The 65,847-nt window shown below is 48.4% G+C and overlaps 3 protein-coding genes across 7 annotated transcripts; 1 reads left to right on the plus strand and 2 right to left on the minus strand.

Moving 5' to 3' along the window:
• Positions 1 to 10,653: 10,653 nt before the first annotated feature.
• Positions 10,654 to 22,919, minus strand: Slbp (stem-loop histone mRNA binding protein). 2 transcript variants are annotated; one of them, XM_021163065.3, is made up of 8 exons: positions 22,550 to 22,916; positions 22,318 to 22,434; positions 20,130 to 20,234; positions 16,589 to 16,648; positions 16,083 to 16,220; positions 14,531 to 14,680; positions 12,559 to 12,640; positions 10,654 to 11,541 (listed from the first exon to the last, which is right to left on the minus strand). In XM_021163065.3, the coding sequence occupies exons 1-8, from the start codon at positions 22,606 to 22,608 to the stop codon at positions 11,425 to 11,427; spliced, it is 828 nt and encodes a 275-aa protein (XP_021018724.1). In that variant the 5' UTR covers positions 22,609 to 22,916; the 3' UTR covers positions 10,654 to 11,424. The 2 variants fall into 2 exon arrangements, with proteins under 2 accessions (XP_021018724.1, XP_085692735.1); XM_085836609.1 differs by lacking the exon at positions 20,130 to 20,234 and having other exon boundaries at positions 22,550 to 22,919.
• Positions 22,920 to 23,760: 841 nt separating this feature from the next.
• On the minus strand, positions 23,761 to 28,493 carry Tmem129 (transmembrane protein 129, E3 ubiquitin ligase). 3 transcript variants are annotated; one of them, XM_021162776.3, is made up of 4 exons: positions 28,160 to 28,493; positions 25,865 to 26,339; positions 25,236 to 25,395; positions 23,761 to 25,137 (listed from the first exon to the last, which is right to left on the minus strand). In XM_021162776.3, the coding sequence occupies exons 1-4, from the start codon at positions 28,362 to 28,364 to the stop codon at positions 24,889 to 24,891; spliced, it is 1,089 nt and encodes a 362-aa protein (XP_021018435.1). In that variant the 5' UTR covers positions 28,365 to 28,493; the 3' UTR covers positions 23,761 to 24,888. The 3 variants fall into 3 exon arrangements, with proteins under 3 accessions (XP_021018435.1, XP_021018436.1, XP_029333907.1); XM_021162777.3 differs by having other exon boundaries at positions 28,099 to 28,211; XM_029478047.2 differs by lacking the exon at positions 28,160 to 28,493 and adding an exon at positions 27,815 to 28,047.
• A 38-nt stretch (positions 28,494 to 28,531) lies between these two features.
• On the plus strand, positions 28,532 to 42,859 carry Tacc3 (transforming acidic coiled-coil containing protein 3). Of its 2 annotated transcripts, none has more exons than XM_085836610.1 (15): positions 28,532 to 29,254; positions 32,098 to 32,260; positions 32,396 to 32,520; positions 34,545 to 34,626; positions 34,992 to 35,796; positions 37,424 to 37,476; positions 37,795 to 37,898; positions 38,677 to 38,767; positions 38,848 to 38,949; positions 39,376 to 39,452; positions 39,532 to 39,575; positions 40,195 to 40,364; positions 42,145 to 42,251; positions 42,358 to 42,478; positions 42,675 to 42,859. In XM_085836610.1, exons 2-15 carry the CDS (start codon positions 32,099 to 32,101, stop codon positions 42,738 to 42,740), a joined length of 2,109 nt encoding a protein of 702 aa, XP_085692736.1. In that variant the 5' UTR covers positions 28,532 to 29,254; position 32,098; the 3' UTR covers positions 42,741 to 42,859. The 2 variants fall into 2 exon arrangements, with proteins under 2 accessions (XP_085692736.1, XP_085692737.1); XM_085836611.1 differs by lacking the exon at positions 28,532 to 29,254 and adding an exon at positions 29,876 to 29,980.
• The last annotated feature ends 22,988 nt before the right edge of the window (positions 42,860 to 65,847 follow it).

Consider the following 65,847-nt stretch of genomic DNA (forward strand, 5'->3'; position numbering starts at 1 on the left):
TTCATCTCTCTGCCTTTTTTCTTTTTCTTTCTTTCTTTTATAACAAAATCTCAGTATGAAGCTCGGACTGTAGACCAGGATGGCTTCGAACTCCTAGAGATCCTTCTGCCTCTGTCTTCCGAGCCCTGGAATTAAAGACAGGCGCCACCAATGCCCAGCTTCCCCTGTCCTTTGCTGGTAATGTGCCTTTGGGCAGGACCTTTCCCTTTGGGAGTCTCATTTCTGGACCTACCGTGTGACTGGAAGGCACTTTTGTGCATTGGGTACCGGTGCTGTGAAGGAAAGCTGCTCTGCAGGTGGGTGTGACTGGGATGGAGCACTTCCCAGGGTGCTAGAGGCCAGGCGCAGCAAAATGAAAACGCCTGCCCACTTGGCTAGGAATAGGCTGCAATTTCACAAGCCTGTAATCCCTAGACAACCTTGTTCCCAAACAACAAAAAGTAATAAAATAAAAAAAATGTTGCAGGGTTAGGTACAGCTATTTGATGTAGAAAATGGAATAGTTCTCATCTGGAATAAGACCTAAAAAGGAAGACATTAGAAAGCCACTGGGTATTCCTGGGGCACACCAGAAGTCTGGGCCCTGGCCGCCACATGTTATGGGTCTGGTAAATCCAGTTCTGTACAGGCTCAGAGGCTCAGCCAAGGGAGGCCAAGATCAACTAGAATGAGTGCCCTCACCTGCTGCATCACCTGCAGACAGACCTTTCATTTCCTCCTCCAGGTTTCTTGAGGACAGGGGACTTGTGACCTGGATCACAGCAGGCAGGAGCCAGATAAGGACTGAGACATCTGGCAGGCACCTGTCTGTGCCTAAGAGGAACTCTGCCCAGAACAGTCCTCATCCACACTCTCCCTGGGCAGATCTGGACCTATGGTGGCCTTCTCAAATCACCACGGTCACCTTGTGTTTCCCAAGCCCTGCAGCTGATTAAGTTACATACGCCACACAGCTCAGCTGTATTTGAGTAACTCCTAAAGGCTTTCAGTGTGTGCCCTTTTAGGGTAATTTTCATGGAGTTGATGAATTCACATAAAACCAGGAAGTATTTCAAAGTCTCCCACAGATCAGATTGCAGAGAATGGCTTGCAAACCAGCTGTGGGGTTTCACCCAATGTCTGATAGTCCCACTTAAGCCACACTGGTGATGCTGAGGACAGGTGCCAGTATCAGTGTTTATCATGTCCCAAAGGTAACTAGCCAAGGGAAGGTACTAAAATCACCCTTGGTTCACAGTTAGGCTGCTACTCCACCAAGGGGCTGTTTTCCCTCCATGACAAAGAATAGCAACGTCACCAGCCTGTCTCCTCAATGCTTGCCTCCGTCTCCCTGAGAATGTTATGTGTACCTCAGTGGGCCATGTGAAGGGGAAGGACAGTGATGGCCTAACTCCAAACCTCCACTACTCAGTGGTATACTCCTACAGCCTCGGGACAGCCCGGACGACTCTAGTACATGAGTTTGCTGGCGCAGTTTCAACAATGGGTGCCAGAGAAACACACCTCAACCCAACCCAACAGACCCTAGCTCATTTTGGTCCACAACAGCTTACTTACCCCAATACACCTCAGCAATCCCAACCACCAGATACAATATGCCCAAATCACCGCCAGACTCTAGCATATCCCATCACACTTAAGCACAGGGTCTAGATGTCACAGTGTTTAGGATGAGGAGGGTGGTCTGAAGAAAGGCCTCAGGCTGCTGGACATTGCCTCTGCCTCCCATGAAGCTGGTCAGACCAGAGGGGACATAGTTAGCTGACAGGTATCCCAAATGCATGACATCTCTGTGCCAAACCAGCTAGCCAGCACCACCCTCCATTATGGCTGCCGCCTGTACCAGTCAGCTATGTCTGAGACAATCTGCGAAGACCCTATCTGTCCAAAGATGCTGAATATTTTACAACAGTAACCTTATTTTTCTGTACTTTTGCTATTAAAAAAAAACTGCTACAAGCAGACATCGATCAATAGAAAGAATTACCAAATATGCTTGGACTCTCTGCACTCTGGAGGCTAAGGAAAGAAGACTGTAAATTCAAAGCCAGCCTAGCTACAGAACCAGACCCAATCTCACAAAATACAATGAAAACCTTCCAGAAACCTCCTGTTGCTGAGGTCAGGAGTTATGAGATGGCGTTGTCCCAGAGTTGTACTCCCACAGGTCCTGGGAGGATCCTTCCTGCTTCTTCCAGTTTCTTGTGTCCCTGTCACTTCAGTCTCTGTCTCCTCTCCTCTGCGACACTTTTCTTCCTCTTTGGGACTGGTTTTTTTCCTCTTTGATATTTTTAATTAAAAAAAAATACTTTATGTGTATAAGTGTTTTGCCTGCATGTAGGCACCACACACCTGCGGAGAACAGAAAGGGTGTCATATCCCCTGGGACTGGAGTTACAGATGGTTGTGAGCCACCGTTTGAGCACTGAGAATCTTACCTGGGTCCTCTGCAAGAGCAGTAAGCACTTTTAACTGTTGAGCCAACTCACCAGCCCCCTTGGCGTTTTTTTCTTTTTTAGGATACTGATGATTAGATTTAAGGGGTCATTTGAGTAACTCAATGCTTTCAAGCCCCTAAAGTACACCGCAGAATCCTTTTCCCCAAACACAGTATGAATCTAAAACCAACAGTCCCTCCAGGATTGTCTAGCCAGTGTCCCCAGCTGGTGCTACTATTCTGGAAGGCTATGGAACCTTTGGAACATGCGCTCAGCTGGCAGACATAGGCACCATCTGAAGGCTACAACCCAGATTCTGGCTTAGTGATCTGCAGAGATGTGAACAAGCTACAAAAGCTCCAGCTGACAAGGACAGAGCTGCACCAGCCACCAGCCCGATCCTGTCATGAAAGACTACCCTCTGAAACTGTTGAGCCAAGATAAATCTCCTTTGGTTTTTGATTTATTTTTTTGTTTTTTCAAAAAGACTTGTGTACTTTATTTTCTTTTTTTTTTTTAAGATTTATTTATTTATTATATGTAAGTACACTGTAGCTGTCTTCAGACACTCCAGAAGAGGGCGCCAGATCTCGTTACAGATGGTTGTGAGCCACCATGTGGTTGCTGGGATTTGAACTCTGGACCTTCGGAAGAGCAGTCAGGTGCTCTTACCCACTGAGCCATCTCACCAGCCCATTGTGTACTTTATTTGACGACAGTTGTGATGGCTATTCTTGGTGGTCAACTTAACTACATATGGAATTAAGTAAAACCCAAGCAGCTGGTACACCTGTGAGGGATTTTTCTTAATTACATCATTTAAAGTGGGAAGACCCACTTTTTTTAAAAAAAGATTTATTTATTTATTACATGTAAGCACACCAGACACACCAGAAGAGGGCATCAGATCTCACTCATTACAGATGGTTGTGAGCCACCATGTGGTTGCTGGGATTTGAACTCAAGGACCTTTGGAAGAGCAGTCAGTGCTCTTAACCACTGAGCCATCTCTCCAGCCCAGAAGACCCACTCTTAATCCAGATTGTTGGAAATGGGAAGATCCACCATTAATCTGGTTCACACCTTCTGCACACTATATAAAGGACATAGAAGGAAGCTTGCTCTCTTTGCCTGCTTGCAAGTCCATTCCTTCATTTGTATCAGAGACTACTTCTTTGTGATTTTGGTGTATACTGAAGACCAGCTGAGACATGTGGCTTCATGGACAGAACAGTGTACTACATTTATATTCTTGGACCTTTCACAGCCAGCCACTTTTAGACTACATTTTGGATCACAGCCTGTAAGCCATTCTAACAAATCGCCAATAGACAGACAGATAGACAGATATTCATACTATCAGTTCTGTTCCTTCTAGAGAACCCTAATATAACAGTTATAAACAGTTGTGAGGTGCCAGGTGGGTTCTGGGAATTGAACTCCTTTTAAAATTGGTTTTGTCAGCCGGGCGTGGTGGCGCACGCCTTTAATCCCAGCACTCAGGAGGCAGAGGCAAGCGGATTTCTGAGTTCGAGGCCAGCCTGGTCTACAAAGTGAGTGCCAGGACAGCCAGGGCTACACAGAGAAACCCTATCTAGAAAAACCAAAAAAAAAAAAAAAAAAAAAAAAAAATTTGGTTTTGTCAATTATTTGTCACCAGAGAAGTAACATACCAAATAAGGCCTCAGTTACAAGATTCAGAGACTGTGGATACCTTTTGGCATGTAACTAAAATTCTGGATATCAAAAACAAAACAAAAAATCTAGGAGATAGGTTATAAAGGCAGGTCTAGGGGATACAGAGAGCCCTAAAGTCAAGATAGTTGTTTTTGGTTTTTTGCCTTTTTTTGTTTTTTCCAGACAGGGTTTCTCTATATAGCCCTGACTGACCTGGAACTCACTCTGTGGACCAGGCTGGCCTCAAACTCAGAAATTCCCCTGCCTCTGCCTCCCAAGTGCTGTGATTAAAGGCATGCGCCACCATGCCCGGCTAAGTCAAAATAGTTTACAGAACATTTCTGTCTTAGTCAGGGTTTCTATTCCTGGACAAAACATCATGACCAAGAAACAAGTTGGGGAGGAAAGGGTTTATTCGGCTTACACTTCCACATTGCTGTTCATCACCAAAGAAGTCAGGACTGGAACTCAAGCAGGTCAGGAAGCAGGAGCTGATGCAGAAGCCATGGAGGGATGTTCATTACTGGCTTGCTTCCCTGACTTGCTCAGCCTGCTCTCTTATAGAACCAAGACTACTAGCCCAGGGATGGTCCCACCCACAAGGGGCCTTTCCCCCTTGATCACTAATTGAGAAAATGCCTTACAGTTGGATCTCACTGAGGCATTTCCTCAACTGAAGCTCCTTTCTCTGTGATAACTCCAGCTGTGTCAAGTTGACACAAAACTAGCCAGTACAATTTCCTTTTGTTGTTGTTTTTCGAGACAGGGTTTCTCTGTGTAGCCCTGGCTGTCCGAGAACTCACTCTGTAGACCAGGCTGGTCTCGAACTCAGAAATCTGCCTGCCTCTGCCTCCCAAGTGCTAGGATTAAAGGCATGCACCACCACTGCCCCAGGAACATTTTCAACTGCAGGAGAAACCACAGGGAAAAAGGCTGTGCCTCAGCTTCCTGTTATTATTACCAGCTGCAAAGGGCCTGGAGACAAAGCAGTTAGCAGGCCCTGGGGAGACACCACCTCCATAGGAGGCCATGCTTAGCCTTCCTTCCCTCCTTCCTTTAAAATGGATTCCAGGTGTCATCTAAATCATTCAGGGACCAAAGAGACAACTGATGCAATCCTGGGGTTCAGTAGGATGGAGAAGGGTGTAGCACAGACTCAAGAGTAGTATAGGAAAGATTACCCAGGACAGACATTATAGGAATGTCTGGTTCTTTTTTTTAAGATTTATTTATTATACATAAGTACACTGTAGTTGTCTTCAGATGGACCAGAAGAGGGTATCAGATCTCATTACGGATGGTTGTGAGGCACCGTGTGGTTGCTGGGATTTGAACTCAGGACCTTCGGAAGAGCAGTCAGTGCTCTTAATTGCTGAGTCATCTCTCCAGCCCCCGGTATGTCTGGTTCTTAACATGAGAGAAAAAAAGCTTAAATATGGTGTTAGTGCAAATTAAAAAGTGGCAGTGTTTTCATCTAATCAGGCTATCTTCCAAATAATTGCAACAGAGATTATTAGATTTATTCAACAGGCTTTAAGGCACAATAACTGAGTAGATACTAATCTATTCTAATCCTCTAATCCAGCTACTTCCCAACCAGAACCCCTGAACTACTTGCATTTTAGTATTGATCTGGCTCTCTGTGCTCCATGTGTGTTCTCAAGGTGGCCTCTGGTCCCCACCCCCTCGTTGTGAATCCTCTCTTCTTCTCCCTTTCTATCCCGCCCCTCAGAAGTCCTGACCAGTTATCTCCTCTGCCCAGTCATTGGCTTTTTAAATGAACAACCAGAGATAGGTGGGGAGCAATGTTTATACATTAAGACAGGAGAGTCTTAGATTAAGCATTACAATGCCATGTCTAGGGGGCTGGAGAGATGGTCTGGCAGTTAAGAGCACTGACTGCTCTTCCAGAGGTCCTGAGTTCAATTCCCACCAACCATATTGTAGCTCACAACCTCCTCCTCTCCTAGGCCACAGACACTAAGGAGAGCAGACACTAAGGGTGTCTCCTGAAGACAGCCACAGTGTACTCATATAAAAATAAACAAATAATTAAAAAAAAAAACAATGCCAGCCGGGCGGTGGTGGCGCATGCCTTTAATCCCAGCACTTGGGAAGCAGAGGCAGGTGGATTTCTGAGTTCGAAGCCAGCCTGGTCTACAAAGTGAGTTCTAGGACAGCCAGAGCTATACAGAGAAACCCTGTCTCGAGAAAAAAACCGAAAAAACAAAAAAACCATACACACACACACACACAAAAAAAACCAATGCCATGTCTAGATTGCAGCCAGATATGGGGACATGGAAATCAGCATTTGAACAATACAAGGATAATCTTTACATAGATTACAATAACATGCCAACAATATAATATGGCTAGGATTGGTGATGGTGCACACCTTTAGGCAGAGGCTGACAGATCTCTGAGTTCAAGGCTTGCTTGTTCTACAGAGTGAGTTCCAGGACAGCCAGGGCTACACAGAGAAACCCTATCAATACCATCCCCAACTCCAAAAACAATCTTAAATGGGATCTTTGATTGTTTTGTCTTGAGAGAGTCTCACAGCGTATTCTTGGCTAGCTTGGAACTCTGTAGACCAGGCTGACTTCAAACTCAGAGATCCAGCTGCCTTTGCTTCCCAGTCTCAGTAAGTCATTGTTTGTTTTGTAATTTTACAACTATAAATTTGTCTGCATGTGCACATGTGCACTACATGCATACCTAGTGCTCACAGTGGTTAGGAGAGGGCAACATATCCCCTGGAATGGAGTGAACACGGTTGTGAGCCCTCCTGTGAATCCTGGTTTTCTTTAAGAACCTGCAGATAGGTGGTGGTGGCACATGCGCATCCACTTATGTAGTGGAAGCCTATTTCCTGTGGTTGGTTAGCACACTACCTCAGATTGAATAGTGAGTACTCATTGTCACCAAGGTCTCTGTAAAGAAAAAGCACTTAAAGGAGGCCTGGAGAGGGTGACTCACACCACTTCACAATTCAGTGTGTCCTGAGTTCAGGAGCATGGTGTTTCAGAGGCACCAATGTATCCCTTCTGGGCATCATCACCCCATGGCATTGGAATCCTCATCCCAGGAGGGGGAGATTATGTTATTGTGCCAATTTTATAAATGGAGTTCTGAAGACAAGTTCTGCAGCCATAAGGACACAGGACTGGGAGGAAAGATCTCACCACACTGAAAACTCCCTTGTATGATAGGCCACAGACACTAATGACAGAGCAGTCAGTCTGTATTGGACCCTTATCCATCAAGTCCTAAAGACCCATATTTGAAGCTTTGCTTCCTGCACACACTTCTACTTAGAGGAAGGGTTTTGTTGTTTTCTAAAAATATCAAGGCGGGGCTGGCGGGATGGCTCAGTGGTTAAGAGCGACGACTGCTCTTCCGAAGGTCCCAAGTTCAAATCCCAGCAACCACATGGTGGCTCACAGTTATCCATAACGAAATCTGATGCCCTCTTCTGGAGTATCTGAGGACAGCTACAGTGTACTTACATGTAATAAATACGTTTAAAAAAAAATCAAGGCATCTTTGTTGTTTTACTGAGATAGGGTCTAATGAATCTGAAACTTATCTAGGCCTACTGATCCTGCACCACCATCACCCCAAGTGCTGGGGTTACAGACACGAACCACCACTCCAGCTTTCTTATGTATCTTTGAAGTATGGCATTTTTTTTTTCAAGATTTATTTATTTTATGAATGTGAGTACACTGTCATTGTCTTCAGACACACCAGAAGAGGGCATCGGATCCCATTAGAGATGGTTGTGAGCCATCATATGATTGCTGGGAATTGAACTCAGGACCTCTGGAAGAACAGTCAGTACTCTTAACCATTGAGCCGTCTGGCTTTTATAAAGTGGCTGACGTCTAAAGTCCGAATATTAAAAACCAAACAGAGGGGCTGGAAAGGTGACTTAATGTTAGGAACAGTGGCTGCTCTTGCAGAGGATCCAAGTGTAGTTCCCCAGTGTTCACATGGCAGGCAGCTCAGAGCCATCTTTAACTCCAGTCCCAAGGGACTTGATGCCCTTTTCTGGCCTCTGAGCATGCTATATTCATTTGGTATACAGACATACATGCAGTACACATGATGAAGCAGTAAGTTTAAAATGACAACAAAGAAAAATAAAACCAACATTTTAAAATATATCGTGGTATGCAGAGTGCACCAGTGTAGCCTCAAAGTAGACAAGCTCACAGGCCAACTTACAAGGGATGTCATTTGTCCTGCCAATGGCATGTCCCTGCCAATGGACAAATGTCCAGTTGTCCATGCCAATGACAATAATATGTCCTGCCAATGACAGGGAGGACCCTGGGCCTCATGAGCTCACCAGAAGAGCTGCCCAGAGCTCAGAAACTCCTTCGGTCCAGGCAGAGTTGATGACTTACTTGCCTTTGAGTCTCAGCTGACAGCCTCCATCCAAAGAGACATGTTAGCAATTCAGCAGCAGAACTGCTAAAAAGACAGGATCCTGACGGCATCCAGAAACAAGGACAGCTTCCCAACAAAGAGCACCAGCCAGAGGCTGAGGGATGACAACCCTGATAAGCTGACCCATCTACCCTGAGACACACAGGGAGAGGAGATAGCAATCAGCCTGGACTGTGAAGAATTAATCATGCTGGTACCAACTTAATTTAGTTCTGACATTTCTTGTCTCTGTGTCGTACAGTCAGCTAGGGCCAGCAAGATGGCTCAGTGGTAAAGGCACTTGCTGCTCAGGCCTGATGACCCAAGTTCAATCTCAGGAATGCAGTGAAAGGAGAGAAGCAACCTCTGAAAATGTTTTCTGACCTACACACACACACAATGGCACGTGTTTACAGAGTGTACACATTAAAAAGATAACTCGGTCCCTAGCTTACTGGTTATTAAAATAGGAATTCATGTAGAAAATAGATTTAAGAGTACTAGATTATAGTACCAGCATTGAGAGGCAGGGCATGAAGGCTTGCTGCGTAAGAACACTCAAAACTTAGAGCCAGGTGTAATAAGGTATGCCTTTTAGGGAGGTGGACTGATTTGAGGTCAGCCTGGTCTTTCTAGACTGTCTATCAAGCCAGCCAGAGCTATCTAATAAGATCCTGTCTTTAAACATGGGGCACGGGGTGGGGAGTGGGATTTCTAGAACTCATGGCAAGTCTAGTAGCTTTCTTCAGGCATTGCTAGACTTGAGTCATCCCTGGGCTCCAGGCTTCCCTGGCTGCCCATCCCACTCAGAGTAAAGCAGGCGCCACACTGCTGAGGCTGGCTGGTCATCCGGTGTGAACTTACCAAATGGTGGGTATGAGCTCCTGTGCTCCTTTGCAAGCTAAAGACCTGCTAACAGGCTTGCCTGCCTCCACAATTTACAGCTTGCATACTAGAAGGAACATGCTCTGTCTGTGGTGGCCAGCCCACAGCAACCCTGAAATCTTCAACTCCCATCTGCATATGCCATGAAAGCATTCCTAAGCAGGGCTTAGCTCCTCCCCAAGGGCTAGACTCCAGGCTCCTGGCTTTGCTCTCTAGGTGGCTAGGTACTCCCTCTTGTTCATGGAGAATAACCTGTGTGCCTCTGGATTCTGGAACCTGCTTCCTGTTTACAAGATCCCCAGGCCTAAAAGGCTGATTGCACTTCCACTGCCCATTCCTGTGAACTCTAATATTTCTGCCAAACTATCAAAATAAATTTTTTTAACCTTCCTGTATACCTGTATGTGCTCTTGAAATGTTATTTTTGGGGGGCTTCCCCTGGGGAACATGTTTGTAAGATCATCAGCACTATGGTTTAGAGGTCTCAATCTTCTAGATCTTAATTCTTACCATTAACAGAAAGTCTGTACTCTGGAATACATCTAATTTTAGCACTGTTTGCCATCAGGAGAGAAGTTACTCAGATTCCACTCCGGATTCAGCAGGCCTTCCTCGAACATATCAGTAACCACACTATTCAGGGCAAGAGCCAGGAGGTACTGTTTCCCCTACTTTCCTCCAGCTTTTACTGTTTCAAGTCCTCCTAGCGTCTACATTTAGGCTCATAGAGACAACTTATCCACACCTCTACTCCACCTCAGGGCCTTTGCACTGGCTGCCTTTCAAGGCATGACTCAAATGCCACCTACCCGGCATCACTAGACCCCCTACCTCACCCTGCTCACTCATCTCAACCTGATGATCTCAGCCCTACTATAAGTCTTCAGGGCCATTACTGTGGCTGACATAGAACCTGCAGGTGGACAGAGGTCAAGAATACCAAAGCACCCGCCCTTTGTGCTTAGGCACATAATGGTGAAGCTTTACCCTGAACATGTAAGCAGGTCTCATGTCAGAGCATTATAATCATCACGGTCTCAATACAGATCCGACGGACGGGAACTTAACAAGGAAACAGTGTCTGTACTTGGCCACTACCGACCAGATTTGTGCATGGTTTTCACACCGAAGGGAAGTAACATTCCCATATGCCATACAAGTGGTTCAGGTACAAAAGAAAGGCTTGCCCTGACCCTCCAAACAGTATAGGGCAATGTTACAAGCCAGTTAAAGGATCTTTATTTTTGCAATTATCATTCCATACAAAAGCAATAGAAATGCAAATATTGACAAGTTTACAACTGAATACATGAACAGAGTATCTGTACACATTATCATTTACAGCAATATTACATGGTAAATTAACTGATCATTAAAAAAACAAAGGTTCTTTCTAAATCCCTCTCTTCTGCCTCAACTCTCATAGAGCATGTGCTAAGATACTTACCTCACATTAATGCTATTTCAAGTTCCAAATTAAAACTATATAACTTACATACAGCCCATTAATAGCTTAGCATCCTTTGTCCAGAGCTCTGTATGAGGGAAAACTACATTCACATTGATAAAAGACCAGAAAATAAGTTTTTACAGAGTCATTGCAGCTGCCTGACTGAGAGTTCTTTATCAGTTGCCTGAAAGGCAGCTGATTCTAAATTGGTCCCATAGACACATGGTTAAAATGCACTGCCAACACGTCTGAAAAGTGGCAACTGAAGGCTCCAGTTCTTGTGGAAAACCACAAGTTTCCTGTTGTCTAACTTGGGGGGCAGAAAGATAATAGGGTTAAGTCTCCACTGCATTTAGCTTCATTTACAATGTAAAACATGCCTAACACATTTACCATACATAAAAATAAGGCAAGAAAAACAATTTCTCATGAGAAAATAAACTCTTAACAGAGACAACAAATACAAATGCAAGCCACTCAGGCCTTCCAGTGGCCAGGCAGAGCCACGCATTTCTCCGAGTAACCACCAGGTGGCAGTTAACTCATGGCAGAGAAGTCTTTCAAAGGTTCAGTTAAACAAGCTTCCAAATCAAACTCATCCTCCGCTTGGCAGTCCACGTGTCTGACTTTGGTGGGTGTGCCAGCATACACGTCCTAGAAAACAGAGGCAGTCACACCTGCATCAGTCCATCACACAGGCTTCCTTGTAGTTACTCTGAGCACAAGTGAACTCGCCCACAAGAGCAGGACAAAGCCAAGACCAACATACATTACATTTATGTTACTTCTGACTTGTCCCAACCATTGTTTGCTATGAAAAAGATCAATAAAGCTGAGTACACCTGGAGTGACAGATGGGAACCAGAATAAGGCAATGCACCTTTGTTTATTGCCATAATCAAACAAAGCATAAGATCAGCTTATAGCTGCTTGTGTTTTAAGTCTTTCGAGTTTTGCCACTTCAGAACCTAGATATTATATATATAAGTAATGGAAGGTCTTAATCACAAATATAAAGGTACCTTTTAGGTGAATTGTATAAATGTAGATATATCTGAACAAATATACCAGGTCATTAACTACTGAGCCAATGAAAAGACTATTCTGTATAGCTCAAACAGTTTACTGGGGATGAGTTACTCTCTCATCTTCCTGCATGCACCACCACACCTAGCTTTAACTTAAAAAAAAAAAAAAAAAAACCCTAGTCCCTAGGCCAGGCAAATCCCAGCATGAAGGAGGCATCAGCAGGAAGACCTTAGTGAGCTCAAAGCCAAACTGGTTTATACAGTGAGTTCCAGAACAGCCAGGACTGGGCAGATCTGAGTTTGAAGTTAGCCTGGTCTAAAGAGTGAGTTCCAGGACAAGCATTGCTGTTAGAGAAACCCTATCTTGAAAAGACAAAAAGAAAAAACCTAACCAATTCCCTTCAGAAGCATTCAGGTGACCCCTACACCAGGAGCTCACCACTGGAGAATGACCCAAAGCCCAAATTGAGGTAAACTGCTCAGAACCCAATTTGTGATCAATTTGGTATTTCTTGATGGAAAAAAGTCATTTATTCAGACACATTATAATCAAACACCAGTTCTAACCTTGGTTATGTAAAGTGGTATGTACTCTCAAATGACTTGAAACACCCAAGATAAGAGACAGATCCAAAGTACTTACAAAGTTATCCTGTGAACTTGTCTGAGACTCAGAGCTGCTTTCTGTGAATTCTGTCTCCATTTCCCCAAGATCTACAGGTTGTCTGAGAAATGAAACATAACAAGCCTGTCAATCACCCGCTGCTATCACAAAGTTTGCTAAAGCCAAACACCACGACAACAGTGTTGTTTCCTAAGGAACACTTCATATTTGATAAATTTAATTCCTGACCAATCAACCCAACACAAAAAACTGATACCAACTACAAGTGAAAGGTCTCCCAAGCTGGATGTGGTGGCGCACGCCTTTAAACCCAGCACTCAGGAGGCAGAACCAGGCAGATTTCTGAGGCCAGCCTGGTCTACAGAGTGAGTTCCAGGACAGCAAGGGCTACACAGACAAACTCTGTCTCGAAAAACAAAATAAAAAAAAAAAAAAAAAAGGTTATCCAGCTCAGGACTAGTCTGAGAATTCACATACACCGAAAATATCCTTTTTTGGGTTTGTTTATTTCACCTGCAGTGGTGTTTTGCTGCATGTCTGAGTGACAGACCCTCCAGGTGTGAGCTGGCATGTGAAGAATTGAACCTGGGTTCTCTAGAACTGCCAGTGCTCTTAACCACTGAGCCATCTCCAAGCTCCTTTTTTGTTTATCTATCTATCTATCTATCTATCTATCTATCTATCTATCTATCTATCTATCTATCTATCTATCTCTGACTGTCCTGGGACTAATTCCTGGCCCTATAAACATTCTTGAAAAGCAAGAGGGGAATGATACAGCCTCAATACCTTCTAAGTCAGAACTTCAAGGTGAGCCTGTGCTAGAGTTAAGACCCTAATCAAAACACCAAAAATATAGCTAGGGATGTGGCCCAGTCTGAAGAACATTTGCCTAGCATGAATCAAATGGGGTCTACGGGCCCTGAAGAAATGGTTTAGTGGCTAAGAGCACTAACTGCTCTTCCAGATGTTCTGAGTTCAAGTCCCAGAAACTGAATGGTGGCTTATAGCAATCTATAATAGGATCCAATACCTTCTATTGTGCAGGTATATATGCAAAGCACCCATATGTAAAAAATGCATAAATAAGAATAAAACAGAGGCCAGGTATGGTGGCGCACACCTTTAATCCCAGCACTTGGGAGGCAGAGGCAGGCAAATTTCTGAGTTCGAGGTCAGACTGGTCTACAGAGTGAGTTCCAGGACAGCCAAGGCTACACAGAGAAACTATCTCGAAAAACCAAAAAAAAAAAAAAAAAAAAAGCCAGGCGTAGTGGCGCACGCCTTTAATCCCAGCACTCGGGAGGCAGAGGCAGGCGGATTTCTGAGTTCGAGGCCAGCCTGGTCTACAAAGTGAGTGCCAGGACAGCCAGGGCTATACAGAGAAACCCTGTCTCGAAAAACCTAAAAGAAAAAAAACAAAACAAAACAAAACAAAAAAAAAGAATAAAATAGAGGACAGGAGATAGTAGTGCACACCTTTAATCCCAGTACTCATGAGTGCCGAAAGACTTCTGCATTCAAGGCCCACACGGTCTACACCTCCTCCAGCTCCAGGGTTGCCAGGACTACAGAGAAACCCTATCTCCAAAATCTAAACCAAAACCGCTCAGATAGGACTGAGTTAGGAAGAGTGCTCAGTGGAAAATAGGCATAAGGCCCTAATTCTGGAATCTAGAATGCATGTCAAAGAAAGCTCACAGGCCCCCAGCCAATATAGTAACAAACACAACAAACGTGAGAACCTGCCTCAAACAGGTATAAAGTAAGGACTGACACCCAAAGCTGTCCTCTAAAGTGCACACACAGCCAATTGTCCTAGACTGAGCTGTTTTCTAACTCTCAAAGACTAAATACAGAACAGGAGGTAAATTCCTCCCTGGCATCCACAACTCTGTGTAATAGATCAGGCCTGAAGGCTAATGCCTGTTCTCAGCAATGTTCAGAATAATCTGTCACTGTGACAAGAGATAAAGAAAGAAAGACATACATTTCTTGCAAATCACATCCTTCTTCAGCAGGAGGATCCCAAAAGTGCAAAGCCACCTTCCAGAGTTTAATCTGTTGGTCCCATGACCGCCGGCTGTACTTCTTAAATTTGTTGGGGGTCCTGGGATGGATTCCAGGTTGTCGCAGGTGTCTGCAGGACGTAACATTACTTCAGAACACTTTGGGGTTAACATTTAACAAATAACTCATATTCTCTTTTCTTTTTACTCTTTTTATTTTTTCATACTGCTATGTAGGTCAGGCTGGTCTCAAGCTCAGAAATCCTCCCGTTTCTGTCTCCTGAGTGCTGAGATGAAAAGCATGCACCACCACACCCAGTAATAACTGAGATTCCATAAATTGAACAAAGAAGTCCATTAAAAGCAGTATCTCAGCCAGGCGGTGGTGGTGCACGCCTTTAATCCTAGCACTTGGGAGGCAGAGGCAGGCAAATTTCTGAGTTCTAGGCCAGCCTGGTCTACAAAGTGAGTTCCAGGACAGCCAGGGCTATACAGAGAAACCCTGTTGGGGGGTTGGGGGGGGATACTCCTAGCACTTGGGAGGCTGGGGCAGAATGGTAAATGAACAAGATCCTTTCTTAAAATCTCACTCTTCCTTTAAAACCCACATTCTAGAAAATGTTTTAATTCCAATTCTGCTTTAAAGACACAGATACACATAGCTATATTGTATGTCTGTTCAAGAGAATAATAAAGCTGGCATTGCCTCTTGAGTTCTGAGGCCAGCCTGGTCTACAAAGTGAGTTCCAGGACAGCCAAAGCTGCAGAGAAACCCTGTCTTAGAAAGAAAGAAGAGAGGAAAGGAGGAAGGTGGGAGGAGAGGAAGGCAAAGGGGAGGGGAGAGGGAGAAAATAAACGCAGAATGTGTTATCTACCATACACAGGGAATGGCAACTTCTCTCTCCACTCAGGGACTCTCAGTAGCCACACCGTGGCTCAAACCATCAGTAACTATAGTTCCAGGTTACCCGACACCCTCATCTGCTATCCAGAGGTACCAGGCACACACATGGTGTTCTGTACATTCATGCAGAGAGGAAAAAACAAAAACAAGAAAAACCCCTAACATTCTTTTTTTTTTTTTTTGGTTTTTTGAGACAAGGGTTTCTCTGTGTAGCCCTGGCTGTCCTGGAACTCATTTTGTAGACCAGGCTGGCCTCGAACTCAGAGATCTACCTGCCTCAGCCAGGCTTCATACACATAATCATTACACAACCACCATGTCCAGCTCTCCAATTAAGATACTTCATTCTTTAACTTGACTTGTATTTCCCCACTGTGCATTTTAATAACTACATACTTTATAAAATGACACACTTTGTAAGTCCTGAGGATAAAATGCTACCTAATATTCAAAGTTGTAAAAACAAGTGCTTGTTAATCTTCATGTTCACAGTCAATCTATTCTTGGTTTGCAAGTAAATTTTTATGAATTACTAATAAATATTTCCTAGCATGTGTGTCTACTATAAGCAGCTCTTTAACAGGTACAATGCTGTGGGACAGGATTGGGACAGGCCTACGTGACATTACCTGGGGACCTCTTTAATATATCGATCATAGGCAATAGTGTTCTTCCCATAGTTGATCTGCTTCTGCCTTCTCATCAAGACACTTTCATCCGTCTCCACATCAGCAGGCACTGAAGACATAGACTCCTTTGAATCAGAACTGAAAAGAATGAAGATTAAACAAGCTTTGAATTTAAGATTACTAGGTACCAAGAAAAAAACTGAAACAGTCCCCCCTCTCCATTTTACATGATAGGAATCCTACCAAAATCCAGATTTTGGGCCAGGAGGTGGTGGCACACACCTCTAATCATAGCACTCAGGAGGCAGAGACAAGCAGACCTGAGTTCAAGAACAGCCAAGGCTACAGAGAAAATTTGTCTTGAAAAAAACCAAAAAACAAAATAATTCAGATGCTGTACGATACAAATCTCCAGTACACAATAATGAAAAACAACCAACCAATAAATGCTGGGGCAATAATCCCTGAAAATTTTCATTCCCAAATGAGAATGTCTCAGCGCATACCTTCCCGATGATGATTTTCTCTCTCTTCCAAAGTCATTTATGAGTAGTTTTCTTTTGTACCTGAGAACGGAATAAAATACTGCTGTTTTTAAAAGTATACCACACATGAAACAAACAGAAACGAAGGCTTTTTTCTGAACAACATGCTTTGGCAATGGGTGAATGCTGAGTGTGAGGAAAGCCTGGGCTCATTATGTTAGACCCTGACTACAACTGTAGGGATTTGGTCTACAACGGGAAATGTACTACTTTTTTCTTTAAAAACATTTTGGGCTGGAGACAAGGTATGGCTCAGCAGTTAAGATTACTTGGCGTCTCTTCCAGAGGACCCAGGTTTCATTCCCAGCATCCACATGGTGGCTAACTCCAGCAAAAGGGAGATCTGATGCTTTCCTCTGGCTTCTATGAACACCAGGCATATGTGGAGCGCACACACACACAGGCGGGCAGTGGTGGCGCACGCCTTCAATCTCAGCACTAAGTTTGAGGCCAGCCTGGTCTACAGAGTGAGTTCCAGGACAGCCAGGACTACACAGAGAAACCCTGTCTCAGGGGGCAGGGTGGGGTGGGGAGGAAGAGGGACCCACACACAGGCTCATATACAAGAGGTCTGAGTTACCAACAGCTGTGAGCCACCATGCGGGTACTACAGACACTGTACATCCATGCCATGCCTGTGCAGAGGTCGAGGACAACTATGAGAGCCAGTTCTCCCCTTTCATCTGAGTTCTGGGGGTCAAACTCAGGTCATGGAGCTTAGAAACAAATTTCACCCACTGAACTATGGGTGAAATGGGTCAGCATTATTTCTTTAAGTCTATCTGTTTGCAATTTATGTCCCAGGTAAATTTTAATTCTTCCCTTTCTCTAGCTAGAGATATAGCCTAGTTGGAAATGCTTACTTAGCATGTATAAAAATATGATTCCCTAGCTCCACATATAAATAGGACATGGTGACATGACTCTATTCCCATCACTCAGGAAGTGGATGCAGAAAGATCAAGAATTCAAGGTTAAACCTTGTCCCTAGTCAAGAAAATACCCACCAACAGTAAATTAGGATTAAGGGTTAAGTGCTACAACCTTCAGTCGGTTCTTACTCTTCCAGATTTCCCTGAGATCATTTTTTTTTTCCTTTTTTGGGACAGAACTTCTAGGTATAACCCTTGAAACTTACTATGTAGACCAAGCAGGCCTTGAGAGTCAATCAGCTGTTTTTCAAAGGCACTTTCTATTTAACTGAGGCATGGTCTCTGCATGAACTCAGAATTTACAGTTCAGCTAGTCTACTCCATTTTTATTTGTGTGTTTGTGTGTGTGTGTGAGTGAGTCTTGTGTGCTCTCACGAGGACAATCTGTAGGAGCTGGTTCCCAGGAACTGAACTCAGGTCATTAGGAAGCAAGTGCCTTTCCCGACAGAGCCATTTGCTGGCCTTGGTTTGGTTAGTCTAGTCAGCTTGCTACCAGGAATTCCACTTCTGCTTCCCAAGTGTTCTGGTATTAATTATAGGCAAGCCACAGGTCCAACCAGCTTTTATGAAGGTGCTAGAGATCCCAATTTCAGGTGTCATTCTTGTGAAGCAAGTACTCCATCCACAGAAACAGCTCCATCCCCTGACTTAGTTTTACACTAGTAATTGAAATTCTGTCAGGCATACCTCAAGATCTTTTCAATCCTTTGAAAAACCATTCCAGAGCACCAACATACCGTATTTGACTACCATAAAGATAACTAATGACTACACTCTAGAAAGCCCATATCCAAACTCTGGAGTCTTTTGCTTTCTTCCCCAGCATCTCTTTCTAGTAGTCCCTGTGCTTACGATCTATGTTAGAAATGTCTTTTAATAATCTCCAACTTTGATTCATACTGGCCCAACTTTTTTCTCTGGCAGCGCCAAGGATCTAGCTTTACCTGAGTGGTGGCCCTAAAAGATAAAGCAACTCCTCAGGCTACTATGGGTAACCATGTGGACTAGTTTCTTTATGCCGACTGAGTAAAAAGCACTTTCATGAGAGAGCATATCCAAGCATAACCCTGGATTCAACTTTTAGCATTGCCATAAAAAATAAAAAGCTTATAGAATTTGGGGAGATAAATTCATGGATAGAGCTTTTTTTCATACAAATTTGAGAACCAAAATTTGAATCTGTACTACCTACTTAAGAAAACCAAAACAAAAAAAACCCTGGGTGGGCTTAGACGTCACCTCTTAATTCCAGTGCTTTAGAGGCAGGTCTATGTGCTCCCCATACTAAGTTGGCTAGGTAGAATATCCAAATTATCAAGGTCTGAATTCAGTAAGAGCAATGTGAGGGAGACATCTGATGGCAACCTCTGCTCTCAATGTACAGCTGCACATGTGCACATGCATACATTAAGATGAAAAGAGAAAGACCACCACCACTACCGCTGCCACCCATAGTCCTATTACTACTAAGATGGGGGTTTCAAACTAGAAGCACTCACTTAAAGGCATTTTTTTTTCCAAACAAAACTACCTAGTCCTATTCCAGCAGCCCAAGGAGCCTGCAAATGTGTATTTCTAACAAGATTCCAAGGGAAGCTGATGCTGGCCTAAGGACTAGAGTTTTCCCTTTTTGTGCTGTAAAGGGATCAATAAACTCGGGATTCATCATGCTAGGTAAGCTCATTACCAAGGAGCAGATTTTTGAGAACCATTATTCTAAAATATCCTATGAATTGCTAGTAATTGAAAAAAAATATTACAAAAGTTTAATAAGAATTCTGGATTCTGCCGGGCGTGGTGGCGCACACCTTTAATCCCAGCACTCGGAAGGAAGAGGCAGGCGGATTTCTGAGTTCGAGGCCAGCCTGGTCTACAGAGTGAGTTCCAGGACAGCCAGGGCTACACTGAGAAACCCTGTCTCAAAAAAAACAAAACAAAACAAAACAAAACAAAAAAAAAAGAATTCTGGAATCTTGGTTTCCTTTAAAAACACACACACACACACACACACACACACACACAGAAATAAGCAGAAACCAGGAAGTAGTGGTGCACATCTTTAACTCCAGCACTTGGGAGACAGAGGCAGGCAGCTGAGTTGAGGCCAGCCTGGTCTATAGATAAGTTCCAGAACAGTCAGGACCACACAGAAACTCTGAAAAAAAAACAAAAACTAAGCAAAACAAAACCCACAAAATACTAGAAGACTCTGTTTTCATCTTAATACCAGGTATGGCTATGGGGCTGCAAAGCAGCAGCTATGATTTGCCTCATGCTCTAACAGAAGCATGGTTTTGACAGCTGCAGTAGTTTCTGCGATTGTGTGATGTTTGGAACTCTGGGAATTTTTCAGAGGGCCTATAAATGCTAGAGTGCAATGAGGCAGGGTTGTTGGTCGTTCAGAGGGTTATTAAGGTTGTTAGTAGTGTGTGCAAAGAAGGAAAGATTCAAAAAGGACCCTCCCTCTTTCCCCTTTATGCTTCTTTCTCTCCTACCTAGTGATAGGGTGAAATGAGGAAGGGAGACAAAGTGTAGAAGAATCCACAAAGTAGCCACAACAAAGTGTGTACCTTGCAATCTCTTTGTTAACTCTGGTCCTCATTTCATCTTCTTCAACTGCACTGGCCCAGTCAGAACATCTAGAACGGGGCTTATGGCCTTCAGGAGTTGTAAAGCTACAACAAAATAAAAATGCATTTAAATCATAAGTATTCTTATCTTCTTTTTTTTTTTTTTTTTGAGGAAAGAATATGCCATGGCTTTGGCAGATCGGGTGTGTTTGGAATCTCTCAAAGCCTGTCTGGACTTCACTAGAAAGTCTACCTGGCTACTATGAATCAGTGCTAGATCTGTCAGTACCGTGAAGAGGACCTACTATGGAACTTGGCTTTATGTTCTGAGACAAGTCTTACCATATAGTCTTGAAAACTCTTATGCATCCGCTTCCTATACTCCAACATTCCTATAAACCTAGCACTTCAAAGCAGGAAGATCTCTGCGAGTTCAAGGCCAGCCTGGTGGCCTATGTCATGAATTACAGGTCTACCAGGGCTACAAAATGGGACCCAGTCTTTAAAACCATTCCTATCACTGGCATGACAAAGTGGCTATGTGGCAACCTATGAACCAAGGGGGGATTATCTAGATGCCAAGACCCACAGAATTTAAGAATCTGACATTTGGGACTGGAGAGATGACTCAGCAATTAAGAATGCTTGCTGTTCTTACAGAGGACATGGGTTCAGTTCCTAGCCCCTATAGTCACTCATAAATCCAGTTTTAGGAGCTCCAATGTTCTCATCTCCACAGGCACCAGGCACACATGCGGTATATTTGTCTATCAAACAAAACACTCATACACATAAAAATAACTTTTAATCCTAAAACTTGGGAGGCAGGTGGAGCTCTGAGTTCAAGGCCAGCCTAGTCTACCTAGTGAGTTCCAAGACTGTCAAGGTCATGCAGAAAAACCCTGTCTTAAAACACACACACACAACCCCTAACATTTATTTTCAGATAATTGGGACCATGACAGGGTTTGAAGAAGCTTCAGCTCAGTAAGGTTTTTATTTGGTTGGTTTTGTTTTGCTTTCATTGAGACAAGATAGTCTAGTCTCACTGTGTAGCAAATAAAGAACTTGAACTTCTAATTCTCCTGCCTGTTAACTCCTGATCACACCTGAGATCACTGATACAAACGCTATCACCTTCCTTTTATCTACCTTAAGGCTGGCCTCTGGCCTTTCCTATACTCCCACAACTAGTCTAATGTCTTCAGAGATGTGCTGGTAATTTCCTATTTTCACCTGAAAGTTTCCCCAAGGTTAACAAAATTCCCTCCCAAAATAGATCTGCCCATCCTTTGCTCCTGCTATCATGAGAAATGACTGGCACCAACAGAAATGGGTTTCAATCAGGCTGACTTTTCTATCCTCAATCAACATTGCCTGTGTATTCAGAAGTCACTGAGTTAAGTCACTAATTCCCTTCACTGGGCTTGGCAGCCCCATGCTTATCTTATCCTCCCTTCTAGTCAGCCATCTAGCAAACCACACAGCCCATAAAAGAAGGTATGGTCAAAATTTCTGAGATCGCTTTCCTCTTCATCAATCACTACACAAAGGTCCCCAAAGAGAGCACTTCCCTGAGGAGTCCACATCACCAGCTTACTCTTAAGGCACTCCTGGTCTCTCTGAATTACTATTTCACCTGCTAGCCTGCCTCCATCAGGCTACTAAGGGACCTCACTGACTTAAGCACAATGCCTCAGGGAAAAAAAAAAAATCTAAACACTGTGGCAAAAGCTTATCAAATGGAAGGACCCAACTACAAGTATGAATAACCTAGGACTCAATTTTGGTTTGTATCTCGCTTTCACTCAGGTAGTAAAACCTAATTTCTCGCCCCAATACACACACACACACAAACTCACTCTCTCTTCCCCCTCCCCCGCCCCGGAAGCAGGGGAGGGTTGGGAGGTCGAAACATTTTAACAAGATGTTCATAGTAGTAGTCCTTGACATTACTGACTTTATGAGTGAAAAATATAAAGGCTGACCCACTCCGGATAAAACCAGTTTTGCTGCCACCTATCAGTCGCTGGTAAGATGCTTCTAACACTGGGCAAAACTGAAGAGAATCTCCAGAGTAAGCTAATCTACTCCACCAGCTTCGAAAACCCGAGTGCCACGGGATGAGGGTCCGCCTCCAACCCCCCCCCCCGAGTGACCAACCCGTTTCCAAGGAGTCGGGGCCCACCTTTCTGGTCGGTGGTCCGCAGTCTGGAGCTCGCCTTCCTCGGAGTCCTCGGGCTTCCGGTCCCTTCCGTCCGCTCTGCGCTTCCGTCCGAGACTCCATCTCGCAGGGGACCGCGGGCTGAGGACACAGACTGCGGTCAGTGGGCGGGGCCCCCAAGCACGGATGGTTCAGGGAACCCTTACTTTACGGACGGCGAGAAATCGAGGACTCGTAGACCGCATGACCCGCTTACCTCGCACCACCGTCGCGGCGACTCCCATAACCGGGTGGGCTTCTAGGTCTGCAGGCCATGGCGGCAGAGGTCTGAAGAGCAGCTCGGCAGCAAGCTCCTCACTCGGCAACAGCACTGACGAGGTCTGAGCTCGCCTTGCCCAACCGCCCTTAAGTGCGCAGCGGCCCCGCCCCTCGGTAACTCCCGCGCGCGCGCGGCGTCGGGCGAAACCACGGGACGCGCACCTGCGGGGGAGTCCCTCTCAGCTCTGCGCGCCCGCCTGACGGACCCGGCTCCAACCCAAGCCTTGGGATTGCGGGCAGTCGCTAAACTACAACGCCTAACGCGGCCGTCCGGAGGGCGGGAGAAATGGGATAGCCCGACTAAGGCGGAAAGGAACTGGCGACCTCCCCCAGCCCCCACGGCCTTCCAGGAGGCTGGCGCTGTAGCAGCTGGGCCTCTGATTGGTTGCCCCTTCGCGGGCCCGAGGGGTATTGGCGGGAGATTGGGCAGTGCGCGCCACTGCCTCTCAAAGTCAGGAGGTGTGGCCATGGCGAGGGCCGGCCCCCCGAGATCGGGACCGGCCCCTCCTACCCACCTCCACTGTAGTCCGGGAGCGCCCGCCTCTAGCTTAAACCCATAGCTTTAAAACCGTACAAGCCGTCCATTAGCAGCCAACTAACTTAGTGGCCTCTTTTTCCCTGCAAGGCCGTCTGCCCTGTCTGGTGCTTGAGTCTCCAGCACGCAGGTCGGGCCCCTGCAGATCCCACCTGTCCTATGTGGGCAATGACTCTTCCCTTAAGAAGTGGATCTGGCCCAGAGCAGCGTGAGAGGGTGGGATGGTGGTAACTATGTGGAGCCATCTAAGGGCTTGTCCTTCTGAACGCACCAAGCACTGACACTGGTTTCTTTTTTTTTTTTTTTTTCTTTTTTCTTTTTGGTTTTTCGAGACAGGGTTTCTCTGTGTAGCCCTGGCTGTCTGGAACTCACTCTGTAGACCAGGCTGGCCTCGAACTCAGAAATCCTCCTGCCTCTGCCTCCCAAGTGCTGGGATTAAAGGCGTGCGCCACCACGCCCGGCCTGACACTGGTTTCTAATACAGCTTTCTGATCTGTGACTATATTCATCTGACTTTCCCAACATCCTGCAGCCACGATGTAAAATACTGCAAAAGTTTGGTTTACTACCAGGTTAAACAAAATGAAGTACACATCACTTGAAAAGGAACACTTTATTAAATACTGTATCATTTAGCTACATTTACATTTATTTGTATAAAATTAACTCTTCTGTGGTTAAAAATAACTTCAAACCACTTGGCCTCTGCTAGGCAGACAGCCCTTGAAACTGGCTGTCTCCTGGTCATACTTCAGGGACAGGCAGAACTGAGTTTGCTCTGGTAGCAAATCCCTGGGGTTAGGTGCAGTGTTGGCTGGATAAGGGGCTAGCTTGGTCTGCCACTACTGCTTTCAACAACTAAATGTAAGTGCTTCAGGGCAAGTTGAAGGAGAGGTCCTCCCTCTAGCAGCTACACTTTGTGTCAGAGATGGAGAGTAAAGAGCAGTCTCTTCCCCACCCATCTGTACCATAGATAAGTGAGTACATCTATGGATATGTGCGTCCATCAAAACCTTAACCACTGAGGTATCCTATCCTGATCCAAGCACCCCACAAGGGCTTGGCTAACCCTGTGCTTTACCCCTGGTGGGTTTCTTTCTGGATAGTCCTGTGGCTCTCTGGTCCTTGGCTCCCTAAAACCCTTCCCTAGGGTTAGGAGTGTGAGCTCTTGGTCTCCCCTGGACTAGAGAAGCAGGACAAGACAACAAAAGCATTGTGGACCCTCTATAAAGCATATGCAACCCTCGTGAGGAACTTGGGAAAGTACTCTGTCATGCCTTCCTACCAAGAAGCGGTCCCTTGGCTAGCCACAGTCACCAGGATACCCTAGAAGAGGACTTCACACTAGAGTGGTACCCTGGTGACCCTCTCAACTGTCAGTGTCAACCCAACACCATAGGGTCTGGTTTTTAACTGAAGTACAGGTATGCTATGTAATAGAATTAAGGCAAACAGACCAAGTAAAGGCTCTTGAGCCAAACTCCAATGTCTTGGGGCTTTGAAGCATCCTATGTGGCATATCAGCCCCACCTGGAGGTAAACTGGAAGAGAAGAGGCTGAAGGTCCAGGGATAGGGCATTTCCATGAGAATTTCTTCTAAAACTCTTCAACTGACCATAGACTCAAGGTAGAGAGTGGTTGTAGATTAAGTGTGTGCTTTAACTAGAACCTCTTGTCAAAGTCAAAGAGCTTCAGGCACTCCCCAGAAGTGGCCAATGGAGACACAGATCATACTGTGATGCTCAGCGTACACAGCACACATCCAGGATGCAGAAGCGGGCACGGCAAGTGGGGCAGGGCACACGGCTGGCTAGCCAAGTGTCAGGGCGCTGGGGATCCTGGCGGCTGGCAAACCACTTGCCCATGCAAGTGAGACACCACATGGGTCGGCAGTAACACTGCTGGCACTCGCCCACAGCCGGCTCCTGACAGGTCTTCACCAGCTTCACGCTGGCCCGTGTTTGCATGCAGCCTATACAGGCCTCGAGCTCCTACAGAGAGGCAGTTGAAACAAAAGGGGTTACAGAAAGGCCTACAGGATGGTCCTGGGAGGAGTCCCACCCACTCTCCCACCCGGGCCAGCCCCCACCTGGTTGCTAGGTACAGAATAGGCTGGGTTGACCTCCACGTGGGATGCAAATGTTTCTAGGAAGAGGTCCCCCAGGCTCTGGCGGATGACCACATTGGCTGCACTTCGGATAGGGGCGTGGAGCTTCTCACATAGTTCGCCATATTCTGATGAGTTCAGCCTGCAAGAACCATGGCTTGATGAGCTGAGACCATCTGCCCTTGGGTCACAACATAAAGTCATTCAGAACCAAAAGCAGGCAGGGCCAGGAAAAACAAGCCACCTCGGTGAAGTAGCCACCAAAGATAGCTGTAAAGGCATAGCTACTAAAGATGGCTGTGAAGGCAAAATCTGCAGAGTCACTGGTCACGCATCCCCAGCAGGATGGACAGGAAGAGTCTGGAGCTAAAGTGCCACCAAACTACATTCCTAGGCCATCACAAGAAGGTATAGGGACAGCTCAATGACAGCAGAAAGAGAGACAAAAAAAAAGCAGAAGGCAAAAAACAAACAAACAAAACAAACTTGAAGGAGGATGACACTAAAGGGGTCAATTGACCAATGTCATATAGGCCCCAGCAGTGCCTTAGTCTTCCTCTACCCTTAACATCTCCTAAGAAGTGCATGATCCACAACCACCATGTACTTACCGAATATCAAAGGGCTGTGTGCCAGGGTTGGTGCTTGCCACACGTATGGTAAGAAGCTGCACAGGTAGGTTTGAGTCTGGCGAGAGATCATGCTGTCGTGACTCTGTCACAGTCAAGTGAACATCCTGTTGCTGAGCCACATGCACACGGTATGTGGTCACCTTCATTACCCATGTGTCTGTCACAATCACTCGGGCACCAGGTGCCCCTGTAGCAAACTTGTCAATCCGTCGGAACTCTGTGTTGATGGAAGAAGCGACGGCCTGCCAACCAGACTGTGGAAGGGCATAGAGGGCCAGGGTTTGGGCCAGTGGGTGTCGGGTCCACCTATCCCAGGACCAGTAGTAGATCAGGGTACAGGAGAGAAGGGGAAGGGTCACAGCCAGGAGAAGGAAGAGTTGCCAGGCTTCTGGGGCCTGACCAGGGGAGTAGAGCTGCTTTTCTGAGGCTGCAAAGCACATGCCCATGTAGTAGCCTGCAGAAGAAAAGACATCTCAGGGGAAGACCTGGATGCTGGGGGCTCTCCTCCTCCCATGGTAACCCATCTGAACACCACAGCACTCTCCCTGTGCTTGGGGAAGGGAAGAGCTATTTCCTTTCTGTTGCCAGCCCTAAGCCTTGTCTTGGTAACCTAGGGCATGATTAGCTCCCAGGACACGTTGCTTTTACCCCTTCACCTCCACAGCAGGCCTGACTCAGCCCTTAGCCAGAGCAATGGTACCTCATATTAAAGGAAAGTATTTGCAATTTACTACTATAACTTCACAGACAAAGCCAAGTAGAAATCAAATAAAATCAAAGCTGCTGGTTGGTGGTGATTCATGCTTTCTATCCCAGCACTCAGGAGGCAGAGGCAGGTGGATCTGAGGCCAGCCTCATCTACTGATCTAGTTCTGGGACAGCCATGGCTACACAAAGAAAAACAAACAAATAAACAAAAATTTCCTAGAAAACCAAAAGGAAACAAGGACTTTACATAAACTGACCACTGGCCTACTTGAGACAGTTCTTTGGGCTGTGTCTTGGTATCTCAATTTTGCCTCCTCTGAGGAGGCAGAGCCAACATAGCCCATCTCAGAGCTGGGACACTGAACAAGAAAATGAGCAAGTACCCAGTGATAGGGTACCTTGCTAGAACAGAGAAACCAGTTTCAGAGCCCTGTTAACCCAACAGGGAGCAACTTGAACATCAAAATGATCTGCAGATGGTAAGGTACTATTTGAGCAGGCTCCAATCTGCAAAAAACAATAGTAACTGTTTACTTCTAGCCAATTCACTACATGTTAAAATAACTTATGTAGCAACAGAAGACAGCTCCACCATCTGTCTGCTCTCAATATGACTTCCCTGAGTGACTTGTGCTTATTAACTTTGGGCTCCTTGTTCTGGTATGGGAGTGTCCACTGGAAAGCCCTTGGTCAGGAGTCCTGCCTCAGAGCCCCACTCTCTTTTATATGCCTTGCAGTGTACTAACTAGGTCTCCAAACCAAACTACATGGCCATGCCAACTCCATCTCCAGTTCTCCAATGGAGTCCCCTCCACCCTCCTTCTTCTCAAAACAGATCTGAGTGTTTCTATTACCACACCTGCCTCTGCCTCTCTGGAGCCTAAGCAGCTGCTTCACACCAATCATTCCTGCGCCCAGAGCTGCAAGTATGACAGACAAGCAGACATGTGTTCTCCCAGATCTATCTTTCCCTGTCCCTGTAGCTTCCAAAGGTCTCCTTCATCTGGATCCCAGACTTCAATCACTGCTATATTCCAGCAGTTTCCCCAACCTTTCCTCCAAAGAGCCAACAGATGGGCCTCTCAGAGGTCCCACTAGCACTTGGGGCACCACATACCATGGCCTTGGACAGGATCATAGACTTAGCCCGGCAAAGGAAACTCTGCATTAACATTCCCAACCTTGGCTGTCTTCATCTCTGCCTGCTCTCCTTACACCCACCTTCCCCTGGGAGCCCTCCAACCCGTTGTAATGAAATCAACAGGAGCTCTTTCCTAAAGCGCCCAACATAGCAAGCAGGCTGAACGATTCTGCACTCCAGCCGCAGTGATGTCAAAGACTGGAGCTTAGCCCCACCCGAGCACCACTCGCAGGACAGCGCCCGGGCCGCCGCCTCCCAACTGGAAGAGCGTATGGTGCTCTAGAGCGCTCAGCTCACAGCCAGGGCTGCAGAGATCCCGCTTGCTTGCTCCTGATCTTGACCGGCTTCTGCTCCAGTTCCTCACCCTTGGAGTCTCCAAGCGCCCGGTTAAGCGCCAACCACCGGCCGGCACACAGGAGGCTCACCTAAAGGCAACAGTGAGTGACACAGTAGTGTGGCGGAAGTGCGGCGAAGGTGGTAAGGTACGAAGGCGGCGTCCTCGCTGCCCAGCCAGCCCGACAACAGATTCTGCACTGTGAGCCCGGCCGAGTAGAACTCGTTGGGCGTGAACACGAAACACACTGCGAAGACCAGGTAGGCCAACGTGAAGGTCACCTCAGGGCTGTCCATCCCGCCGCCGCTCACCGGGCCGTGCAGAGGCAGGAGAGTCCAGTTCTGGACAGTTGGTTTGTTGCCGCAGCCACCACCGTCAGATCGCCCGCGGGGCACTCTGGGAAACGGAGTCCAAGTCAGGCTACTCCTGGGGCATCCTGAGAATCTGAGCGCTTCCTGTCCAGACACCCGCAAAGCATTCTAGGAAATGGAGTCCCCTCCTCAGGCTGCCCGCGGGGCACTGTGGGAGACAATTTCCCTGTCGGGTTGACCCGAAGGGCACCCTGGGAGACAGAGTCTCGCGAGACCGCCCCCGGCATTCTGAGTGGGGAGTTCTCGGACTCCTAAGCTGACCCACAAGCTGTGAGCCGCCCAGACACCCCTGTAAGGTTTCAACTTCTCCCTTACAAACAGCTCGGAGGAGACACTGCAACTGGGTCCACTTAACAGCTGAGAAAAGCCGAGCCAGAGCGAACCGCTCTCCAACCGCATTCGCGGCCGACCATGAGATTTTCTGGGCCAGTCACTGGCTACCAACAAGCCCTCTCGGCCCGCGATGCTAGACCACAGTTCCCATACGCCCCCACGCTCCCACTGTGCCCTCAGTCCCGGAAGCGGAACTCCCTGCGCAAGAAGGGCAGGGCCAGTCAATATGGCTTGCAATTGGCCACAGGTGGCTCTACGGACGCCTCTTCTGCAACGCGCTGATTGGCTGTGGAACGCCAACTTTCCGTATTTGAATCTGGGGCGGGCATAGCGGACGACGTTCCGGGACTGCGAGAGCAGACCTTGTTGGGATTCTTTCGGCTCGGTTTCTCCTGCTCCGTTTTCCTAGCGCGAAGCGGGTACGGCGCTCCTCCCTTGCGGTGGGCGTCCGCGCGTGCCTAGGGCTCGGCAACCGTAGTCAGGTAAGGGAAACGGCGATTTTTTTATTTCCCTCGGGCGCGGGGTGGGGATCAGCCCTACGGAACTTGATTCCTGCGAGCTGAGTTACCGTTCCCGTCTTCCGCAGCTTCTTCCGCAGCTTCGCTCTCTCTCTTTGTTGAGGACCCACCCCTCACTCCAGCCTCCTCTTTTCTGAACTCAGGGGATGCGCTTAGCCTCCTAGGCAGGACAGGAACCCGCCCGCGGGCTGGGCTTTGCAGGCCGGCCTGCCAGTGGTCTCGGTCTGACCCAGTTGATGTCCTCCAAAGAGGCCGTGCTAGGTTCCTGTTCTGGTCGATCGTGTCGTATAGGAGAATCGCGTCTCAGAGCCAGGGACATCCATTGCCCAAAGTCTCTTTCTCCATCTTTTCTACGAAACTATTCTGTCTGTCGTCTGCCCTCCTGAACCCAGGGGATATTTCTTGTTCCTGGGTCTGTGCCTCTAAGTCCTCCTTCTGTACAGCCTGGCCACAACTTCAAAATAAATGACTTCTCTTGGAAACGCATTCTTCCCAACTCCAGATGGTCCTGATAAGTTTCCCTTCTCTATAGCATCCTTCTCTGAACAGAGTCCTTTAAGGCTAAGGCCTTTTTCCTCAACTTTAGCTACCAGGATGACCTCATGCCTATACCTATACAGTTTGATTCAGCAATGCATATTTCCAGTCATGATCGCTTGATTGTACACACCTGTCAACTCACTGTTCGAGGTGAGAGATGTTTCTTTCTCCTTCAACCCTCAAACTTCACCTCAGAGACCATCAGTCAACTTGAGCTTTATCATCTCCCATAGATGCTTTGACCCCATTACTTGTTCTCAGAAAGACAGGTGCAGCAACAGCAGCAACAAAACTTCCCTATGTTCCCTGCCCCACCCCTAGTCACTTCTGCACCAAGAAGACATCAGAACCTGTACTGGCTAGTTTTGTGTCAACTTGACACAGCTGGAGTTATCACAGAGAAAGGAGCTTCAGTTGAGGAAATGCCTTCATGAGATCCAACTATAAGGCATTTTTCTCAATTAGTGATCAAGGGGGAAAGGCCCCTTGTGGGTGGGACCATCTCTGGGCTGGTAGTCTTGGGTTCTATAAGAGAGCAGGCTGAGCAAGCCAGGGGAAGCAAGCCAGTAATGAATTCTTTCCCCCTTTCCCACTAATTGAGAAAATACCTTAAAGTTGGATCTCATAGAGGCATTTCTTCAACTGAAGCTCCTTTGTCTGTAATAACTCCAGCTGTGTCAAGTTGACACAAAACTAACCAGTACAGGTTCTGATGTCTTCTTGGTGCAGGAGTGACTAGGGGTGGGGCAGAAAACATAGGGAAGTTTTGTTGTTGCTGCTGCACAATGGCCTCTGCATCAGCTCCTGCTTTCTGACCTGCTTGAGTTCCAGTCCCAACTTCCTTGGTGATGAACAGCAGTGTGGAAGTGTAAGCCGAATAAACCCTTTCCTCCCCAACTTGCTTCTTGGTCATGATGTTTGTGCAGGAATAGAAACCCTGACTAAGACAGAACCCAAACCTGGCTTGTCAAGTTTTGTCCCCAGGAACTCCCTCCAGGAGCTGGGGATATGGCTCAGACAGTAATGTGCTTGACAAACGAGCATGAGGACTTGACTTCTGATCATCAGCACCCACCTAAATTGTGTGGTGTAGCTGCACCCATTTGTAATCCTAGCACTGGGAAGGCAGACTGGAGGATCCCTGGAGCTCCCTGGCCAGATTGTCTTGCTGAACTGGTGAGCTCCTGGGTCAGTTAGTCTTACAAGGTGGAGAACAATTGAAGAAAACACCTCATGTCAACCTTTGACCTCCCCTTCACACACACCTCCAACCCTCATCCCATCCGAAGCAAAAGCTGAACCGACTGTTGTTCTGCTTTCTTGCCTGAAAGACTTCACCTGAGGCTGTACAGCCCAGAGGCCTATGCTTGTAAATTCCACATCCATTTCAGTGCCCTTTCCTCATGCTTTCTGGAAAAAAAATCCTAAACATTGCTCTTGATTTGTTTTCTCTTTACCTTATGACCTGTGTACTTTGCTGAGCAACCTAGTCTTCCTCTCTTTTGCTAAGGGAACCTCTGGTTCTGTCCCTCTCCCGTATTTCCTCAAGGCTCCTAGAGCAGAGTCAGCAATAGCTTCTCTTTTGATGACCTCCCACCCCAGTATCTCTCCTTACTCCTCAACCAGAGCCCCCAAGGTTTCACCCCCAAGAACCCATGGTCCCCTGCCTCTGCCTCCCAAGTGCTGGGATTAAAGGTGTGCTCCACTACCACCCTATTTCTTTGGTTCTCTTCAAACCAAAATTATATCCCCTAACTCTTGTCATACAGTGTAATACATTAATGGGAGTCATTCTGTTTGTTTGTTTTGTTTTTTAAGATTTATTTATTATTATATGTAAGTACACTGTAGCTGTCTTCAGACACTCCAGAAGAGGGAGTCAGATCTCATTACAGATGGTTGTGAGCCACCATGTAGTTGCTGGAATTTGAACTCAGGACCTTTGGAAGAGCAGTCAGAGCTCTTAACCACTGAACCATCTCGCCAGCCCAATGGGAGTCATTCTGAACACCTGGTTCTCTTTCCTTCTCTGCCTGAACCCTTTTAGCAGTTAGCTCAGGAAGTAGCAGTATCCTTGATGCAATACAAGGGACTCTGAGGCTTTCTCTGGAAGATGACACCTACTTGAAGTATTAAGTATACCTGTAAAGGGTATTAGCTCTACCTGTCCAGAAATAGAACATCTCCCTGCTATGCTCATGGGGCATTTCTGTACAGGCGCTGCAGCATCATTGACTTCCTAGTGACGAAACATACTGTTTTCCCAGAATGAGTCTGCATGTCTTGAATGACGAAAATGTGCCCAATGAAAAGAGTTCACAGTGCCGTGACTTCCAGTTTTTGCCACCAGAACTTATCAGCAGATCATCTGTTCTTTGTCTGTCACAGAAAGAAAATGTACCACCCCAGAGCCTGGCTAAGGCCACAAATGTAAGTGCAGACTGTACTGTGTATGCTCATGAGGTACTCTGGGACTGGCTTTCTGAGAGCCTTGCACTGTAGCAGGATGGCTTCTTGTGAGGGCGTGTATCATGGAGCATATGCATTCTCTTCACCTTTCACTAGGTGACGTTCCAGACACCACCTCGGGATCCACAGACACACAGGATCTTAAGTCCTAACATGACCAATAAGCGTGAGGCTCCTTTTGGATTACAAAATGACCACTGTGTCTTCTTACAGAAAGAGAAGTAAGTGTGGATGCCTTTCACTGTTCTTCAGTACTGTCTGTCCTCTCTGAGGGTTGTTGCAAAATCTTCCAGTCCTGTCATATCTAGACTTTCCTCTTCTCTTTTTTTTTTTTTTTTTTTGTTTTGTTTTTTTTTTTTTTTTTTGTTTTGTTTTGTTTGTTTGTTTTTTCGAGACAGGGTTTTTCTGTGTAGCCCTGGCTGTCCTGGAGCTCATTTTGTAGACCAGGCTGGCCTCGAACTCAGAAATCTGCCTGCCTCTGCCTCCCGAGTGCTGGGATTAAAGGCGTGCGCCACCACGCCAGGCTTCCTCTTCTCTTGATCACTGTCCTTAAGTGTAGGATCTGGCACAGTTGTCAGCTGAGAGTGAATCATCAGCTAGTGGAACTGTTTTAATTCCATCCTTTACTCTTTTGCTATGTTCCTACCTAACCCCAAAGCCCATATAAAACCACCCAATCCAGTTATTATCATTGTAAGTTGTAAGCCTGGATTGGGCAGATCTAACACTATACAAACTTCTTCCCCAGCTATAAGACCCCTTGTTACTTGCAGTTCCTCCTGGTCCAACATGGCTTCTTCCTCCTCCTGTTCCATCCTTTCTCCTTCCCCTATCATCCTCTTCTCTTCTCTTCTCTTCCCTTCTCTTCTCTTCTCTTCTCTTCTCTTCTCTTCTCTTCTCTCTCCCTCCCTCCCTCCCTCTCTCCCTCCCTCTCTCTCCCTGTCCCCACTTTCAAACCTCCAGTCCCATCTTTCCCCTCCATTGTCCAGTCATAGGCTCTAGCCTTTATTGACCAGTTAAAATGGGGAGAAGGTTCACATGAAATCACCTGAGTACATAATGAGTTGCTTGTCGGGGGCAGCCTCTCTTGAGGAAGCAGAATTACCATCAGAATATAAACAGCACCAGGACAACTCACAGCGCCTACCACCTATTCTTTATTTCTATAACTTGATGGAATGATTAGATCTTATTTCCAGAAAAGACTACCTATAGTTTCCTTCCTATTGAGTTTGCTCATCTCTCCCTTCTGCTTAAAATTAGCATTTGCCAGGCGTGGTAACACACACCTTTAATCCCAGCACTCAGGAGGCAGAGGCAGGTGGATTTCTGAGTTCAAGGCCAGCCTGGTCTACAAAGTGAGTTCTAGGACAGCCAGGGCTATACAGAGAAACCCTGTCTCAAAAAAACAAATAAAACAAAACAAAACAAAACAAAAAAAATTAGCATTTGGCTTCTTGTGCTCAAAGCTTGGAGAGAGCAGATAAACTCATAAACAGAGAAATTTTCATACGATTGAGGAATCAGGGCTTGGGAGATGGCTCCTTTGGTACTGTTGGCTATACAAACGTGAGGGCTTGAGTTCCATCCTCAGTATCTAGATCAAACTCTCCAAGCCAGTACGAAGAAAAGGGGAACACTGTCATCTCAAGAGTAGCTTCTTAATGTGTGTGTGATCTGGAGCCTAAGTGCCACTTGTTTATGTAGCCAGCATTCTAGTTTACTTCAAACTTCAGGACAAACAGATCTCAGGTTAGTCCAAAAGAGGCACAGCTTCAGATCCCTGTCCCAAGACCATGGGAGAGGCACTCCAGAGTTGTTCACAGCATATGTGCACCTTACTAACAGTAAAATGAGTGCAGGTAGTTTCCCAGTAATCCTGGCATTGTGGCTGAGGGAAGTCAGATCAAGAATTTGAAGCCAGATTTCTCTATGTTTTTTAAGAGCATTTCTATAAAAAAATAAATAAATAAACAAAAAACATAGGCTACCAATCAGGTGAAAACTGGTTGGTACCACAGCAAGCCATTGTCCTTAGGTACTCCAAGAAGGAGCTGTGACCTGAAACTATGCTAGCATTCCAGCAGCCAGATACTCTTACCTCCAGAGAAACCTCATAATTTTCATGTACTTTCTCAACATGAACAGTTTTTCAGGTGAATCAGCATAAGAGGGAGGTAACAGAGTTCAGTGCCAGAGCAGGGCACACGGGGAAGACCCAGCTCTGACAACTCTGTCTCTCCAGCCAGCGGCCTTTAGCCCCAGTGGATGATGCACCTGTGGTTCAAATGGCAGCTGAGATCCTAAGACCAGAAGGCGAGTTACAGGTATGTGTGTGCATGGATCGGTGCTGTCAATATTATTACATATTGTATAGAAAAATAACAGGGCATTGAGGTATAGTGGTGCATACTCTTAATCCTAGCCCTTGGAGCGCAAAGGCAGGCAGATTCTGAGTTCTAGGCCAGCCCAGTCTACAGTGAGTTCTAGGGCTTCAGAGTGAGACCTTGTCTCAGAAAAATAATGTGGTAGAAGAGGCCACCAGCTCTCTTCTAGTAACAGGGTGGGATATAACACTACCGCCCATCCCCTAGAGCTGCCTCACTGTCTGGGTTTATTTTAAGGAGAGAGTGGTGGGGCTCTCCCTCACCCAGAACCTCACTCTACAAGGTGATGCTGACTTTCTCTCTAGGAGGGAATCTTGACTTCCTCAAGCCTTTCAGCTTCCACACGTCTTCTGGACAGTGAGCTGGTGACCCCTCCTGTCGAGCCAGTGCTGGAGCCTTCCCATCAGGGACTAGAACCTGTCTTGGACAGTGAGCTGGTGACCCCTCCTGTCAAGCCAGTGCTGGAGCCTTCCCATCAGGGACTAGAACCTGTCTTGGACAGTGAGCTGGTGACCCCTCCTGTCAAGCCAGTGCTGCAGCCTTCCCATCAGGGACTAGAACCTGTCTTGGACAGTGAGCTGGTGACCCCTCCTGTCAAGCCAGTGCTGGAGCCTTCCCATCAGGGACTAGAACCTGTCTTGGACAGTGAGCTGGTGACCCCTCCTATCGAGCCAGTGCTGGAGCCTTCCCATCAGGGACTAGAACCTGTCTTGGACAGTGAGCTGGTGACCCCTCCTGTCGAGCCAGTGCTGGAGCCTTCCCATCAGGGACTAGAACCTGTCTTGGACAGTGAGCTGGTGACCCCTCCTGTCGAGCCAGTGCTGGAGCCTTCCCATCAGGGACTAGAACCTGTCTTGGACAGTGAGCTGGTGACCCCTCCTGTCGAGCCAGTGCTGGAGCCTTCCCATCAGGGATTAGAACCTGTCTTGGACAATGAGCTGGTGACCCCTCCTGTCGAGCCAGTGCTGGAGCCTTCCCATCAGGGATTAGAACCTGTCTTGGACAGTGAGCTGGTGACCCCTCCTATCGAGCCAGTGCTGGAGCCTTCCCATCAGGGACTAGAACCTGTCTCGGACCTAAAGGAAGAGAGCTTCAGAGACCCATCAGAAGGTATGTGTGGTGTAAATGCATTTTTTTTTGTAAATGCATTTTTAAAAGTGATAATCCTTTCTCTGTCCCAGCTAGCTCCCAAATAAATGAAACAGAAACTGTAAGATTTATTTCATAAGCTTTACAGCACAGTAGCTGATAGTAGTAATGGTAATTAATCTATTACTCTAAACTAACCTGGCTACTTCCCAGCCAAAATACTTGCATTTTAGTATTGGTCTGGCTGTCTCTGCTCAGGTGTGTTCCCATGATGTGTCTTTTTCTCCTGTGGAATCTAATCTCCCCCTCCCTCCCCCTCGATCCTTACCTATCTCCCACTCTCCCTCCCTCTCCTCCTCTCTCCCCCTACACCCCTGGGCTTGGAAGTCCAGCCCTAGTCTCTCTTCTGCCCAACCATTGGCTGATCAGCTTTAATTGACAACTCTGAAAGTAAGTGGGGAACAATATTTACACACAATTCAGGCAGGTGATACTTAAAATAAGCAATACAGTGTCTTATCCCGATTGCAACCAGATATGGAGGCAGAGAAATCAGCATTTGAATAATACAAGGATAATCTTTATACAGATTACAATAACATGCCTACAGTGTGGCCCCAAGGTGTCACCCTGGGCTTCTCTGAAAGTCCCTGTGGACACTTACACACCTGCAGGTTCCAGGTGGTTACCCACAGGCTGTTCCCTGACTGAGTCACATACAAACTTTTGCTCCCAGCCATACAACACTGAGTAGGCAGAGGCAGGAGGATCTCTGTGAGTTTGGGGCCAGCCTGGTCTACAAAGCCAATTCCAAGACAGCCAGGGCTGTCACACAGAGAAACCCTGTCTCTAGAAGTGAGGGGTGGGGAAATGGGGTTACTATTGCTGTGATGAAACACCATGACCAGCCTGGCAGTGGTGGCACAGGCTTTAATTCCAGCAGAGGCAGGCAGATCTCTGTGAGTTCAAGGCCAGTCTGGTCTATAGAAAGAGTTTGAGGACAGTTGAGGCCACACAGAAACTCCTTGTCTCAAAAACAGAAAAAAAAAAAAGCCAGGCAGTGGTGGCGCACGCCTTTAATCCCAGCACTTGGGAGGCAGAGGCAGGCCGGTTTCTGAGTTTGAGGCCAGCCTGGTCTACAGAGTGAGTTCCAGGATAGCCAGGGCTATACAGAGAAACCCTGTCTCAAAAAAAAAAAAAAAAAAAAAAAAAAAAAAAAAAAAAAGCACACACACACACACACAAAAAAAAAAAAAGAAAAGAAAAAAAATGTTTTTTTCAGGGTCTTCTTGAGCTACATAGAGAATTCAAGGCCAGCCTGGACTAGAGAGCCAGTTCCCTAAAAGAAAAAGTTGGGTCTTTATCCATGGGTTTCACATCTTCACATTCAGTCAACCTTGGGTAGAATTTTTAAATGTCTTTACAGAATACGGAAGAGGGAAAGAAAGTACTTTTTCTCCCTGTATAAAACTGGAAGCTCACCTAGGACTTTCTTCATAGAAGCAGGGAAGCTGCGATTTTGGGTGCTGGAAACAATCTCTGAATTTATTTCAAAGAGCAATGATCCCACTCTGTTGAATCCTTTGGGCATGCAGCCCTCAGGACCTGCAGTATTTGAGGTGAATAGTAATACTATTCATTGTTTCAGTCCTAGGTACTGGTGCTGAAGTGGATTATCTAGAGCAGTTTGGAACTTCCTCGGTAGGTGCTTAGCCCTTTATGACAGCCTCATCTGAAATGTGTAATCCAGTCAGCCCAGGCCATCTATCCTTGATTCCTGGAGCATCCTATAGCTCCTGTACCATGTCTGGTCAAGTCTGAGTGTAAGAGCCTTTGTCTTGCAGCAGAGTTCTGACCCAGGACTCTCCTCACTCCCAGATAATCCTGGTTTTATCGGGGTATGTTGTGGTCTCCCCAGACCACTTTACTCAACAAGATCATCCTGGCTTCTGGGAATGTATCTGTAAAAGCAATGATGAATCATGCTAATTTTCCTTGTCCCATCTCTCCAACTCTCAGTTTAAGGAGTCGGCCTGGAGGAAGCAGTCTTTGTACGTGAAATTTGACCCTCTTCTGAAAGACAGCCCTTTGCGGCCAATGCCAGTGGCCCCAGTAACAAATAGGTATGTCCCTCCTTTGAAGCTGTTAGTACCAGCCAAGGAATCTAGTGACTGCTAACTAAATGTACTGATTTGAAACTTCTGTAAAAAGGCTAATCTCAACTAGAATGAGTGATGGTGACAGACAGACTCACCTATCAGATAGTCCGTGTTTGTAAGGAGCTCTGCCATGCTCTCTTCACACAGGCCACACCAGCAATGACTGCACAGCAGGGGTACCAGACTAGGCCAGGTTACACAGTCTGTTTTTATGAGTGGAATTCTAGTTCCACAGTAATGCCTGTTCCTTCGTGAATCATCTGTAACAACTTGTATTATAAAGGCAGATCCGAATTGGTGTGACAGAAACCATAGGGCCTTCAAATCTGACATTTGTGGGAAAACCCTACTTAAAAAAAAAATACAATCAAATAATACTGAGAATTATGTGCTAAATCTAACACAAGACCCTTGAGCCCAGGGAAGGAAAGATTGCCCCCTCTAACTAGATATTCACCCTGTAGACTCTGAGGACACCATGCCACAGTAAGGTATCTACACTGTCTACACAGCTTTCTATGAGCAAGGGAAGCATCAGGTTTGCCTCATAGTGAGTGGGCAGGTGGGAGAAGGGGGACTTGAGGCAGTAACTGTCAGGCCCAGTTCTCCATTCTCAACTCCTAGTCTTTTGTTTTTAGACTAAGACCCAAGTACAAAGCTTGTTAAGACAACACTACTGACTTTTTTATGCCCTATTCAATACTCAGAGCATAAAGTGATCTTGCTGCGTGCTTGGTTTCAGTACACAGGATACAGAGGAGGAGTCTGGTTCTGGAAATCCGACAGAAGCCAAGCTTGTCAACTTAGATTTCTTGGGAGATTTGGATGTTCCGGTAAGTACTTTCATATCTTTGGTGCAATTTTTGTGATCCAAAGAGATGAGATGTTAAGAGCCTATGTTTTATTCACACAGGTATCTGCCCCACCCCTGTGTGTCCTTGAGCCTAGAGGTCTCCTTCCTGCTGAGCCTATTGTGGATGTGCTGAAATACAGCCAGAAAGACCTGGATGCAGTGGTGAGACCTGGTAGCTGCTTTGTAAAGCTTGCCACACGGACTGCCTACAGGAGTTTCCTATATTCTTCTATGTGTCCCAAAGATCAGTGAACAGCACCTGGACAGTTCTGAGGGCCCTCACTCTGAACTTGGGCCTGTGGTACTTGCTTTTATATAGCCATCTGGAATGGGTTTGGGGAGCCCCCTTGTGGGTAATGTAAGTTAATACATTAAGGGATAACTCCCAAATGCCTGCTGGGTACCACCATAGCAGGTTCCCCTCATGACCATGGCCAGCATCCCCACTTGGCATCATACTGGAGTAACCATAACTCAGTAACATATCTCCAGAGACTCTGGATAGGAATGAAGCAAACCCCAGTGGGAAAGGCATCCCACAGGCCTGTGACTGGTCCACCAGCTGACCCAAGTGTGTGGTCTTTGTAGGTGAGTGTGATGCAGCAGGAGAACTTGGAGCTGAAAAGCAAGTATGAGGACCTCAACACAAAGTATTTGGAGATGGGGTAAGCGGACAGGCACTGGTGCTGACCTAGGTCTGCTCATATCACAAGCCACAGATGCTCATCTTCTCTCCTCCTATAGGAAGTCCGTTGAGGAGTTTGAGAAGCTCGCGTACAAATCATTGGGTGAGTGCCAGCTGGGTCTCTCTCTCCATGTGTTTGAGGTAACAACGTACTGTTTATTTCTTCTCCTAACCCATGCTCTGAAGCTGTGAAGGTTTAATGAAGTGAGGTACCCATGTGACTGACACTCAACTGAACAGCTGGTGGCCGAAACAGATGCTGTGCAACTGTCACACCATACATACCCTGTCCTGCCTTCCCCTCCTCAGAGATAACTAATTGCAAGTATCAGAGTAGAAACACAGTGTCCCTGAGGATTCTCTATCCAGCAGTGGCTCTGATAGGTGTTCCTGCTCTCCTTCCCTAAGACCCATAAACCACGGGTGCTGGTGTTAATCTAAGCCCTCACTGTTGGGTCTTCAGGCAAGCTCTTTATGAGACTGACATGGAAAAAGCAGCTGTGTGACATAGGGGGCCTATGTTACATCCCAGAGAACCTGAAGGGGATGTGTGTTATGGAACACTTAGTAGTGTCCATAGCTGCTGTTCCTGGCTGCTTATCTCTTTCCTGCTGCTCTGCCTCACCCCTTGTTTTACCATTGTCTCTGGCATCCAGTGGAGTCGTTACTTCCTAATCCCGGGTACTTAACTTTTTCTTTCTTTTTTTTTTTTTTTCTTTAAGAGGAGGCTGAGAAACAGAAGGAACTAAAGGAACTAGCTGAAGACAAAATCCAAAAGGTTTTAAAAGAGAGAGACCAACTTAATGCAGACCTGAACTCCATGGAGAAGTCCTTTTCTGACCTTTTCAAACGGTTTGAGAAGCGGAAGGAAGTGATTGAAGGCTACCAGAAGGTGTGTTGTATCCCCTTTTGGCCTATGCTTTGAGGGCATAGTCCATACCAGTGGTGCCATGAGCTGAGTTATATATACCTGGGTTCTTGACTGTACATTTCCTGCACCAGTCCGTGTGATACCCTGTCAACAAGACAAGCTGCACCCAGTAGTTTCTGGTAGAAAAGCATAGCCAGGGGCTGGAGAGATGGCTCAGTGGTTAAGAGCACTGACTGCTCTTCCAGAGGCCCTGAGTTCAATTCTCAGCAACCACATGGTGGCTCACAGCCATCTGTAATGAGATCTGATACCCTCTGCTGGTATGTCTGAAGACAGCTACAGTGTACTCACATAAAATAAATAAATCTTTTTAAAAAAAGAAAAGAAATAAAAAGCACAGCCAGTCTGTGAGACATAGGTTTTAGAGGCTTCAGGAGCCTCAGCAGAAGAGACTGGGGGTCTCCCCACTCAGTGGTAGTATGTCTGGCATACATGAGGCCCTTAGCTCAATCTCCATTAACTTTTCAAACTCCCTGTCCCCACAAAGGAAGAAAAGTGGGAAGAGGAAAAAAAAAACTTTGGCAGAGTGTCCTAGTTAGGGTTTCCACTGCTGTGAAGAGACACCATGACCAAGGCAATTCTTATAAAAGGACAACATATATTGGGGGCTGGCTTATAGGTTCAGAGGTTCAGTCCATTATCAAGGCAGTATGTAGGCAGTCATGGTTCTACATCTTGATTGGAAGGTAGCTAGGAGAAGGTTATCTCCCACATGGCTAGGAAGAAGGTCTCTGAGCCCACCGCCACAATGACACTCTTCCTCCAACAAGGTCACACATCCTAATAGTGCCACTTCCCAGACCAAGTGTATTCAAACCACCACACTGAGTTTGGTATTCTTGGGAGATGGAGTTTGGGAGTTTGGGGGACAACTGACAGTGGGCTCAGGAATATCTTGCAAGAAAGGGGAAAGTGGACAAAACTTGGCTTTCCCCATGGTGACTAGTGGAGAAAACAGAAGTCATTTCAGAACCCAGCTACTGAGCTCTAGTGCGTCCTGCTCCATGACCCTCAGTAGTCAACTCTTCACTGTGAGTCTGAGAGGGAACAAAGCTGCATATATCCCTCAGGACTGTGCTACCACCAGCCAGTCTACAGTAGTTAGTCCTGGTCATGGTTTGCACTCTAGTAAGAACTGATGCCTGTAGGAAGGATCAGGCCCAGGTCCCAGAGGTTGTCGGCCAGGAGCTCACTGTACCTGGAAAGTGGGATAGACTGCTTTGGTTTTTCAGACAGGGTTTCTTTATGTAACAGCTCTGGCTGTTCTAGAGCTCACTTCATAGACCAGACAGGCCTCAAACTCACAGATCTGCCTGCCTCTGCTTCTCAAGTACTGGGATCAAAGGAATGCATAGCCACCCCCGGCTCAAGAGGTTTTTTTTTAATTGTATATGTTGCTTCCCAGTCTCCCCTCCCCTAGTTCTTCACATCATCTCCCCTCCCCTTTGTTTCTGAGAGGGTGCTTACCTGCCCACTCACCCCCCACCAGCAGTTCCCTTCCCTGGGGCATCAAGTTTCTACAGGATTAGAGGCATCCTCTCCCATTGTGGCAAGATAAAGCAGTTCAAGAGGCTTTTTCTAAAGAGAAAATGCCAAGTTCTGTATCACTAATGTCCCCAAAAGCCTTAAGTGTCTACAGTCTTCACCTGGCCCTGGGAGTCCCCATATGCCAGGCCTGGTCAGGACTCTAGCTTTGATGGAGCAGTATACTTTTAATGTTTCCTGTTTGTTCACTCTCTAGAATGAAGAGTCACTGAAGAAGTATGTTGAGGAATGCATAGTGAAGATTGAAAAAGAAGGCCAGAGGTACCAGGCGCTGAAGATCCATGCAGAAGAAAAGCTCAGGCTGTGAGTACCAGATACCCATCGAGGGAGGGAGGGAGGGAGGTCTGCCTGCCTGCCTGCCTTGTTGCTGGGCCAGGCCTAGCCTGTGTCTCTGTTTCTGCCCCTCAAGAGCAAATGAGGAGATCGCCCAGGTACACAGCAAGGCCCAAGCAGAGGCACTGGCGTTGCAGGCAAGCCTGAGGAAAGCACAAATGCAGAACCACTCACTGGAGATGACTCTGGAGCAGAAGGTAGGACACAGAGACCCCAAGGCCTACTGGAGCTGGCTGTGATTCACGGGTTGCCTGACTGTTATCTTTGAGGAAGTCCAGGGCCAGCCTTTTCCTTTCTAGTCTCCTTTTCTGCTTGCGAAGGGTGGGACCTTCCTATCCAGTTGCCACTCCCTCTGAAACCCTACAGAAACCAGCCTCATCTTTTCTCCTTCAGACAAAAGAAATTGATGAGCTGACCCGGATCTGTGATGACCTCATCTCTAAGATGGAGAAGATCTGAGCACAGACAGCTATTAACCAGCGCTCTTCTGTCTGTCTGCCCATTTATTTCCTTATCTGTGTGATTTATCTCTTACGTGTGGTTTATTTAACCTCTGTTCATTTCTAAATTACTTTATTTTGAAAAGACTAAAGTTTAATATCAAACTCAAAGTCAATCCAGGTCCTGTTGTTTAAAACAAGCTCATTTGCCTCTTTTTCCAGGTAGTTCAGCTTGTTTGAAAGCGACTCTCTGCGATCCTTATATAACAGTGGTTCTTAGCCTTCCTAATGCTGTGTGACCCTTCAATACAGTTCCTCATGCTGTATTGACACTCAGCCACAAAATTTTCATTGCTATTTAACTATCATTTTGCTGTTGTTGGAATCATATCTGTGTTTTCTGATCGTCTTAGGTGACCCCTGTAAAATTATTCAACCCCCAAAAGGGGTTGAGACCCACAGGTTGAGAACTGCTGTTATATAAATTTGGGGAGGAAAACAGGGCCCAGAGAATTTGGTTGGTTTCAGAAACTTCCTGAAGCTATTGAGTTGTTTACTTACCGAGATTAAGGAGCTTCCCTATGGCATGGGATGTTTTGCTTCCCTTTAGAATATCCTGTATCTTAAGGAGCTTCCCTCCAAGGTGGAAAGTTATCTCCTAGAAGAACTGCCTATGCAAAGCCCAGCACTGGCCTGAGGCTAAGAAAAGCCATTGCCACTAGACCATCTTGTCTCCCTGGCTGTGGGAGCTCCTTGTGAGCCTGATCTCTACCTACTAGGTAATGAGCAGATAGGAGACAGTGTGCTCAAGTCCTACCCAATTCAGGCTTCTAGTCAGCCACATAGCTTGGGAGAGAGGCACCCTATCCCTGATACATACCTTCAGACTGTATACACTAAAAGTCAGATAGATGCAAGTTTCCACTTTAAACCAAAAGCCAAGTAGCCAGGGCTTGATGAGTTTGGTGTTGACCTGACAACCTGTATTCCAGGTACTGGAGTACCACAAGGATGTAGAGGTATCTACATCTGTGGCTGCTAAGGCAAACAGTTTAGAGTGGAGACTCCATGTAACAAGGAGCCCAAATGGACTTCTGTGAGAAGGAAGTGCTGTCTCTCAAGACTGCAGCTGCAGTTGCCACTGGTTTCCAGCTTTCCACCACCCTGCAGATAATGAAGGGCAGCTGTGGACCATGGTGCACACCAGAGCAGACACTTAATAAGACGCTCAGTGTATTAAACTGAGGTTAAGTAGACTGTCTCAAGTCAAACTGCAATCAGGATTAGTGCCTCAGAACAAAGACCCCATTGTATGCTACCCTGTGTGTCTCCTGTAGTACAAGAGTGGGGCTTGGGGACACAGTGTGTGGTGAGGATCCTGGACAGGCACAGGAGCTCTGCAGAGCAGGTCCTAAATTCAGCTGTGACCTAGTCAGTCCCCCTGAAACAGCAAGAAGGCTGAGGAGATCTACACGTCTAGGTGGGACAAAGTCAGCACAGCTCATGTGTTGCTACATGTAGGGGCGAGAGCACAGCATATGAGGACAGTTGCCCAGGCCAATGGCTGAACCTGAGGCAGTGTTTCAATAGGGAATGAATGGGTTCTACCCAGAGAGAGGTCCAGGCCAAGATCTCCCATTCCAGAAGTAAGCACCCCTTAACCAGGCCCAGGATCACAGAGCCTAGTCTGCAGCTGGAGACTTAGCACCAGGAGTTAAAGCCATTCAATGAGCCACAAGACATGAAGGATGGTACTGTGCAGGGTAGGACTGCAGCTAAGAATCTGAGTTAGCTATCAGAGGTAAATGGGAGCCTTCGGAGAACAGACTCAAGTCCAGTAGCCTGGGCGCCTCAGGAGGCCTGTGTTAAACCTATTTAGAAGATAGTATCTTGCCAAGACAGAAGGCCAATAAAGCTAGATCAGGCATTACTGAGACAGATAACCTGGCCAGCCTTTTGGGCAGGTATCCCCGAGTCTTAGGCCCCTCTCCTCAACCAAAATCTAGACTCACTAACATGCACTTAGAGATCCATGGGACCTCCCTACTAGTCTCTTATAGGACGATGTCACAACTGCCCTACACAGAGATGGGGCAGGCACACATCCACCCAGGGGTTTAGTTGCTGAGCATGGCAGAGTCAGCCAGCCAGGCTCACAAGGGAGCTGAGGCTCAGAAAAAACAGCACTCACTGAATGGGAAAGTAAGCAGATTCAGGGCATGGCAGCACTTCTCTCACCTGGGCTTCAGGGTTCAGGAGGACCTAATGCCTTAGAGCTGACCAGCTACCTACAAGCAGGGCAGCAATATGGTTGCAAGGGTTTCCTGTTACTTGGTGCTGTTATGGAAGCCTTGAGAGGTAGAGAGCCATAACTAGGCCTCCTCACTGGCTCTGCCTGGCTTCTCCAGTCCCTCCTAGAGCTACCCTATCTATCCCTTACTGGGGCCTCTCGCAGCCAAGCCAGAGTCTGTCCAGAGAAAAGTCCTGAAGGGCAGCTGGATGCATTAGGGTAGCCAGCCTGGCCTGGGGCCATGCTGAGGACACCGACCGCCCAGCAGCAGCCTGGGCTGAGCCACTCCAGGACAAAGGAGCCTTGTATGGCTGAATGGGCATTTATCCTGGGGGCTGAAGGGGGCCCTGGCACTGGTCCTCCATGAGTAAACATGACCCTAGTTGGGCACATAGCAGCAGGGCCAGACTTCTGTAGCCCTGTGTCCCTTGACATTGCACAGTGGGTGCTTGTGGGCCTGCTGCCAGGGCAAAGTAGGGAATGCCCTGAGGCAACTGGAAGGAGAGGGGTTATCACAGCGCACAGATGTAAAGCATCACAGAAGCCCTTCCCACAGCACCACAGTGCTAAACTTCACTGTTGAAGATTAAATGAATCACTGTAAAAATGTATACGTTGAAGCCCAAGTCCCCAACAGGATGGTCTGAGGAAGTGAGACCCTAGTAATTAGTGTCTGTGAGGTCCTGAGAGTAACGCCTGGTAAGAGGAAAGTTAGCCTGGCATGGTGACACACACCTTTAAACCTAGCACTTGGGAAGCAGGCAGGTGGTTCTGAGTTTGGTGCCAGCCTGGTCTACATAGTGAGTTCCAGGGTAATCAGGGCTACAAAATGAAGACTTGGCTCAAACCAGTGTACCCTAACCCCCTAAAAGGAGAGCTGAGATCTCCTTTTAACCCCCATGACTGGGTAGTACATGTCAGGGAAACTGCTTTCCCAGACACACAGGATGGGTTGTACCTACAGACTTAGAAATTGCTCTTCTGTTTAAGTCCCCTCCTCAGCCCACGGTGATGTTACTTTCACAGGTCTAGTAATAAACTCACCACCAGAGACACAGCCTAGCCACAGTCTACCCTTTAACCAGTGGCCACTGACAGGCTGGTGGCTCCTGGGGTCTTGAGCCCAACCAGAGGAAGCCCACTCACCTCTGAGGTTCCAAGACCACATAAGAACTAGTGTGGCTCAAGCTGCCTTCTTGGGCCAGACAAGACCCTTTAGGATAGGCTAAGTGGACCCTCCAAGTAGATCTCTTAAGCCAACCATTATCACCTAGAAGAGGGTGCCCTGCCCATTGACAGCCCCCAGCTCCCTCCAGAAATGCCTCCTCCTGGACTAAGTGTTGCAGCCAGCCCAAGATGAACCCCAAACACCTTTGATCCCTCAGGAGTCCTGACTGGTAAAGCTCCAGCCTCTGGAAGGCATTCAGTGGTAGTAGGACCTTAACACCCAAACCTGAACCCCAAACTCCCTCTTCTGAATCCTTCTCTGGCTAAGGTAGGCTGAATCTTGTCTCTTGTGTCTCTGGAGAAGGCCTCAGAAAAGCCAGGCATAGAAGATGTTCACCCAAAAAAGAAGATCACACCCGGGAATATAGACCCACCTCTACATCTGAGATGGACTCTGCCTTTCTGGGGTGTGCTCAAGGATAGATCATAGAATTGAGCTATGGTCAAGGAGTCCAGGGAATCCCCAATGATGGCCCTCTGTGGGTAGAGACAGGCATATCTGTCCTGATACTACTCCAGTAGCCTCTGTTCCCTAACACTAGGAATTGATTCCAAGCATTGCATTTATCTATCAGCCATCAGATCAGGCAGCCTGCAGGGGGCACCCGTGGACAGGCCTGACCCCTCATGTCTTCATCAAGCCAGCCCTACATTCCCAAGCTGCACCTAGTCTCATACATACATACCTTGGGGCTCTGAGGACCCTCCAGCCCCCCACCCCACCCCACCCCACCCCCCCATCAGACCCTGACCAGCTAACTAGCTCTGATCATAAATACCCTTGCCAACTCACACCTCCTGTCAGGAGGAACCACATGCCAGGCTACAGCAAAGAGGTTCCAGGCCCTCAAGGGTAGTGACTAGTCAGCTATAGCAGTCACCATTACATTGCTGTAGAACAGGAGTAGCAAAAGAAAACCTTACTCAGAGCTCAGTGATAGGCAGATGCGGATACTGCATCCCAATACCCTGAACCACCAGGTTCCCCATCTATGCAATGCCCCTTTGCTATCCTATGCCCCTCCACACATGAGGGAGCAGGCCAGAACTCCCATAACACCCGGTACCAAGCTCCAGACTGAAAGAGCACAAGTATATGTGGATGAATGAATTATACATACTAAGACACACGAAAGTTTGTCTCTTCCACTCAGGCCAGCAAGGGATAGGTGAGCACAATCTGCCCCAGCAGGGGGGCCAGACTCCTAAAAGTGGCCCCCTGGTGGAGGCCAACATCCCTGTTTCCTATGAATTCTCTGTGTTGAGAATACAAAGATCCTTGTACACACAGACATCCAGGAGAACCAAAAAATGTTAATCACACAGGGATGTCCTCTTACTGGTGGGAAGATAAAATAAAATGCCTGTATCCCATCCAGAAAGCTGAGAGTGGATTTTGTTACTGACCTGGCAACCTTTTTGCTATCTGTGGTGGCAGACCTTACTCATCTTTTGCTGTAGACACAGACATCATTCAAATTCTCCAGACTGTTTATTCCAGACTCTCTCTGCCCAGCTCCCAGTTAACAGAACCCACCCTATAGGAGATGTCACATGGACTGCTGACCTCTGAGCTGCTGGGGTAGAGACCACTCTACATTCTAGACCTTTTAGTTATAGAACCCACCCTCATGATCACTTGTAATTTTGGGAGGGGGGGGTGAGACAGGGTTTCTCTGTGTAGCCCTGGCTGTCCTGGAACTCTGTAGACCAGGCTGGCCTCAAACTCAGAGATCCGCCTGCCTCTGCCTCCCAAGTGCTGGGATTAAAGGCGTGTGGTGCGCCACCACGCCCCGCTTTTTTAAAAGATTTGTTTATTATTATAGATAAGTTCACTGTAGCTGATTTCAAACACACCAAAAGAGGGTGTCACATCTCATTATGGGTGGTTGTGAGCCACCATGTGGTTGCTGGGATTTGAACTCAGAACCTTCGGAAGAGCACTCAGTGCCCTTACCTGCTGAGCCATCTCACCAACCCCCACTTGTACTTTATAAAGGAGTTTCTAAGTCGTCACACCTTAAGCTTTACTGTGCACCTAATTTAAAATTATTGCCTGAACACCTAGAGGGAGTAATCGTTGCCTGGAAACTTTTCCCTGAATTATACAATGGTGGTTTTTTTTTAAAGATTTATTTATTTTCTGTATATGAGTACACTGTAGCTGTACAGATGGTTGTAAGCCATCATGTGGTTGCTGGGAATTGAATTCAGGACCTCTGCTTGCTCTGGTCAGCCCCGCTTGCTCGGGTCAGGCCCTCTCTGGCCCAAAGATTTATTTACTATATGTAAGTACACTGTAGCTGTCTTCAGACACACCAGATGAGGGCGTCAGATCTCATTACAGATGGTTGTGAGCCACCATGTGGTTGCTGGGATTTGAACTGAAGGACCTTCAGAAGAGCAGTCAGTGTTCTTAACCTCTGAGCCATAACGCCAGCCCTATACAGTGTTTTAAATATGCTTGTAACTTTAATTTTTTCAAAGTCTACTTTTAATGATAGCTCTTAAACACTTTAACCTTCCTTTTAGCCCACCACCCACCAGAGGAAGTGGGAAAGAAAGGATATGGAGGAAATGGACCTGTTTAGAAAGCTTCTTTGGGCCGGGCGTGGTGGCGCACGCCTTTAATCCCAGCGCTTGGGAAGCAGAGGCAGGCGGATTTCTGAGTTCGAGGCCAGCCTGGTCTACAAAGTGAGTTCCAGGACAGCCAAGGCTACACAGAGAAACCCTGTCTCAAAAAACCTAAAAAAAAAAAAAAAAAAAGGCAGTGGTAGCACTGGTAGGTAGCAGAGACAGCCAAGCCTCAGCTTTGGCACAAGTCAGCAGGAGGGACCAGCAGGGACACCAGGAGTTGTGGTTGTGCCTCTCAGTAAGGCAAAGACCAGTGAAGACCTACAAGGGTTGCACAGTTTGCTCTGTTGCTGTCCATGGAGTCTGATTTAGACTCCCTTCAAACATGGCGTGTCCTCCATGGGTCTTGCTGCAGCACATGCAATCTGTCTGAGCTGACATCACTGCCAATCAACCTGAGTCCTCAGAAGTGGCAAGAAACTGCAGCATACCAGAAGTTTTTTTGGTGCATTTCTCTCTATGGAGTCCTGATAAATGGAGTTCAACTACACAATGTAAGGTAGACCAATGCATGCACATCGTTAGCAAAGAATTCTTCATCACATGTCCTTTCATGTGCTTGCTTTAGCAGAACATCCTCTCGCCTCCGTCTACTTCAGCTAAACATTCCTTCACAAGTCTGCCTTAGCCTTTCACCTGTGTCCGCTTCAAGAAAACACTCCTTCAAGTGTTTGCCTCAGCAAAACGCCATCCAACAGAACGTTCCAAAGAGCCCTTAAGTTTCCACTTCATATGCTGACAATGAACAGCCTGGCATAGACTCTTCCAGTCAATCTGAACTGAGTTTTCATTCTCAACTCTTTGCAGGTTATGTCCTTCCTGTGACCACCTGTAGGGTCCCCCACACCTTTGGAGCCTTCCACCTCTTCTGCCCACTCCTCAAGCTCTCCTGGTGTCAATAGCCCCCTGGGCTGAGCTCAGGGGGCTAAGGAGCTACCTTCATGAAAAGAGGTGGCAAGAGACAGCCAGAGCCATAAGAGGAGGGATAAATCCACGGGAGGGTGAGACCACAGCAAGTGAAACAGCAAGAAGAGCTGTTAGCGAAGAGTAGCATTCACCAGGGGCCTTCTAAAATATTAAAGGACCCCACCCCCAGTGTAGTAAGCCACCTGTGGGCTCCCTGTGTGCAGGGCTGTGTACCCCTGTAATGAAGGCAGTGCTGTCATCTGGCCTCTAGGTCGCCAAGGTTTATCACTCCTGGAGGGTTTTGTGGGGAGTCATGGGGGCTATGCCTGAGGGATTTTTCTGGCAAGAACTGCAGTGTGGACTGAGAACCCCACACCCTCTATCCAGTGTTTACTAAGGCCCAGAGACTGACAGCATCCAGGGATCCTCTGAGTTAAGTGGGATGAGCTGGGGCGGAGCAGGGTTACAGAAAAGTTGTGGGAGACCCACCCCCTGTCCCGAGAAAACTCTCTGAGCCTAACTGTGGTAATTCCAGAGCTGAACCCATGAGGCCAGCACTGCATATGTTTTAGGTGGGGACTCAGAGCCCTGCCAAAAGGGTCCAAAGCCTGATAGGACTAGTCCTTCTGCCTGGGATATCTGGCCCAGCCTTGGGGCTATTCTTCCACACAATGTCAACAGTGTCTCCCACCCAGCCCTAGAACAACTTACTTACAGTCACATAAGGTTGGGAAAGGAGGGGACTCAATGACAACGACTGCTGGGTCTTCCAGTCTTCCAGCTCCTGTCCACCAGAGACATATCAGCCCATTTACCATTGTGCTAAGTCTTACTAACTACCCTGGCCTAGAGGACCTGGGCCTAGAGTCTTCAGGGAGTCTCCTTACCCTCCTCAAGCTCTAGGGTGAATGTCAAGACAGCAAGGCTGGCTAGAGATCAGAAAATGTCAATCCTTGTCCAGGGCTGGGGTCAGCCAGGGCCAGGCATAGACCCCCACCAGAAACCCAGTGTTCTCATCATAAATGAGGGCTGGACCCCAAGCCTCTACGCATTCTGACATGTTTGACCTTTTGTTCCCGTGTCACTTGTGAGCACCCCCTCTCTTCCCGGCTGAGAAAGAAGAGAAAAGCAGACACCTTTGGGACATGTTAACAGGACGTGCTGCAAGGACCAGGGTAGAAAGAAAAGGATGAGTTCTCGTCTCCCTCTGTGGCTACTATGTCCCCAGTGTCTCATTGTGTCCTCTAATCCCACCCAACACCTCATCACCAGACAGGAATCAGTTCTACACTCTTGAGCTACACAGATAGCTCTCCACATGTGCCAGCAAACACAGGCTCCTAGGTCCCTGGGTGTTTAAGACCAGAACGACAGTGGAGCATAGGAGAGACCTTTTCCCAGTCAGGAAAAGGCTGCCTGGGGAACCCGGCAAGACCCAGCTTCTCACAGCATGCAGGGGGACAGCAGCCCCAACTCGCCAGGGCCCAGCCAATAAATAAGCAGGGATGGTAGTTCCTGTCCATCTGTCGGTCAGCCCACATCATACTGGATAGATAGAGTCCACCTACTTCATACTCTGCCCTGATACCTGTGACAGGTTCCTCTGGACCAGAGTCCATCCCTACTCCCCACATGTAGAGGTCACTAACTGGCTGGTCCAGTACCAGGCCAGGCAGCCAGAACAGCCCGGCACTGGGTAGGGCCAAGTCAGAGAGCCTTTTGCACTTGATCTTCTCTCTGGAGGCTTGAGAAATCATAAACATATGGGCAGCAGTGTCTCACACCCAGCCCTTAAGTGATAGCCCAGAGTCCCAGAAGAGTGGGACCCAATGTGAAAGGGACTGTTGTGTCTTCCAGTGCCCATCCACCAGGGCCACATCAGCCCATCTACTATTGAACCAGTCTTACTAGCTGCCCTGGCCTACATGAACTGGACCTGGAGTCTTCCTACGCTGAACGTTTTGTTAAGGGACCTTTCCCTCTCTATGCTAGAGATGAAACACCAATGGCAGAAACAGCCTGTTTCTTACCCACCCTGTAGTGGGGACATTATGACCCAAACTAGTATATGTAGGGCTGGGGGGCAGTGCCCTTTTATCACATAGTGGGCTTCCCAGAGCAGACAGAATGAGACCAGCAGGGTAAGGGTCTTTCTTCAAAAAGAGGCTTCAAAATGCTGTTAAGGTCTCACTTATCCAATCTCTGAGTCTCCAAGGGATCCACTATGTCTCTGGGAGGCCCTGCCTGGCCCCAGGTCTGCCCAAGGCAGGAGGGCTGGGCCAGATCTGTGCTGCCCCAACGTGCCCACTTGCTCCCTCAGGAGGCCTGATGTGCCAGGTGCTGCTCCCCTGCCAGGAACATGAGCTCACCTTGACCCTGGGGCAGGATGGGAGAGGCTTCCCCACCCCACAGGCAACGTGACTTGCCCCAGGTCACAAAGCCATCTCTTTGGCTCCCCACCCTGCCCTAGCTGCCCACCCCCACCACTTCCTGGAACGCTCCAGGGGGTCTGAATCTGTTAGTTTCTCACTGAAGTAAGGGCACTGAAGTAAGGGCCTCACATGTGTGGTGACATTACCAGTCATCTCTGACAGGGAGCCAGGGACATTAGGGAGGGTCCTGTAGTCTAACTAGATAGGTTCAGTAAAATGAACACTAGCAACTGGCTCAAGATACCAAAAGATGTGAAGGCAGAATGTCCCATCCAAGGCATGCGATGCCGGAGCCTCTTGGATCACACATCATAAGAAGGGGAGCCTAGGCCCCAGCAAAACCACTCCAGGCCAAGGACAGAGGGGGGCTCTGTACAAGCACAAGCCAGCAGTTGTGGCTGTTGTTGACTTGTTTTGCCTCTGCGCCTGCTAGCCAAGCAGGAAGCGCCAGGGGCTCTCCCCTCGGGCTGACAGCCAGGCCTCCTTGGTGTTTCTGGGAACCCCCCTCCCCACACGCCCAGGAAACAGGAATGTACCCTTGCCCTGAGTCTAGGCTTGTCTGGCTCCAGGTGTCCCACCAGCCCCACTGCGATGTCCCCTCCGTCGAGCTGGAGATAACTGGGTGAGGCCAGAGCAGCCAGTAAAAAAGGCTTCCTGAAGTGGGAAGCATCAGGCCCATGGGAGGTGTGGGCTGGGCTGATAAAGGCCACTAGAGAGTGGAGGGGTTCATCTCAAGGAAAGTGAGGAAGCCAACGAAACGGGCCACGTGGTGACAGGGCTGCGGCCTAGTCCGGGGCGTTACCTATCTATCATTCTTAGCAGTTCCTCCTGTATAGCCATAGTCTACACCCCATCTTCCTAAAGACCCCAAACCTGAACCTCAGAACCCAAACCCCTAACCTTAACCACAAAGGAAATGTGCAGCCTCTTTAGAGCAACAGCAGTATGTGGAGAGATAAGCCAGCATAAGGACAATCACTGTGAGCCTAGGCCCACTTCTGGCCACCAGCATCCCTGGCCATGAGGAAGGAGGCCCCTGCCCTTCCCTCTAGAGCACAGCGAGAGATCTCAAGACCCTTGTCACCCAGCCCTGCAATCACCTAGAGAATAGATAGTCCTTGGAGCCTGAGTCCAGAAACTTCTCTCTGGCAGAGGTGATAGCTTTAGGCCCTGCACTCTAAGACCACTTCCTATTCAGGAACCTGAAATGGAAACTTCTAGATCTTTCGAAAGTTAGTTTACACCAAATGATGATTTGCTGGAACACACAGGTGAAGGGATGTCTTGCTAAAGCAGACACGTGAAAGACTGTTCTCCTGAAGCAGACACAGGGGAAAGGATGTCTGGATATAGCAGACACGTGAATGGACCCTTGATGAAGGAGTACAAAGGGGACCCCACAGACAGTGGGAGACGAGCATTGAGCCTTGGTTTGGTTTGCTCTGCCTTGCTTGAGAGCCAAGTGCCTGACAGCACCACTGGCCATGCTGTAGCAAACCAGGGAGTTGGAATCCTTGCTGACAATGCCTTCGCACTGTAGGTCTGTTTCTGCAGGCATCCCCGTGGCTCCATGAATCTTCCCTTTGATGACAAAGACCTGGTCTGTGAGTGGGAGAGTGAAGACCAGCCCCTGACCATTCAGCTTCCATTCTGTCTTATCCTGCATGTTGGGTACCTGCCCTTTGATGGATACTGGATCCCCCTGTGCAGGAACTCTTGGCTAATGACATGCATGGACTGATATAGCGCTATTGAGCTCAAATTGTGATAATGCTGCCATTGAGAGAAACTCACCCACGAACTGCTTGTGAGGTTCCTGCGGTGGCTTGCCGCTTCAATGGCCTCACCTCAGACCGGCTGGTGAGACGTTTCTTTAGGAGTGAACTACAGCTGCCTAGTGTCTGCTTGCTTTAAGGACTGGACTGTAGCTGCCAGTTTATATCTGGTGTTTGCCTGCCTAGAGGACTGGTCTGCAGCTGCTAAGTCATATTTGGTGTTTGCTATGGGACTGAACTGCTGCCCAAGAAGGTCAAGCTTGCTCCCAAAGAACTATTGCTGAACAGGTTCACCTCCCCCATATCCTAATAACTTTTCTCTTCCACTACCTCTGCTGGGTGGTGGGCTAGAGGAGAGGTTAAACCCCTATTAAAAGTAGATTCCATAAAGGTTCCTACAGGAACCCATGGGCTCCTCCTAGCCATAGACGGGCACTTTCCCATGGGGGGATGAGAAACAGAGACAGGCTCGGGAATAGTCCACAGCTGGAACTTGAACTTGAGGGCAGAAGCAGATAGTAAACTTTCTGGTACCAGGTCACAGATACTGGGTTTATGAGACTGTTCAAATAGGGAAACTTAAGTCCAAAGAAGTGCCAGGCCTCAGGGAGCTCCAAGGATGGAGTAGGGATGTGCTGGGAGCCATCTGGGGTGGTCACAGTGGTCTCAGAGACCTGAGCTGTTTGGCTCTGGGGATGGGTGGTCCTGTGTGCCCTCTTAAAGGAATCGTGAGTCTGAGAGCAGCGCCTGCCAAGACCTAGGAGAATAATTACCAAACTCTGAGTCTCGAACACTAGGTGGAGCCCCTCTCGAGGCCACACAAAGCAAGCACCCCAGCCCTATGGGGAGGTGGGTGTCCTTGTCACAGTTACTGCTGGGAGGACTGCCCAGTACTCTACCACTCAAGTCCCTTTCTGTGAGGAACAGCCAGGCCCAGCCCTTGAGTTGCTGTAAGTTTAGGGAGGGGACATGGCCACTGGGGGTTTTTGTCACCAGTTCTCTGGTTTGAAAGACAGGAAGAATGATGGTCATACTGGGGACTTGCTTCTGAGCCAGGTGACTTGGGAGGACGGCTGGTGAGGGCTTCAGCTGGACATACAGTAGGCGCTTAGCAGGGCACACACAGTAGATGCCTGAATATACAGCATTGTACACAGTAGGTGCCTAAGCACACAGTAGGAACTTAATCCATACAATAGGTAACTGAGCACACAGTAGGCATTCAGCCTCTTTGGGGCTCTGGAATTGAGCAATGTAGTATTGTGAGCAGCTGCCACTGCCTGTGGGACACAGGACCAAGGGGGACAAAGCTGTGGAGACAGTCATCTTGGCAAAGACTACAGGGAAACTGCCTCCAGCAAGAATGATCAAATCCTCCCAGTTACTCCTTCCTAGGGCTGCCTGAGGTTATGAGGGGCCAGGGGATATTGAACCCTGAGCTGGGGGTGGCAGAGAGATACTGGAGGCTTAGGGAATTGACTCCCCAGAAGGTGCTTCCAGTGGCTAAGACGTGCCTAAGAAAAGAGATTGTAGCCCAGCAAATGTCAAAGTAGCCACCCCTCCTGATGCTCAGAACACAGGCTTCCTGTGGGGAACATGGTGGCTGCTTCTGTGAATATCCCAGGCATGTATCCTTGCCCTTTCCCCTGCCCATGAACACCAGTTTGCCGGGGCCAGGCCCTATTTTTCCAGGAGGTACCATAGTAGAAGAAAGCCATGGAAGCAGCGGATGGATCCAGGAAAGCTCGGTCTGTCCGTGTGCCCCCATGCTTGATGTCAGCATGATCTGCTTTCATAACTAGTCTGGATTCTGCCCCAGTAGAGAATGAAGCACACCACTTGATATATTTTAATTATATCTTTGAACACCACCAGTGCAATTGTTTCCAGATGGGGGACCCTGAATGGGCATTCTTCCCAGCAAACTAGGGTAGAGGAGGGGACATACACCACAGACCCAGGCCTTGCCCTAATGTTTGCCAAGAAGTCTGTGCTGGCTAGGAGTGGCTGTTCCCCTCAGTCATAGTTTCCATTTGACAGATGGGGAAACTGAGGCTCAGGTAATCAAGCTTGGAAGAGCTGACCTGTCTGAGTTACACAATAAGATAGGGCAGTTGATGCCTTGACCTCAGGCTGAGAGATTGCTGGGGTGAACTAAACCAGATCCCAAGATGGCATCTGATGCAACCTGCTTAGAAGGACTGAACCAAGGGTTCCATATATAGGGTGGATGGCTCCAGATCTTAGCTGGGAAGTAAGGAGGAAGGTCACTAGGCAATCAGTGATGGAGACCTCAGGACTCTGCCAACTAATAAGACTTGTCCACCCTCTTCCTGTCATTTCCCATGGAGGTGCTGCCTAGACAGTTAGACTAGAGATACTTTATCCTGCCTGTCTGCACCCACTCCAGCCTGACAGGTCTGAGGCAGAGCATGGACCAAGTTCTGTACACAGGGAATAAATAAGCAGGGCTTCCAGGAGACCCCCATCCCAGCTCCATTCTCACACTTCCAGCAGAGGCTGGCCAGCTAGGCTACGGAGGACAAGACAGTGTTGAAGAGTATAGGGGAATCTGAGCTACAAGGCCTTAGAGATCTCTGGGGTGTGACTACAGTGTGCTTGGATAGTGGGAGAGCCCTATCCTTAGCCTTGGCCTAATCCCGATGATGCTTGCCCAGAAGGGTGGACCAGCTCCAGGGTTCAGAGTCAATGCTGCAGACAGTCCTGTCTCATCACACATCCTCTCACACTGTGATCCTATGAAATAAACCTAGAAAAGAAAGGTGCTGGTCACCCAGTGGTACTTTAGGTTGCAGACACATGGGTCACCAACAATAGCATCTAGGTCATCTTGGTCATGGGGTGAGCTCATGTTTGACCAAAGCTAGCAACCCAGAAGTAACTCCATCCTTGATCTGGCTCCTTACAAGCCTCTACCAGAAGACCAGAAGAGAGAGAACCATTTGGTCATGGTAGGCAGGATGGCTTAGGGCTGAATGTGAGGAGCTCAGATGAGCCTAGAGCTGCCCACAGGGAAGTTCCAGCCTGAAGGGCACTGGTTAGCTTGTTTGGTGGGGAGGGAGACACTATTCTATCTCCTTCACCTCTCTGTGACCCCCAAATGACCCGAGTGAATATAGGCTGCCAGGGTCAAGGCACATCATGCCCTGGGCTCCAGGCCAGTACACTCTTACCGCCAGGCCTGGGGCACCCACAACAGACATGACTTCATTCTCCTCCAGCCGTATGCCTGCTGGGTGCAGAAGAGAAGAGGTGGGGGCACTCACTGGGCCCACCAAGGCAAGCGTGGGTGCTTGTTCACATGGGCTTTCCAAGGCAATGACTCACCAGCTCCACCCACTGAAGGCCCCCAGCCATCTGTTCTAGGCAGTGGGAGACAAGAGACAATCCTGTCTACGCCAGGTATCCCCAGGCCAGACCCTCTCCACTAACACCAACAGCACGAGAAGGAGATGGCTTACACTTGGACAGATGGGCCTGCCTGCCAATCCTTAGAGGTGCATTACTTCCCATGGCAAGCAGCTCAGAAAACACCCCTACCTACAGGTGCCAGGGTCCCTGGAGATACCAACTCCATTTCCACTCTCCATCCCCCACACTCATCCCCCATCCTCTTACCCCTGTCATACCTTCAGATGCCAGCTGCCAGGATCCCACTTCTACTCTGTCCTCCACACTCCCTTACTCATTCTCCTGTGACCCCTCTCCATTCCTAACGGGTGCTTGCCCATTTTATCTCCCCTCCCACATATTTGACCTGCCACAAGTCCACCCCACCACCTCATTCCCATCCCTCTAGAACCCAAACTTAGGGACAATGAAGCCATCCGCAGACCCTGGCTCCACCAGATTTCTGGCCACTACACCAGTACCCCCAAGCCCACACTGGAGCCTACCCACCATACCCTCCCCCTGTCCCAATTCCTGTCCCCACTCCTAGCCAGCCTGTACACGTCCATGCTGCTCACCCTACCCCCAGATCACTCTGTCCATCTGCTGGTGGTTGGTCCATTTATCTGCTGGCAAACATTTACCAACTGTGTACATTGTCCCTGTGTGGTTGGGAATAAGCCAAGTTCTCATGGAGCCTGCCCCCTGCCTGGGTGATGTCAATAAATAAGCCAAATGGAGTGGCCACCAGCTGGCAGTGATGGGTGTCCCGGTGATCATTATGGGTGGGTACGGTGGGAGAATTGAGAGGACAGCAGATGTCAGGGGAGAGGGTCCGTACTTGGAGAGACAGTCCCAGGGCACATTTCCTGAGTGTCCACTATGTACCTAAAGTCAGGGCTGCCATGAAGGAAGCTGAGAACCATTTGAAAGCTTCTGGATCTGTAGGACATTGAACAGAACTCAGGGGTAGGTTGCACCATGTTGGGTCTGTCTGGGATACTTCACTGAAGTAAAGAAGGGACACAGGAGCCCTTTGCTCAGGACTATGCAGATGGAGTGGCAGGTGACATCCACACACTGCCACCTCCATTTGCCTTGGCCTTCAAGGGCCAGTGACGGCATGGATGTCTTCATTGTAGCCCAACTTCTCCTGCTGCTGGCCTCTAGCTTGGTACCTTTTTTTTTTTTTTTTAATATTTTTATTACATATTTTCCTCAATTACGTTTCCAATGCTATCCCAAAAGTCCCCCATAGCGCCCCCCCACTTCCCTATCCACCCATTCCCATTCTTTTGGCCCTGGCATTCCCCTATATTGGGGCATATAAAGTTTGCAAGTCCAATGGGCCTCTCTTTCCATTGATGGCTGACTAGGCCATCTTTCGATACATATGCAGCTAGAGACAAGAGCTCCGGGGTTCTAGTTAGTACATCATGTTGTTCCAACAATAGGGTTGCAGATCCCTTTAGCTCCTTGGGTACTTACTCTAGCTTCTCCATTGGGAGCCCTGTGATACATCCAATAGCTGACTGTGAACATCCACTCCTGTGTTTGCTAGGCCCCAGCATCGTCTCACAAGAGACAGCTATATTTGGGTCCTTTCCGCAAAATCTTGCTAGTGTATGCAATGGTTTGGTACCTTTTTTTGACAGGAAACTTCAGGGTCCTTGCCACCCTATAGTTCACAATACTTAAAGCCTTATACTGGTGGATTTCTGGTGTGCCCATGGAGAACAGCATGGCAGTAATTTTAGAAAGCCCTCACCCCATAGTGTCCTCTGCTCTGGGTCTGACAAGAAGAGTATGAGCTGAGTTCTGCAGTCATGCCCAGTGCCTCTCTCCCATCCGGGTTGGCAAGTAGGGTCCAGCCTAACCCAGTACTCTCTTCCCTTAGTGAGCCTGGGGTGGGGCAAGAGGACCCTCAACTCTTCTTCTCTGGGCATCTCAGCCATGTTCACGTACCTCCCAGGCCCTGGAGATAAGGCACTGAAGATAAGGTCGAGCTAAGCTGGGACCAATGGGGCTCTCCCGCTGAACTCCATGGGCCTATTAAGGAGCTGCTGGGCTTTGGCCCAGGTTTCACTACTGGGGAGGAAGAAAGGCTGGCTCAGTCCCTCAGAGAGGCTGGAGACCCATGCACATCCCTGCCCACCCTATTCCCTTCCTCGTCTCCCAAGACTCTTGCCAGAAGACAGGCTCAGAGATAAGGTCTGGCGGAGGAAAGAAAGGCAAAACAAAAACTGGTGGCCCGCCCCGGGCCTGATTAGTTGCAAATCCCAGGAAGTTTCCACCCCATCCTGAAACCCCAACTCTTCAGCTCACTGCAGTAATTCCATAGTCAGCGTTACTATCGCCACCCTTCAGCCTCCGGGGCCCACCTCCTCTCCAGAGGCTCACAGCTTTACTTTAGAGATGAACCAAATGAAGCAGGAGCTGACCTGTCCCATGTTTGCTTTAAACACATGAGAAGTACCGTGGCCAGCCTTGCATGGCTGTTGCCCAAGGAGCCTCTGGGCCAGTGAGATGTCTCTGACAGGGCTTATTGCCTACCATGCCAGACTCCTTGAGTGAGGCAGACCCTGCAAGGACGAATCTGCTTGACTGCATTGGGGAAACTGGAAATCCCCTGGGTCCCAGAGGTGGGCAGGAGGCAGGGCTACAGAAAGACAGATGGGGCCAGATACCTGAACAAAGTGGCCGTGTGCCCACCAGCTGCCCTGTTCAGCCCACCAGCTTTGGGAGTTGACGGCTGTTGGACAACAGGGCTGCAGAGCACAGCCGGAAGCACTGCAGACACCTAAGCCTTTGGGGATGGCTCAACATGCACACTGGGGCCTGGGGACATGAGTTCTGTCCCCTCCAGATCAGCAAAAGTGCTGGAGAGCAGGAGAGTGTCAGGCTTTAGTAGGGCACCATGGCCACTGACGCTAGCTAGGGAAGCAGATACCCTAGATGAGGGGACAGAGCTGAGGACCCAGCCCAAGGCAGGAGGCTACACTAGCCACAGGGTGTAGACCCAGCCCTTAGTTGGTTGCACGGTGTGCGTGGTGCCGTCCGGCAGATGACTTAATCACAGGCGGGCTTTGTCCCTGGGCACCAGCCCCCCTGCCCGGATCCTCCGCCTGGACTGGCGGCAGGCCACACCCCCCACCCCCCACCCGGCTCCTAGCAACCTGCAGCCAAGCATGGGCAAATTCAGAAGGGCTGGGGGCTCTTGTCAGGCCTGGGAACGATGCGGGGGTGGCCATGGGGTGCGGCCAGGGCGGATCCATCCAGGGCTGGACTCAAGGGACTCCCTCCCAGGCTGGCCCGTGCCAGCCCCTGAGGAGGGCATCCTGGGAGTGGCTAGAGCTGGCATTTTGGCAAACAAGGCGCCAGGGCCAGGGGCAGGGGGCTTTGTATACTGCAGTCCCTTCTCTTCCTGGGGCCCCCACCCGCCTGATCCTGTCAGAGCCTTAGAAAGAGAGACAAAGGCCCTGGGAGGCCCTGGGAGGGCTGGGACAGAGGCAGGAGATGGAGTTTTAATGACCATGCTATAATGGTGGGAGCAGAGGCAGCTCGTTAACCCTGTCGATCCCTCATACTGGGCCCACCTGATGCTGGCCAGGCCCCCACCCAGACCTGCAGTACCCATCTCTGACCAAATAAGACTCAGGAAACAAGGTGAAAATTCACCTCCAGGGTCAGGGCTGAGGTCCCACTCTCTGTTATGCAACCACTGCCCAGTGCAGAGCAGGCTGTGAAGTGGGTGGGTCATGGCTGGACCCAGGCCCAGAACACCGCACGCCCATCCGCCATCGCTTCCTTCTATGCTTGTGACGTTCCCATTTCCTGACCTTGGAACTCAAGTCCAGCCTGGGTGTCTCCTGTATGTGGGAACCTGCCCTCCTCCAGACCAACAGCCCTGGCAGAGCCCGCCTGGGTGGGACTCTGAATGCTGTCCCCCACCCCCCACCCCTGGAAGATGTGACTCGGGAAGGTAGAAGAAATTCAGAGCCAGTTGTGAACTGGATTCAAGAAAGCACCAGTGCCAGTCACCAGCTTATGCCCGGAGGAGGAGTCCAGGCCCTACCTCACTTCCCCCACCTCTAACAGGGGCATGTGGGCAGGGAACAGGCAGCTGTCTTAGAAATGAATGAGAACAGTCCATCTCAAGTACAAGGCTGGTGACACAGGAGACAGGATGAAGTCCTGGTACAAGAAGCATTGGTGACCCCAACATCCCTGCCTGAAGAAGGGAGGAGCAGTCAGAAGGCTGCATCAGGGTCACAGTACTCTGGAGTAGCCCTTCCCACAGACAGGATGGCAGGGCTTATGGGAGCCTCATGGGGAAGGGCGTACAAACTGTTCAGTGGGTAAAAGCCCTCAGGAGAGCTGGTCTCCCCATTCGCAGGACGGATGGCACCCCGGCAGCCTTGAAATCAGTACGAGAGGAGATTAAAGCTCAGACAGGTTGGTATGTTCCTAGATCATCCTCATGTGCTCCAGGCATGGGTTCATGAGAACTGCTAACTCTGCCTGCCCCCTCTAGACTCAGAAAACACTGAGAGCTTTGATTCCTAGTCCTTCTGGTCAACGGTCTCTCCAAAGTGGCCTAGACTGAAGAGACCTGAGCAGAAGGCACCTCTGCCCCCAGGACCCCAACCAGCAAATTTGGAGAGTGCTGAGCATGGGAGAATGACCCCAGATTAAGGACAGTCAATAGACAAGATAAGTAGAGGCTACCTGTGGTGGCTCAACAGGGTGGAAGAAGTCAGCCAGAGGAGGGAGGCCTAGAAATTTGGGTGGGAAAGATTAGAAGAATCCTTAAGGTTGGACTTGAATAGCTGGGGACACAGATCTATCAATGGCTGAGTCTGGGCTGGGTACAGAAGTACTTGTGGCGTGGACAGTTTCAGAAGCATAGTCAAGATGCCCATTAGGGATTAGAGAGATAGCTCAGCAGTTAAGAGCACTTGTTGCAGGCCTGGTGATAGCCTTTAACCCCAGCAGCTGGGAGGCAGAGACAGGCAGATCTCTTGAGTTGGAGGCCAGCATGGTTTACAGAGTGTGTGGTAGTACAGCCAAGTCTACACAAAGAAACTTTGTCTCAGAAAAAAAAAAAAAAAGCAAACCCGTTGCTCTTGCAGAGGACCAGGGTTCAGTTCCCAGCACACAGAGGGTGTCTCACAACCATCAGTAACTCCAGTTTCAGGGGATCCAATGCCTTCTCCATAGGTACTAGGTACACACTTGGTGCACAGCATACACGCTGGCAAGACACTCAGACACATAGAGTAAAATTTTTTAAAAAAACCTAATTTTCGGGGTTGGGGATAAATTCCTGGGTTCGGTCCTCAGCTCTGGGGGAAAAACCAAAAAAAAAAAAAAAACCAAAAAAAAAAAAAAAACCTAGTTTTTTTAAAAACTCACATCCGGGGCTGGTCAGATGGCTCAGTGGTTAAGAGCACCGATTGCTCTTCCAAAGGTTGTGAGTTCAAATCTCTGCAACCACATGATGGCTCACAACCATCCGTAATGAGATCTGATGCCCTCTTCTGGGGTGTCTGAAGATATAATAAATAAATAAATCTTAAAAAATAAATAAATAAAACCAAAACCTCACATGCATGAGTTGGGTCCAAGTACAGAGACTGCATGCACATGCTTATCCGCATCAAAGTGGGAGCCTGCATGTGTCTGTGTTAAACCACAGTTGTGTACCCAAATGATATTAATCTGGGGTTCCAGGTGCTATGTTACCAGGGTAGGATAGGTCTTGGTGGCAGGTAACAATATTCAGCCATGCCTTTTGTGTACTTGGGAGGTTAGCAACTGCCACCAAAGAGTCACGGTGCTGGTTTTCCCTGGAGCGTCCCCAAGTTCTAGATACCACTGAACCCCATATCCAGGTTTCTCCCTCTGAAGGGAGGCCTGGCCCTAGGATAAGCACCTCACCCCTTCCTCTTTAGGGTGGGAGGTCTTGAAATCGGATGTGGCCCTCAGGGGAACCCAGCCTGCATTAACCACTCAAACAGCTTAATTCAGGATATCCCACTGTCAGATACTTCCAGCTCCTTCTTCAAAGCTCCGTCTTTTCACCTGTGGAACCGGCCAGGAGCAGCCATGTCAGGGGAAGAGAGGGGTAGCAGCAGGCCTGTAGGTTCAGGGGTGTGGCTGACTGCTGCCAAGGCACAAACAGTCAGGTTTGTTTTCACCCATGGGGTTCCAAGGGGTTTCCAAAAGCCCGAATAAGGAACGTGGCCCAGGCGGGAGCGTGCTGCTGTGAATGGAGCCTGTGAGCCATCCTGGGGCTGGCTGGGGGGGCCAGGATAAAGGGCCCCAGTCATGCTGCCGGGCTGGCCCAGCGCGAGTGTGCTAAGTTGAAGCTATAAATTACCCACGGCCTCAGCCAGCGCCACCGCAGGGCAGGCGGGCGGGGCAGCCGGGAGGGGGCTCAGACTCTGTAAATCGGCCCTTTCACCGCTGGAGGCCTCGCACGAAAGAAAAACTTTGTTTTATTAAAGCAACATCAGGGTTGTGGCCGCCAGGCCGAGAGGCGCCGACAGTAAGACTGGGCACCAGGCAGGCGGGGGATCCTGCCGCACCGGGGCCTCACAGAAAGGCCCGTTCAGGAGTGGCAGGCTTCGAAAGAGGGCCAATGGGGGGGGGGGCCTCCCTGTTGCACCGCAGTCCAACGAGCCCATGGCCTCACCCTTGCCCCAATAGGGGAGACCTTTTTTGAGTCTTTCAGTATTTCAAGCCAGCCTATGTTTGGCCCAGACCTTGGGGCCCAGAGATGGGGTCTCAGGACAGCCACGTCGCCCATAGGAGCTGCTGTGTCTCCCTTCTGTCTGCAATGAACGCTAGAAAGAATGAAGAGTCTCATGATGGTGGGGAAGCCCAGAGTTCAGCCTGGTGGGTCTAGCCCTGTCGCAGCATCTGGAGGGACCAAGGGGGCCAGAGGAGGGAAAGCCAGGTTGGGCGTTTAGAATATTTAGACAATTTAAGTGGAAACGAGTGAGTGACAGCTATGAGATTCTCCTCACTCCTGTGTGCTCTAGGGTCTTGTAGACCCAGTGAGCAAGTGGGTGGAGACCCAGGAAAGGAGACCCAGGCCCATGACAGGATGGGCCATGTCCCTACATTTATCTTTCCAGCAGCTCTCTCAGAGTAAAACCAGTCTTTTGCCCACCCCCTTTGTCCTCAGCCTCCCTATCCTACAAGCTACAGTGGGAGTCAGTCTGTAGCCGATCCCATCATAGCTGGGATTCATTTGTACCCCATCTTCCCTGCTTGTGCCACTGCAGGAGCAGAAGCCTAAGCCTATTTTCTTGAACCAGCAATTGACACAAGCTTGGCACAGAGATCAGGGTACCAGGGCCTCTCTGTCAAAGGTGCTACAGGTTTTGTGTACTCTAAGTGTGGCCTTCTGTTTGTCCTTTCATAGCTCATAGTTCTTGTTTTGTTTGTTTGGTTGGTTTGGGTTTTGTTTGTTTGGTTGGGTTTTTTGTTTGTTTGTTTGTTTTTCGAGACAGGGTTTCTCTGTGTAGCCCTGGCTGTCCTGGAACTCACTTTGTAGACCAGGCTGGCCTCGAACTCAGAAATCTGCCTTCCTCTGCCTCCCAAGTGCTGGGATTAAAGGCGTGCACCACCACCGCCCGGCTTAGCTCATAGTTCTTAATTCACCTCTCTGGAGCCTCTTTCAGGCTGAAAAGTGTCTTGGAAAAATATGGTCCCTGGGCTTTGGGCCACTCTCCTAAGGAGCACAGACTATAGCATAAGCTGCTATTATAATTCAGGGTAAAGAGTATGGAGCCAGGAGAGGGTAGGAAATGACCAGGAGGGCTTCTGGGATGAGGAGGCTCTTGGTTGAGTCTTCAGTGGTGAGAAGCTAGGGTTGGGTGGCTCTTAGATACACAGCACTGAGGTATTCTAGCCTGGTGAGGAGGTTAAGAGAAGCCGGCCCGTGACAGGGACAGAGTGGGATAGGGATAGAGTAGAGGGCACAGTTGCCTCTATAGCACAGGCCAGGGTACCAGCCAGAGGGGAGCAAGTTCTTATTCAGAGCTTAGAGTTCTATACTAAGAGGTGAGAAATCTCAGGTCTTAGCAGGCTAGTTCTAGATTCCAGTCTCCTGCCCTGTCTTAAGGCCCCTTCCTAAGGTGGCAGGCAGAACCCAGGTGGGCTGCAGGGGTGGGAACAGGTCACTAGAGGGCAGGGCCTGGGAGGTGGCTGTGCCCATGGGGCTTTTCCAGCCCCAGCTACCACCCAGGAGATGAAAGTCTTTGCCCCACAGTGCCCTTTGAAGGCTGTGGGAATGCCCGCAGGGCAGACTGTGCTGGGCACAGGGAGGGGAGCTGCTGGGGCTGTGACCCATCTGAGATGCCAGAAGGCAGGGGAGGGCAGAAAGACCATCCTTCTTGACTCGGCTACAAAGGCAAACCCCATAAAGCAGGCTTCTGTCTC

The sequence above is a fragment of the Mus caroli genome, unplaced genomic scaffold (genome assembly GCF_978045245.1).
Source record: "Mus caroli unplaced genomic scaffold, Mus_caroli_1 scaffold_4, whole genome shotgun sequence".
NCBI classification, from domain to species: Eukaryota; Metazoa; Chordata; class Mammalia; order Rodentia; family Muridae; genus Mus; species Mus caroli.

Bases quoted from the DNA above. Each gene is read 5' to 3' on its own strand.
- Slbp (XM_021163065.3), bottom strand. From the start codon at position 22,608: ATGGCCTGCAGACCTAGAAGCCCACCCGGTTATGGGAGTCGCCGCGAC. The intron at 20,235-22,317 runs GTGGGCCCCGAC...ATTTTGTTGTAG, and splicing joins GCGGACCACCGACCAGAAAG to CTTTACAACTCCTGAAGGCC. The intron at 11,542-12,558 runs GTAAGTACTTTG...TCTGTTTTCTAG, and splicing joins CAAGTTCACAGGATAACTTT to GACGTGTATGCTGGCACACC.
- Tmem129 (XM_021162776.3), bottom strand. From the start codon at position 28,364: ATGGACAGCCCTGAGGTGACCTTCACGTTGGCCTACCTGGTCTTCGCA. The intron at 26,340-28,159 runs GTGAGCCTCCTG...TTTCTTCTGCAG, and splicing joins TCACTCACTGTTGCCTTTAG to GCTACTACATGGGCATGTGC. The intron at 25,396-25,864 runs GTAAGTACATGG...TGGTTCTTGCAG, and splicing joins ACACAGCCCTTTGATATTCG to GCTGAACTCATCAGAATATG.
- Tacc3 (XM_085836610.1), top strand. From the start codon at position 32,099: ATGAGTCTGCATGTCTTGAATGACGAAAATGTGCCCAATGAAAAGAGT. The intron at 32,261-32,395 runs GTAAGTGCAGAC...ACCTTTCACTAG, and splicing joins GCCTGGCTAAGGCCACAAAT to GTGACGTTCCAGACACCACC. The intron at 40,365-42,144 runs GTGTGTTGTATC...TTCACTCTCTAG, and splicing joins TGATTGAAGGCTACCAGAAG to AATGAAGAGTCACTGAAGAA.